The 72089-nt window shown below is 45.0% G+C and overlaps 2 protein-coding genes across 2 annotated transcripts in view; both read left to right on the forward strand.

Moving 5' to 3' along the window:
- The first annotated feature begins 7276 nt into the window (after positions 1 to 7276).
- On the forward strand, positions 7277 to 33346 carry LOC133375420 (zinc finger protein 91-like). Its single transcript, XM_061606995.1, has 2 exons — positions 7277 to 7376; positions 27377 to 33346. Exons 1-2 carry the CDS (start codon positions 7334 to 7336, stop codon positions 29695 to 29697), a joined length of 2364 nt encoding a protein of 787 aa, XP_061462979.1. The 5' UTR covers positions 7277 to 7333; the 3' UTR covers positions 29698 to 33346.
- Positions 33347 to 69180: 35834 nt separating this feature from the next.
- LOC133375418 (zinc finger protein 79-like) overlaps positions 69181 to 72089 on the forward strand; it is a 16093-nt gene continuing 13184 nt past the window's right edge. Inside the window, exon 1 of the mRNA XM_061606994.1 lies at positions 69181 to 69293. The gene's annotated coding sequence lies outside the window, so the exon portion shown is untranslated. The remainder of the gene's footprint in view (positions 69294 to 72089) is intronic.

The following is a 72089-nucleotide window of genomic DNA, read 5'->3' on the forward strand; positions in this document are numbered from 1 at the left end:
AAGACAGGTTTACAGCCATGTTGCCCACTCTTACTTGCCTTTTTCGTGCACTTTGTTTCTCTCTGCAACAACGCCACGTCAACAGCTCTCGAACCCGCTACCATGTATGATAAGCTGGGCCCATAACCCCTGTTGCGTGTATGCGTGTGTAGATCATACAAGGATGGAATCCAAGAGCTGCATAGAACAGGAATAAGCTAGGCCAGGCAAGTTTCTTGTAAGAGTCTTTACTAGGCAAAGACATTAGACACAGTTCTCTCCACAGACAGTTTCCCCCACACTGAGATTTTGCAAGTCTCCCACCTTATCACGCTTCCCAGCCAGCTGCTGACCTTGACAGTCTGGCACTCTGTTCTTCCAGTTTAACCCTTCTGCTTCAGGTTTTTACTCTCTCTGCTAAAAACCCTTGTCTGTGAGTCTCACAGCATGCTTCACTGACCAACAGTTACAGGGTCTGAGTCCCCCCCCCTTCTTTTTCACAAACAATAGTGGCGCTCCAGCAGGGGATTGTGAGGGGCGTATGAATCCTCGCCTCAGGTTTTTATCCAGGAATTCCTTCAGGGCCTCCCTCTCATTCTCTGTGAGAGAGTAGATTCTCCCTGATGGGATGCTGGCTCCTGGCACTAGGTCAATCGCACAGTCGTAAGGGTGGTGGTGGGGTAAAGTCTCTGGCTCTTTTTCATCAAACACATCTTTGAATTCTTCATATTTTGGTGGCAGGGTCACTTGCTCGATCCTTTGCACTGCCCCCGCTAGGGTGTTCTTGATTCCTTCAGGTTGACAGTTCTCCTGGCAATACTGTGAGGTGAACCACACCACCGCCTCCTTCCAACTTATTTTGGGTTCATGCTTTGCTAGCCAGGGCATTCCCAGAATCACCTCAAAGTTCGAGAGATCTGACACGTATAGCGAAATGAACTCTTCGTGCCCAGGGATTTGAAGTTTCACTTCCTCCGTGGCTTGTGTCACCCCTCCTGACTTCAGGGGTCTCCCATCGATAGTCTCCACAGCTAGGGGAGCGTCCAGTTTCCACCGGGAAATTCCATGACGCTTGACTAACTTTGCATCAATAAAATTTGTGGAGGCTCCACTGTCAATTAAGGCAGTGGAATTAAACACCACTCCTCTGGAAGTTGTAATCCGAATAGGCAAGACCAACACCCCCTTTGAGGGAGGTTGGATCGTTGGGGGGCCTTTATACAACGCTGCCCCCAGTCCACCGGCCTGCACGTGGACTGGGTGTTCTAGTTTCCCGATGGCTCGGCTTTCCCCCCTTTCAGTCCACAGTCTCTGGCCACATGGCCCGGCTTTGAACAATAAAAGCATAAACGTTCCCGGCGTCGTCTTTCCTTTTCTTCTTCCGACAGTCTTGGCCTAGCCCCTCCCTGTCCCTCAGTTGCATTACCTGCCATCCCTGCAGTGGAAAGGGTCTTGTTGCGGGATGCCGAGGCTGAGTATCTCGGGACCTCCTGCTTCCTTTCCAGGCGCCTTCCTTCCATCCGGTGATCTATCTGTAGGCATAGCCGGATGAGCCCTGGTAGATCAGCGGGGGGGGGGAGGTCCTGGCCAACTCATCCAGGATTTCAGCATTTAATCCACTCCGGTACATAAACATCAGGGCGGCGTCATTGTAACCAGTTTCCTGGGACAGAATTTTAAAAGCGTTAGTGTACTCGGAAACAGTCCCTTTAGCTTGCTTCAGAGCGCCTAGTTGCCGCGCTACTGTTTCAGCCCTTTGCGGGTCTTGAAACATCTCGGTCATCTCCTGTATAAATCCTCTGTACCTTCCTAAGACAGTATCCTTTCTCACGAGATATGGAGTCACCCATTTTGCAGCTACTTTAGCCCCATCGTCTGGAAATTCCATGTGCCTGACATCCAGATATAACTCACATTGAGCCATGAAGGTTGCCAACTGATCACTTTGTCCCGCGTATTTTGGGGGCAATCCAATGGGAACCTTTACTACGGCAGCTGGAGGGGCTGTTCGCATCTGGTCTATCGTGGCCTTCAAGGTTTGATTATCCGTCTTCAGCACCTTGACTGCTGCTAGCAGGGCTTGAACATCCGTCTGCAAATCAGCTACTTTAGTCCTCAAGAGTTCCACTTCTTCCGTCTCAGAAGTGGGGTCCGTCCCCCCCGCTGCTCCCTTTGACATCTTGTCCCAGTCAAGTGAAGAGAGCGTTGAGGGTGATTTAGGTGGCTCTGTCAAGCTGTCAGGCCCAGGATGTGACTCAGGAACCAGACCAGCGGCTGTAGTTAATTCATGTTTTATTAGGGTAATGTCCAAACAAAGACTGCGTTTTCTCATGAAGCAATACAGGGATACAGGTCCTGCGGCATTGGGAGAAAGTTGACAGAGCAAGGGACTTCTTCCCGCCTGTTCTTTAAGAAGGGGCCAAACGGGCGCGCAATCTTTCGCTCCTCCTTAACTGCCCCTCAGGTGCTGCCCGCCTTCCCCCCTCCTCTCCTGTCTTTTCAGCTGTCTGCGTGTGCGCGGTGAGGGGGGAAGCATCACCCCCTCCTCTCCTGAAGTTTCCGATTCCAGGATGGGGGATAGGGGAGGGGCTGATGGTAAACTGCCTCCCCGCTTTTCAGCTGTGAGCAGCCCTCCCTCTTCCCCCTCTTGCTCTGAGCCTGAAAGAGGGGGAGGCGTGAGAATGTCCAGGGAGGGCTCAGGCTCCCCGTTGCTAAGCAACCTTATCACTGGCAGTTCCTCTGTTTCGTCTTCGCTCCAAAGGGGGGAAGTTCCTCCCCCTTCCCTCTGCCATCCATCCGAATACTCTTCTCCCAACTCTCCGGGATCCAGCTCCCCGGGATTGGGACCCCAGCTCTGCCTTCCGACAGCTTCTGAGTAAACACTATTTATTTTATTTAATTAATTCATTTATTTAAAATATTTATACCCCGCCCTTTTTCCGAGGAACTCAGGGCGGCTTACATTAAAACATTAAAACAGCAATAATTAATAAACATGATATTCAGTTTAAGCAATTTAAAATGGAATTAAATAAACATAAGTTAAAACTAACTACATTGGTTAAAAGCCCATCTAAATAGAACAGTCTTCACCTGTGCACGAAAATTCGATAATGAGGAAGCCAACCAGACCTCAATAGGGAGAGAGTTCCACAGTCTAGGGGCGGCCACCGAAAAAGCCCTGTTCTGTGTCTCTGCAAGATGAACTTGCAGGAAGGAAGGGGTAATCAGTAGAGTCTCGCTGGAGGATCTTAAAGTCCGAGCAGGTTCATAGAGGGAGAGGCGCTCTGACAGATAGCCTGGACCTAAGCCGTATAAGGCTTTATAGGTCAAAACCAGCACCTTGAATTGTGCCCAGAAACAAATGGGCAACCAGTGGAGCTGATACAACAGCGGAGTTGTATGTTCTGTATATCCCGCCCCAGTTAACATCCTGGCTGCAGCTCTTTGTACCAATTTCAGTTTCCGAGCAGGGTCCCTATGTCTCCAAGCATCCTACAGTCAGCATGAAAAGGGAGTGTGTTAGTCACTGAGAAGAGACTTCTAATATGCTTCCTTGCCTTTTCTGCAGATTGGAGCCAATCAGAGCCAATCTCAGTAGCTAACGCTCTCCACTTACATGCTGATTGGCTCCTAGAGATGTTTGTTGTTGTGAGAGAATGCATTAACAAAGATCTCATTCTTAATCCAGGAGCAAAAAAGGGTGTACGTGGCTGTAACTATCATGAAGGGACCCTGCAGCTCTGAATTTTCTACTAAACAACTGATAAATACCTATGTAACTTTGTGTCTGGAGACTTATGATTAAGAATCACTTTCCATAATTGTAAGGAGGTGTGTCCACACGCATGCATCCCAGGCACCTAAATGAGGGGTGGGAGCAGCATAGGGACATAAGCAGGTGTCTTATTCCAGGAGTTCCCAAACTTTTCTTCTACATAGACCCCTTGAACATTGCCGAGGGTCTGAAAGTATCTGAAAATTTACTATGGGCATATGCAAGATAATTAACTCCCATTAGTAACAAGAGCAAGAATTTTAGCTGTGCGTATAATATTGTAATTTAAAGGTGTAATTTTAATTTTGCTAGTTCATGTCACTACTATTGCCATTACATTCAGTGATATACGGGAATTACGATTTGCGAGTAACATTGGTACAAAAAACACTACTAAGGATTCTGTATGGTCTGGTCCGGGAGGAGGTCCATGGGGGTGACACCATGAGTTACCGCACCGGGTGACACCAACCCTAGTGACGCCACTGCCGCCCTCTGTTGTCTTGAAACAGCTTTCTTCCCTAAAAATTAATTTAACTATATGCTGTGTGAAGAATTTTCTTTTCTCTCTCTTGAATCTGCCAACATCCAGCATCTTTCCATGTCCATGAGTTCTAGTGCCATGAGAGGTACCGAAAACTCAGCCCCTGCCTTATTTCTGTATGTGTATTGTCATGGTAGACACCACCACAGAAAAGGCCCTGCCCTGTTTGTCACCGGATGAGGGGGCCTCATCCTGAAATCTCCATTTTCTGGGGTTTGGTTATTATTAGGACCCTGCAAGCAGCCATTGATATAGATATGTCACTTTTCTCATTTTATTCCACCCAAAAATTTTAAAAGACCTAATGCTGGTGTAACATGCATAGTTTGATCTGCCAAAAATAAAAGAAATGAGGTAAAGGCAGAACTAAAACATTGGATTTTCATTGGTGCAATTTTATCTCCTCTACAAACTGGGGACATCTTCAGTAACATTTATCAAAGCCTTTCCTCAGCAGTAATATTAGGATGGAATACACAGAAAATCACCTCATTTCCAGTGGATCTTGCATATATGCTGACCTGCACATAAGCAGAAAACATCTCTTAAATGCTCTACCTTCTATTATTAATTAGCAAGATGTAATTCTGATTATTTTGGGTTTCCTTCTTTGTATTCTGGAAAGAATCTATTGTATTTTGGAAAGAATGACCTAGAATTAGGAGTGAGCAGTGAAGTGGCCAAGTTTGCTGACGACACTAAATTGTTCAGGGTTTTTAAAACAAAAAGGGATTGCGAAGAGCTCCAAAAAGACCTCTCCAAACTGAGTGAATGGGCGGAAAAATGGCAAATGCAATTCAATATAAACAAGTGTAAAATTATGCATATTGGAGCAAAAAATCTTAATTTCACATATACGCTCATGGGGTCTGAACTGGCGGTGACCGACCAGGAGAGAGACCTCGGGGTTGTAGTGGACCGCATGATGAAAATGTCGACCCAGTGTGCGGCAGCTGTGAAAAAGGCAAATTCCATGCTAGCGATAATTAGGAAAGTTATTGAAAATAAAACAGCCGATATCATAATGCCATTGTATAAATCTATGGTGCGGCCGCATTTGGAATACTGTGTACAGTTCTGGTCGCCTCATCTCAAAAAGGATATTATAGGGTTGGAAATGGTTCAGAAGAGGGCAACCAGAATGATCAAGGGGATGGAGCGACTCCCTTACGAGGAAAGGTTGCAGCATTTGGGGCTTTTTAGTTTAGAGAAAAGGCGGGTCAGAGGAGACATGATAGAAGTGTATAAAATTATGCATGGCATTGAGAAAGTGGATAGAGAAAAGTTCTTCTCCCTCTCTCATAATACTAGAACTCGTGGACATTCAAAGAAGCTGAATGTTGGAAGATTCAGGACAGACAAAAGGAAGTACTTCTTTACTCAGCGCATAGTTAAACTATGGAATTTGCTCCCACAAGATGCTGTAATGGCCACCAGCTTGGATGGCTTTAAAAGAAGATTAGATCAATTCATGGAGGACAGGGCTATCAATGGCTACTAGCCATGATGGCTGTGCTCTGCCACCCTAGTCAGAGGCAGCATGCTTCTGAAAACCAGTTGCCGGAAGCCTCAGGAGGGGAGAGTGTTCTTGCACTCGGGTCCTGCTTGCGGGCTTCCCCCAGGCACCTGGTTGGCCACTGTGAGAACAGGATGCTGGACTAGATGGGCCACTGGCCTGATCCAGCAGGCTCTTCTTATGTTCTTATGTTAATCTTAAAAACAATGGTCACAACTGGAGAGGACTGGTTATATGTGTTAGCCGAGCAGCAGAAACAGCAGATGCGTTGAGCTCTGTGTGTGAATATTGATGTGAAGTAGCTGACCTTTTCCTGGATAAAGTCACACTGAGACTTAAGACAAGAAGAAAGGTTCTTTATTGTTGGATGTGCATGCTTGATGGGAACATGGTCTATCTCTACCATTGAGGCGTAAGACTTCATGCTGAGGGAGAGGGAGACTAGATGAATATGTCTTCTGGTGGCATTCAGGAGGCAGCTGGACAGTCACCGTTCAGGAATGCTTTAATTTGGATACTTGCCTTGAGCAGGGGGCTGGACTGGATGGCCTTTCAGGCCCCTTCCAACTCTATGGTTCTAAGGATACTTGGTGGGAAAGGGGGCAGAATAACAAGCTTTGCAACAGGACAAAAGTGGGTCTCTCTCCAGAAGAGTGGTGAGGCACGGTCCCCCCCAGGATGGGCAAACAAAACCTCCCAGTTAGTGGGGCAGTGAAATCCACTCCGGGTTTTCCCAGAAGGTGTCCAGGGAGCTGAAACCTCCGCTGCTCCCAGCTTTCTAAGTGGCATCCCAGTGGATGCCTGCTGCGATCCCTGCAGCTGGCCTCAGACCTCTGCTCTGGCAGACACGTGCTGGAAAGGCTGATCCCTCTGGGGAGGGAGTTGGAAAGGACTGGGTGGCAGGGGGCGGAGAGGAGATCCCGGTCTTGGAGGCTGCAGGCAGGAAGGGGGAACGGCATAGCTGGGATTGGAGGGAGGCACTTATGGCAGCCCAAGTTTCCCGCTCCGAATAGCTCCACTCATCCCTGCGCCTGTTTCTTGGCGCGCTCCCTCTCCTGTGGGACCCAGAGCGACCTCCCGGAGAAAACCTTGACAACCCGGCGCAGGCAGGCAGCTCACTGGTGGGATAAGAGCAGGAGCATGGCCACTGGATTGGGCTGATGGGAGTTGTAGTTCCCAAAAGTAACTTTTCCAAGCTCTGAGCAGGAGTGGCCTCCACTGCTGGGCAAGGATGATCCGTTCAGCCCGCTGGAAGAGCAGCCTCAAGAGAAGGTTCAGCTGTCCAGAGCCAGCGGCTGGCCGACCGCAAAGGGCTCCAGGCTCCGGAGTGGAGCCTGATCACTTCCCCAGGCCCACCCGTTCAGAAGCCTCTCTCTGCCGGGAGCTCTTGAAGGGTTAACAAGCGACGACAGAGCCGGAGGAAGGAGCGCAAACGAGGGACTTCCCTTTCCTGCCTCGCCTCTCTGCGAGAAAGGGAGGCTGGAAGCGCCGGAGGAGCCCCTCTTCGTGCGCAGCGATGTTGGCCAGCGGGGTTGCGCAGGGGGAGCCTGGAGACAAAGGTAGGCAAGGAAGGGAGGGTGGAAGAGGGCGAGGACCCCCTTAAGCGCCCCTCCCCACAGACCCTCCCGATCGGAGGCTGCAGCTCTGCCCGGGGAACATCTGTGGGTCTGGAGATGAATTTCAGGGCCTTAAGCTTTGCAGATGTGGAAGCTTGATCGTTGGAACAGAGCTAAGGAGACACCAGTGCGCTGAATGGGCCGCTTCTTCATCTGTCCTCCTTTCTCCTTTGGGTCAGCGGTGAGAGTCGAATAGTGAGGTTATTCTGTCGTTAATTCCATTCTGCCAGCCCTCCCCAGTTTCCTGTTCTGTTAGAATTAAGGTCGCCGTTTAATTCAGGAAAGCAGAAAGGTGGCCCTGCCCTCCTTGTTCTGGGGTAGCCTGGCAGACAAACTACTTAGCGAGTGACGTTTCTCCTGAAATGGGTGCAAAGTCGTGGAAGCTACTTCCTGCTTTCTTCCTACACTCCAGGTGTAAGTTCCCTACTAAATCAGAGGATGTTATCCAGTTTCTCCACACCACGCTTCTTTATGGCACATCCACACTGTACATTGAAAGCATGTGGCTTCCTCCAAAGAGTCCTGGGAGTTGTAGTTTATGAAGGGTGCTGGGAATGTAGCGCAGTGAGGAAAAACTATTATCCAGGATTCGTTGGGGGAAGCCATGTGCTTTACATTTGTGTAGAATGTGCTTTAAAGGTCTGATGTGATCATACACTTCTATTGTGTCTCCTCTAAGCTATTTTTCTATGGCAAAAATCCCCAAATGTTGCAACCCTTGATCATTTTGTTTGCCCATTTCTCTACCTCTTCCACCTCTGGAATGCTATTTTTGCGATCAGGCAACCAGAACTGAAGACAACATTCCAAGTAGGATCACATCTTCGATGTGTATAATGGCGTTAAGATATTGACAGTTTTATTTTCAATCTGTGTCTTAATAATCTTTCACATGGAATTCATCGATTTCATAGATATAACATATCTTAACTGAGGCATCCGCTATGACCTCAAGGTCTCTGTCCTGTCAGTCACCACCGGTTCAGTTTGGATTTTTTTACTTCTGTGCATCACTTTACACTTGCTTTCATTTAATTGCATTTGCTCTTTGGAAAGTTCCTTTTGGAGTTCCTATAATAATAATAATAATAATAATATTTTATTTTTATGCCGCCTATCTGGCCGAGTGAACGGCCACTCTAGGCGGCGCACATAATTTAAAATAAGATACAGCAAATAAATACAATATAAATATGACATATAAATACAGTCTTCAACTAATCAACCCACTCACATCTGTACGTTATATACTAAAATTTGCTAGGGATCCTGTATGCCCGCTGAAATAGCCATGTTTTTAATCCTTGGCGAAAGCTTACCAAGGAGGGGGCATTGCGAAGATCGTATGGGAGAGAGTTCCAGAGGGTGGGGGCCACAATCGAGAATGCCCTCTCTCTAGTCTGCACCAGCCTGATTGTTTTCACTGGCGGGACCGAGAGAAGGTCTTGTGAGGCTCATCTTGTAAGGCGGCACATCTGGTGATGCTGGAGGCGCTCCTTTAGATAAACTGGACCGAAACCATCCCTCTTTATTTAATCACCCTGAACTTGATATCAACAGTAAATCCATGTCATTTAGCAACAAGTTTAAAAGCACAGGTCCTAATCCTGATGATAGGCGGGGGGACACTTCTTACATCCCTCCATTGGGAGAACTGTTCATTTATTCCGACTTTCTCCTTCCTGATCTTTAAACAATTCCTGATGCATGAGAGCATATTTCCCGATCTCCCATGATTGCTGAGTTCCACTCCATGTTTGGTAATTTTGTCTTTAATAATATTTTCCACTATTTTTCCCGGAACAGCTGATAGGCCTCTGATTTCCCTGATACCAGTCCATATGGTAGCAAGTCTTCGAGAGAACGTACATATTTTTCTTAGAAGATCAGATGCCATCTGGACCTGGGGTGATTTGTGAACTCTAAAGGAAAAGTTCCTGCTTGCCCCATCTCTCTTCAGAGCGTGAGTGGAGGGCAGATAGTGTCTATGCCTTGCCTCGGAGTATCAATGAAGAAGGCAATGGTTTTCTTCTTCCGGGGATTGGTGACCTTTGAGGAAGGGTCCTTGCACTTCACCCAGGAGGAACGGGCTCAGCTGGATCCAGACTAGAGAGCTCTGTACAAGGAGATCAAGCAGGAGATTCATGAGATGGCGATTTATGCTGTTAGAATTAGGAGAGGTTAAGGATAGCCTTCCTACTCCCTTCCTGGCACCCCTGCTTCGCAAATCTGACCCACAATGCATTTCAGTTTATCCGTTGCAGCTGCCATCATTTCCTACACCCCCTTTTCCCAGACAGGAAGGTTCTGGGATGCCAATTTAGTGCTGATAATTCTGGGATCCTAGGACAGCACCCCCTGCGCTTCCCAGCCAGAGCCCTCTTTAACTTACTGCAAGGCCTACAACCAACACTCTCCCTCTGTTGCTGCCACCAGTCTGAAGAGTCAGCTTTTCTTTAGCACCTCAAAATCCTTTTACTCGGAAGTGGGGAACCCACGTTTTAGCTCAAGTATCTACCTGATCCTAAGTCACTCCTTACCTCCAGGATATTGGTCCTGTCAGGGGTAAAGCTGTTTGGCTGGTCCACTGCAGGCTTTTTCCTGATGGTGGATGAGGGACAAAGGCTGCATATCTCAGCCCATCTTTTAAAGATATTTCCTCCTAGATAAGTTTATGGCATACTGGGCTCTCTTGGATCAATTAAAGCTGAACTCACATAGTGTGTGTGTGTGTGTGTGTGTTATGTGCCTTTAAGTCAGTTACAACTTATGGCGACCTTATGAATCAGTGGCCTCCAATAGAATCTGTCATGAACCACCCTGTTCAGATCTTATAAGTTCAGGTCTGTGGGTACCTTTATGGAATCAATCCATCTCTTGTTTGGCCTTCCTCTTTTTCTACTCCCTTCTGTTTTTCCCAACTTTCTCATCTTTTCTAGTGAGCATGTCTTCTGATTATGTGTCCAAAGTGTCATGGAAACTTGAATTCAAGATGGTTGTGTAGCAAAGAATTGTGGGGTTTCATTTGTTAATGTGGGATCTTAACAGGTTAACATTTGGCTTCTGTATTAGAGCTATGAGTTGGCAGTTTTCTTTCCCAGCTGCGGGTAATCAGAGGCCCACCCTTGTTGTTGTTGTTTTGTGCCTTCACGTCGAGTACAACTTATGGCAACCCGATGAACCCATGATCTCCAACAGGATCTGTCGTGAACCACCCTGTTCAGATCTTATAAGTTCAGGTCTGTGGCTTCCTTGATGGAATCAATCCATCTCTTGTTTGCCCTTCCTCTTTTTCTACTTCCTTCTGTTTTCCCCAGCATTATTATCTTTTCTAGTGAATCAGCTGTTCTCATGATGTGTATACACAAAGCTCTCCTCCAATACCACATTTCAAATGAGTTGATTTTTCTTTTCACTGTCCAACTTTCAAATCCATACATAGAGAACAGGAATACCATGGTCTGAAAGATCTTGACTTTGGTGATCGGTGATGCTGTGATGTTCCCTCCTTTCTCTGTGACCACTAGTGATGTCTCACCGCTGTCAGGCCCACCTTATGAGGTGTAGCCTACCTCTGGCCACCCTGATCAGGATCATCGTGTTTATTTTACCTCCCTCCGCTCTAGCACAGATCTCAAAAGATCCCCCTGCTAGCCACACTACCCAACATTCTGTGTACCCAATATAGCCTCTAGACTAGTGTTTCTCAACCTTTTTATTTTTTTGTTGCTGGACTACAGTTCCCATAATTCCTGACCATTGGCCATGCTGACTGGGGCTGATGGGAGTTGTAGTCCAGCAACAACAACAACAAAATGGTTGAGAAACACTGCTCTAGACTGTGCCTTAGTCTCTTCCTGGCTATTTTGATACCCTTTGTCTGTGTGTATCGGTAATTCCCAACCCCCCTGAAGCCTCTTGCCTATGAAGTTCACAGCTCTGGGTTGCTCTGTGGTACTGGATGTTAATACAATATCTCTTCCTTTGCTGCTGCCACCATTCGATACCATTTCTTCTTCAGCCTTGGTTACTCTGCCTCCGCCCCTGGTCTGTACACCCCTGCTAAGGAATCAGGCTTTAAGTAAACCAAGAAAAAGTATATTGATAACACTAGGAATAACAAGATTACTTATAGATTTCGTTGACAAGCATATGGTTTCATATATGTTTCTCTTATGTTCCTAATTCCTAATATTCGCTTCAGAACTCCTAATCCAATCTCTCAACAGCCATCTCTTACTCTCCACATCAACCTCCCTGTCTACAACCACCCTGTCCAACCCCCACCACCATGACTCAACTGTCATCCTCTCATTTATACCTTCAGCCATTCAAACACACAGCCAATCATCCTCCAGCATTCTACAGCCCATGTACTCACCCTTCTCACTCACTCTACTTACCATATTTCCTATAATAAACCTGCACTTACCATATTTACATTACATTCACATACAGGAACATCACAAATGCATCTTTGCATTTGAGGATCTTTTCTTGTAGCTACCCTTGCCAGTCCAAGATTTCTTGACTATTGTCTCCAGTTTGGTTAATGACTGTGCCAAGGTATTGATAATCCTTGACAAGTTCAATGTCCTCGTTGCCAACTTTGTTTTTCTTATGTGCCTTCAAGTCAATTATGACATGGTGACCCTATGAATCAGTGACCTCCAAGAGCATCTGTCATGAAGCACCCTGTTCAGATCTTGTAAGTTCAGGTCTGTGGCTTCCTTGATGGAATCAATCCATCTCTTGTTTGCCCTTCCTCTTTTTCTACTCCCTTCTGTTTTCCCAGCATTATTGTCTTTTCTAGTGAATCATGTCTTCTCATGGTGTGTCCAAAGTATGAGAACCTCAATTTCATCATTTTAGCTTCTAGTGACAGTTCTGATTTAAATTGTTCTAACTCCCAATTATTTGTCTTTTTCGCAGTGCATTGTATCTGCAAAGCTCGGCTCCAACACCACATTTCAGACGAGTTGATTTTTGTCTTACCCACCTTTTTCAATGTCCAACTTTCACATCCATATTTAGAAATCGGGAATACCATGGACTGAATGATCCTGACTTTGGTGTTCAGTGATGCATCTTTCGATTTGAGGACCTTTTCTAGTTCTCTCATAGCTGCCCTCCCCAGTCCTAGCCTTTAGCTTTACTCTGATTTTTGATACGACCAGTTCATGATCTGTACAGCAGTCTGCTCCTGGTCTTGTTTTCACAGAAAGTGTGGAACTTCTCCATCTTGTGCTACCAATTATATAATCCATTTGATTCCTATATTGACCAGCTGGTGATGTCCATGTGTACAGTTGTCTTTTCGGTTGCTCAAAAACTGTGTTTGCAAGGAACAAATCGTTGGCTTCACAGAATTCAGTCAGTCTTTCTCCTGCTTCATTTCTGTCTCCTAAGCCCCATTTCCCCACAATTCCTGGTTCTTCTCTGTTCCCTACTTTTGCATCCCATTCCCCCTTGATTATCAACATATCTTGTTTTGGTGAGTGATCAATTTCCTCCTGTACTTCTGCGTAAAATCTCTCCAATTCCTCTTCTTCTGCATTTGACGATGGAGCGTAGATTTGGATGATGGTTATGTTAATAGGTTTCCCATTGGGTTAAGGTGGGGAGCGGGAGAGTGGGTGGCGGGCGTCGTCTTTCCTGGTCAGCTCAAATCATCGCTTGTGGTCAGGTTTGTCCACCGCACCTATTCCCCAGAGGAATAATGTCAGTCACTGGGCAGCCCCAGTCCAGCCCTCTTCTTCACTGCCTCGGCATTTTCCCCACTCAAAGTCACCATCATCCCTGTGGCTTCCCTAATGTAAACCGCTCAGGGAGCTTCGGCTATGGGGCGGCATACAACTGAAAGAAAGAAAGAAAGAAAGAAAGAAAGAAAGAAAGAAAGAAAGAAAGAAAGGCTGCCTGGGCTTAACCACGAAGTGGCAAGTCCTTCACGTTTATTGCATGAATTCTTGGGGACTCCTGCACTTTCAAAACCTGAATTTCAGATGGTTGTGTAGCAAAGAATTGTGTTTTGTTAGTGTGGGATTTTAACAGGTTAACATTTGGCTTCTGTATTAGAGCTATGAGTTGGCAGCTTTATTTCCCAGCTGGGGGTAATCAGAGGCCCACCCTAACACCCCCTTGTCAGAAGAAGCCGGGCTCCTTCAAGGTCGTAAAGCCCTTGAAGTTTTAGGAAGGATGTTCCATTTGGCCAGTGATTGCTGGGCCTTTATGCCATGAAGAAATTTCCTGATTGGTTAATTGGTGCTGGCCTGTTGCAGGGGAGTTTGCCATAAGTAAAAGGTTAGAATTGCTTTTAATACGTCTTTTAATAATATGCCGGTCTTCCACTTTGGACTGGAGGCTCCAGGGCCTGCATTGGGGAAGGGGAACTGTGTCTGAGGGAAAGGCAGAGCTTGCAAGATTACTTTTAAAAAGTAATCAATTACAGGTACAGTTACATGGCCCCCCAAAAGTAGTAATGACCATTACAATTACAGTTGCTCTGAAAGTAACTGATTACTTAACTTTTACTCAGAAGTAATTGCTACAATTACATTTTAGTTACTTTTTAAAAAAAAACAAATTGCCTACAAGGTGCTGGCCTTGGCTGCTGCACATCTAAGTAGCCTAAAACAACATTAAAAATCAGCACACACAGAGAGAGGGTAGTAGAATATATTTTTTATCCATAAGATTAACAGAATGGCATAACAGACTCACATCCCCTCACCCCACCCCCCACAATGATGATACCCCAACACACATATTTTTTTGTGTAGATATATTGCCTCCAGCACTTTTCTCCTTCCACTCCTGTCAATTTTAAAACAATTGTTTTCTCCACCCCATCTCGCTCTCCACCTCCTCCCTTGTTGCCTCCTAAGCACCAAAAGAGCATGAAGGAAGAGCGACGCTGCACAGAAGCCCAATTTGAAGCACATGATTTTTATTCACAAATCAGAGAAGCAGAAGAATCCCAAGTAATGCACAAAAGTAATGCTGGAAACATTACCGTTACGCCTCAAAAGTCTAGGATGACTTTAGAAAGAAGAGATAGAACTGGGAACGCAGAAAGGAAATTAACCAGGAAACCTGATGTCTTGCAAATATTATGTGTTTTCTTAAATAGACTGAAATAAGTATTTATGCCAGTTACTAAACTGGACACAACATGTCAGTAAAATAAATAGGAAATCAAACTGTCCATTTGTAAAATCTAAATGGACGTTACGTTATTAAACCAGAAATATGCATTTCAATAAAAACAGAAACTGTTCCAAACACCTAAATGGAATATGTGTTACTGATAAAAAAAGTATGCAAGGCCAGCCCTAGAAAAAATGCACAGTCAGGTTTGCAGAGCCAGCCAGAGGGTTCATGGGGCCCAGAGCATGCATGATGTTAGGACTCTACTGCTGCCCCTCCAAGGGCCCCATGTAAGAATTGCTGCATGCACGGGCTACACTTGACAATTCTCACCCGCAGCTCCTCCTGGCCCTTGGATCAGGCAGGATGAGCGGTGTGCTTCCTTTCCCCCCCTTACATTAGACATGAGGGAGCCAGGATCAGGGTCTGCTTCTCCTCACAACCTCCTCCAAACTCTAAGCCCCTTCTGGCAGAGCTTCGTCCTGCTTCCTGGAATTCAGCCTCACAGGTCGTCTGCTGCTGGTCTCCTCCTCTACCCACTCGCTCGGGATTCCTCCCTCAAGCCTGGCCTCCCACCACTCCTATGCCTTTCCCTGGGGTAACCGGGGTGCCCAACTGCCAAGAGGATGTTCCGGGCCCGGTCCACTGGATGTGGCTCACACCCTCTGCTGCACTCACAGATGATGGCACAAATGTACTTGCCCTTCACGTCATGAGCAAATGTGCACCCTCTTTTGCAGATGGAGTGGGGATGAGAGCCCAAAGATCAATCTGAGGTCACACACAAGTAACAAGATGCCTGACAAATACAGTATCAAACAGGTGAAGCTTTCCCCATAATTTTAGTTGCAGACTAGAAAAGGCCTCTTGGCAAGGCTGCTACTCAGCTGTTAAAGCCATGAGAGCCCTGCTTCCCTGCAGCGCCAACCGGAACCCATGCAAAGAGCTCCAATTTCGTGAGCTATACATGAGTTATGTTTTGCTTTGTATCTTAGCTGGGGGATTGTTTTATCCTCTTGAAATGATAACCCCGGGACCTCCTGGTGAAGTGTGGATAAGAAACACTCGTGAGAATTCTGCTTTCAGGCTACCATCTTCAAGCACACTTAGGAAGCAGCAGGATTCAACCCTCTCATATCTTTATTGAGCGTTTGTTCTGATGTCTTCATGGGCGGGTAATGCGACCACAAGGGAGCATTCCTCCTGATTTGCTTGCAGGATGTTCGCAGGTCTTAGGAGTGCACTGTCGGTGCTCACCACAGTAACACGAGAGTCCCAGAAGGAAGGCATTAGGCAGGAGATCTGTCTCTGGCTGGAGTCTGTCACTTCAGATTGCAGGAGGGAAGTAGCAGAGGGGGATGTTCCTCCGTACAAGTCAGCACAAAATGTCCCTGCACAGAGAAATCTAATAGGTAAAGGAAACAGGGTTCCTTCGAAGCCTTTTTTTAAAAATGCGTGGCATTTTTATTTGGAATATGGAGAAGGGTCACTGGCCAGAAAGGGGCTTCCCACCTCCGAATTTTCACTTTAACCACATGAGACTATGTATAAATGTAAATACATTTAGGCTGTACGTATAATATTGTAATATAAAGGTGTAATTTTAATTTTGCTAGTTGTTTATGTCACTACTATTGCCATTACATTCAGTGATATACGGGAATTACAATTTACGAGTAACATTAGTGCAAAAAACATTACTAAGGATTCTGTATGGTCTGGTCCGGGAGGAGGTCCATGGGGGTGACACCATGAGTTACCGCACCGGGTGACACCAACCCTAGTGACGCCACTGCGTTTTTCCTCAAACGGGTGCAAATTGGTGGGAGCTTTTTCTTGATGGTGGATGAGGCACAAAGGCTGCATATCACAGCCCACCTTTTAAGGATATTTCCTCCCACCTAAGTTTGTGGGGCACTGGGCTCTCTTGGATCACTTCAGGCTGAACTTACGTAGTGTAGGTGTGTGGGTGTTATGTGCCTTCAAGTCAATTACAATTTATGCCGACCCTTCAAAAACCAAAATTGCTGGTTATTCTTGCATCTCTCTCACAGGAACATCTTCTTATCACCCAAACCTTTCTGCTCTTATCCCTGTCAGATCATAGCCAAACTGTTGTTGTTGTTATGTGCCTTCAAGTTGATTATGACTTATGGCGACCCTATGAATCAGTGACCTGCAAGAGCATCTGTCGTGAACCACCCTGTTCAGATCTTGTAAGATCAGGTCTGTGGCTTCCTTTAAGGAATCAGTCCATCTCTTGTTTGGCCTTCCTCCTTTTCTACTCCCTTCTGTTTTTCCCAGCATTATTGTCTTCTCATGAGGTGTCCAAAGTGTCATGAAAACCTGAATTCAAGATGGTTGTATAGCAAAAAAATGTGGGGTTTCATTTGTTAATGTGGGATCTTAACATTTGGCTTCTGTATTAGAGCTCTGAGTTGGCAGTTTAATTTCCCAGCTGTGGATACTCAGAGGCCCACCCTAAGACCACCTTGTCAGTAGAAGCTGGGCTCCATCAAGGTTGTAATGTCTGGGAAGTTTTAGGGAAGATGTTTCATTTGGCCGGTGATTGATGGGCCCTTTTTTCATGCAGAAATTTCCAGATTGCTTAATTGGATCCGGCCTGTTGCTGGGCAGTTTGCCATAAGTATGGGGCTCCAACCTTAGCTTTCGTTCCTCTCCTGGGTCCCATCCTGCCTACCTGATGTTTCCTGCTGAGGTCCCATTTTGCATCACCTCTCCTGACTGTTCCTCTCTCTGAGGAAAGGGGGGCTGTGCAACTGTCTACCTGTATTAGACTAGGTTAGATAGTTTTCTTGTTTTCGTCTTGTGGCTGAACTCCCTAGGTTTTACTTTGCCCTTTTTGGATGTTGATATGAAGGACCTATTTTGCTGCTGTAACTGTGCGCCTCTTTTATTCTTTCATAAAGTTATTTCTACTGACCAGTGTGTGTTCATACAGCAGAGGTTTGGCTCTGAACCGGTACCTTGCCAATGACCACGACTACAATTTTAGCTTCTAGTGATAGTTCTGGTTTAATTTGTTCTAACACCCAATTATTTGTCTTTTTCACGGTACATGGTACCCACAAACCTCTACTCCAACAAAACATTTCAAATGAGTTGATTTTCTTTTCACTGTCCAACTTTCACATCCATACATAGAGATGGGGAATACCATGGTCTGAAAGATCTGGACTTTGGTGTTCGGTGATCCATCTTTGCATTTGAGGATCTTTTCTCAGAGCTACCCTCCCCAGTCCAAGACTTATTCTGATTTCTTGACTATTGTCTCTGTGACTATCCCAACTTTTGGCTCCACCTGTCAGGTTCCCACCTGCTTGTGGCTACCGCCTTTCACTAGGCACCACCTCAGGACACCACCAGTCAGGATTGTCCTTTTTATTTTTTCTCACTCCGCTCTAGCACAGATCTCACAGGATCCCACTGCTAGGCAGCACCACCAGCCACTCCCTGTAAACAATACTGCTAGAGACCTTGCTTCAGTCTCTCTATAGCTTCTTACTTTGTGTCTGGGTGCCCTTGCTGTCCACAACCCCCCTGTATCTTTGTCTAGAAAGCATACAATCCTGGGTTGCTCTGGATACTTGATGATGTTACAATATCTCCACTGCTGCCACCATTAGATACAGTTTCCCTTCAGCCTTGGTAATTACCCTGCCCTCCCTTCTGGTCTGTATATTTCCCCAGCCAAGGATCAGGCATTTGGTAAACCAATAAAAGTATTTCTTTGCTAACACCAGGAAATAACAAGATTACTTTAGGAATGTTTAACAAGCATATGGTTTCACATAGTGTCACTCTTTATGTTTATGGTCATATATATACTGTCTAAATATCAGCCAAATATAATCCAACCCTCCGTCAGAACTCTGCCAACCAACCCATCCAAATAACTCATCATCCAACATTCTCCAGCCTTCCATCCCATGCTCTCCCCCCTCTCATTCAATTCACTTTCCATATATGCCTTCATAAACCCGCACTTAACTATATTTACAGGTTTTAACATAAGGAAAACACGGTCTCCACTTTGGTTAATGACTGTGCCAAGTTCAGTGTCCTTGTTGACAACTTTAAAGTTACATAAATCTTCTGTTGTCATTACTTCAGTCTCTTGACGTTCAGCTGTAGTCCTGCTTTTGTGCTTTCCTCTTTCACTTTCATCAGCATTCTTTTCAAATCATTACTGGTTTCTGCTAGTAGTATGGTATCGTCTCCATATCTTAAGTTGCTGATATTTCTCCCTCCAATTTTCACACCTCCTTCTTCTTGGTCCAATCCGCTTTCTGTATGATATGTTCTGCATATAGATTTAAACAAATGGGGAACCAATCCATTTCTCCATATTCTGTCCTTACAGTAGCCTCTTGTCCAGAGTATAGGTTGCGCATCAGGACAATCAGATGCTGTGGCACCCCCATTTCTTTTAAAGCATTCCATAGTTTTTCATGATCTACACAGTCAAAGGCTTTATTATTGTTATTGTTACTGTCTTTATTTATACCCCGTTGTTTTCCAAAACTGGAACTCACGGCGGCTTCCAGATAAAAATACATATAATTAAAAACATACAAAGTCTACATTAAAATAAAATTAAACTATTTCCAGTATTAAAACCATACACACATATAATGTTTGCTATAATCTATAAAGCACAGTGTGATTTCCTTCTGATATTTCTTGGTCCGTTCCATTATTCAGCTTATGTTTGCAATGCAATCTGTGGTACCTCTTCCCTTTCTAAAACCAGCTTCAACATCTGGCCCTTCTCCCTCCATATATGGTAAGAGCCTTTACTTTCCTTGCATGGTATATTAAGGCAATAGTTCAAAAACTACTACAGTCCCTGGGATCCCCTTTCTTTGGAGTTGGGATGTCTACTGAACGCTTCCAGTCTGTGGGCCATTGTTTTCTTTTCCATATTTGTTGACAAAGTTTTCTCAAAATGTGGACAGATTCAGTCTCAGTAGCTTGTAGCAACTCTACTGGTATGCCATCTGTTCCTGGTGATTTGTTTCTTCCAAGTATTTTAAGAACACCTTTCACCTCACATCCTAAAATTTCTGGTTATTCATGATACGGTTCCTCCATGAATGAATCTGTCATCCTTGCATCTCTTGTATAGAGTTCTTCAGTGTACTGCTTCCATCTTCCTTTTATTTCGTCTCAGTCAGTCAGTGTGTTCCCATGTTGATTATTCAACATCCCTACTCTTGGCCTAAATTTCCCTTTAATTTCTTCCTGTACTTCTGCATAAAATCTCTCACTTTCCTCCTCTTCTCTGTTTGCTGTTGGAGCATAGACTTAGATGGTGGTTACATTGATAGGTTTCCCATGAAATCTCATTGATATTACTCACTCAGCCTTTGCATTATAGCTCCTAATTGCTTTTTCTACGTCACTTCTCACTATTAAAGCAACCCTGTTTTTTCTTAATTTATCATTTCCTACATAAAATACTGTATAGTTGCCTGAAAATGTCCCTTTCCCATCCATTTCAATTCAGTCACACCAACTATTGTAATGTTGATGTGTTCCATGTCTTGCTTGACAATTTCTAACTTTCCCTGGTTCATGCTTCTCACATTCCGTGTTCCTATTGTGTATGTTGCACAACTCTGGACTCTCTTTTCACATTGTGTGCATCAGCCTCTGGGCTTCCTTTCGGCCATGACCCAGCTGCATCCTTTCAGCCATGACCCAGCTGCATCCTTAGTCATAGCACTATGCGTACTTGTCCGTTGTTCTTCCCCAGTAGCTCACAGAGTGCCATCTGTCCTGGGGGTCTCATCTTCCAGTCTCATCTTATATTGTAGGTATCAGGGGGGTAACATTTTGGGAGGGAGGGAGAGAGGGGATGTGAGCTGCAGGTCGGCCTTTATTCGATGACAAGCCTATTGGGTGGAGGACTGCAACTTGGCACCGTTGGCCTGGGTTTTTTATACATTTCAGGACAAAGACTTTAGCATCTACCAATCAGGATTTAACACATCAGTATGACACAGGATGACATAGGCATTATAGTATTGCACAGTTATTTGCATAGGCAATGCGTAGGTACTTGCCTAGGTACTGTGCTTTCTGCATCATGTTCTCGTGCATTTGGGAACGTACAGTGCTTCACATGAAAGTCCCCTTTCAGCATGAGCTGAGCGCTCCAGTAAATGAGTAAAGAAATTTAGCTAAGCATTTTACTGCAATTCTTTTTTTACATCTTATCCATTTTTACAGTGTTATCACTTGTTTTGAATTCAAGTAGTTCCAAACATAAGAAGAGCCTGCTGGATCAGGCCAGTGGCCCATCCAGTCCAGCATCCTGTTCTCACAGTGGCCAACCAGGTGCCTGGGGGAAGCCCGCAAGCAGGACCCGAGTGCAAGAACACTCTCCCCTCCTGAGGCTTCTGGCAACTGGTTTTCAGAAGCATGCTGCCTCTGACTAGGGTGGCAGAGCACAGCCATCACGGCTAGTAGCCATTGATAGCCCTGTCCTCCATGAATTGGTCTAATCTTCTTTTAAAGCCATCCAAGCTGGTGGCCATTACTGCATCTTGTGGGAGCAAATTCCATAGTTTAACTATGCGCTGAGTAAAGAAGTACTTCCTTTTGTCTGTCCTGAATCTTCCAACATTCAGCTTCTTTGAATGTCCACGAGTTCTAGTATTATGAGAGAGGGAGAAGAACTTTTCTCTATCCACTTTCTCAATGCCATGCATAATTTTATACACTTCTATCATGTCTCCTCTGACCCGCCTTTTCTCTAAACTAAAAAGCCCCAAATGCTGCAACCTTTCCTCGTAAGGGAGTCGCTCCATCCCCTTGATCATTCTGGTTGCCCTCTTCTGAACCTTTTCCAACTCTAGAATATCCTTTTTGAGATGAGGCGACCAGAACTGTACACAGTATTCCAAATGCGGCCGCACCATAGATTTATACAACGGCATTATGATATTGGCTGTTTTATTTTCAATACCTTTCCTAATTATCGCTAGCATGGAATTTGCCTTTTTCACAGCTGCCGCACACTGGGTCGACATTTTCATCGTGCTGTCCACTACAACCCCGAGGTCTCTCTCCTGGTCGGTCACTGCCAGTTCAGACCCCATGAGCGTATATGTGAAATTAAGGTTTTTTGCTCCGATATGCATAATTTTACACTTGTTTATATTGAATTGCATTTGCCATTTTTCCACCCATTCACTCAGTTTGGAGAGGTCTTTTTGGAGCTCTTCGCAATTCCTTTTTGTTTTAACAACCCTGAACAATTTAGTGTCGTCAGCAAACTTGGCCACTTCACTGCTCACTCCTAATTCTAGGTCATTAATGAACAAGTTGAAAAGTACACATCCCAATACTGATCCTTGAGGGACTCCACTTTCTACAGCCCTCCATTGGGAGAACTGTCCATTTACTACTAGATAACGCAATTAAAAAATATGAAAGTATATCTACTAAAACAATTTTCTACAACATTTTCAATCAGACGTTAAAAGCTTGGTAAAATAAAAATGTTTTTATCTGGCGCCGGAAATCGATGATAGAAGTGGAAAGTCGTATCTCAGGCGGAAGCTGGTTCTATAAGGAGGGAGCGGCAACCGAGAAAGTCTTATTTCTGATAGCCGTGTGTCGGATGGTAAATGTTGATGGAACAATCAGAGTAGATTCGGTGGTCGATCTGATAGGATGGGAAGACTGGAATTCAGAGAGACGATTAGTCAGATATATCGGTGCTAATCCGTGTCGGGCTTTAAATGTTAGAACCAGAATCTTGAACTGGTGCCGGAATTCGATGGGGAGCCAATGTAGATGATAAAGAAGGGGCGTGGCGTGGACCCACGGACTGGTTCTAGTGATCATTCTTGCTGCTGCACTTTGAACTAATTTAAGTGGTTGGAGCGATTTTGCAGGTAGTCCGATGTATAGGGAATTACAATAGTCTAATCGCGAGGTCACTAGTGCTTGAGTAACTTTTCTTAAATCAGACATTCCCAGAAATGGTCAAAGTTGACGAACGAGTTTTAATTTAGCAAAAGCCGTTCTAGAAACAGCCGTAATCTGGGGTTCTACGGTCAGAGCTGAATCCAAAATTATGCCCAAGCTACGGACTTGAGACTTTAGGGGAAGGAGAACTCCATCTAGTGAAGGTAAATTGCCTAATTCTTGTGGAGGACTTTTTCAGATGAGAATGACCTCTGTTTTTTCTGGATTGAACTTTAGTTTGTTCCTGTTCATCCAGTTTTGTACTGCCACAAGACATTGATTAAGGGGATAGACAGCATCTTTTGCATTCGGTGGAAAAGAGCAATACAGCTGAGTATCGTCCGCATATTGGTGATAATGAATTCCAAATTCCTGAATAATCTTACCTAAAGGTCTCAGATAAATGTTAAACAACATTGGGGACAGGACAGAGCCTTGTGGGACGCCAAACCGTAGAGGCCAGGGTGTAGAATGATAATCCCCGAGGGCAACTCTCTGAGTCCTTCCCTCTAAGAAGGAGCGGAGCCACTGTAAGACTATACTTCTAAATCCTATTTGATATAGGCGATCTAAAAGGATGTCATGATCGATAGTATCAAAAGCGGCAGATAGATCTAATAGAACTAGCAGGGATAAATTACCCTTATCTAGTTCTAGCCGAAGATCGTCCATTAGAGCAACTAAAGCTGTCTCAGTTCCGTGATTCGGCCTAAAGCCAGATTGAAAGGGATCGAAGCCGCAGGTGGAGTCTAGAAATGTTTGTAATTGAGTGGCTACAGCTCTGTTGATGACTTTGCTCAAAAAAGGCAGATTGGATACTGGACGGAAATTATTTAACAGTGCGGAATCAAGAGAAGGTTTTTTTAATAATGGGGTAATTATAGCTACCTTCAGACATTCAGGTAAACTGCCTTGTTGGAGGGAGGAGTTGACAATTACACTGAGCCAGTTAGCTAATTCAGCTCTAGATATTTTTATGAGCCAGGAAGGGCATGGATCGAGTGGGCAAGTAGTGGGATTCATTCCCTTCAGAGATTGGGAGATGTCTTCAGGGAAAACAAATTGAAAGGTAGAAAAAAGAGAGGAGTCATGAGTTTCAGATGTAGTATTATTTTCGTCTGTTGTGGTGGTATGATCTAAGATAGAACGAATCTGATCAATTTTAGCCTCAAAGAATGTTGCAAATTCTTGGCAGCGAGCCTGAGAATGAGTTGTATGCGAAGCGGATTGTGGCAGATGCAGGAGATTATTCACTATGCGATAAAGTTCTTTTGGTTGATTATTCGCTAAAGCAATTTCCGTTGAGTAAAAGGATCTTTGGATTGCATGTCTAGCTGAGGTATAAGTTTTAACGAATTTTTTGACAGCAACCCGATCAAGTGGATCCTTTGTCTCTTGCCAACGACGGTCTAATTGCAGATAAACACGCTTCATTTTTAACAGTTCTATTGAGAACCAGGGAGCAGGTTTAGGTCTGGCCATTTTCAATGGACGGAGAGGGGCAATTGTATCTATTGTTTCAGACAACCTATTATTCCAGGGGTTGGTAAGAATGTCAATTGGTTCTCCCAAATGGACATCGGGGTAGTCTTTGAGTCTGGATAAGAATACATCTTGGTCTAATAAACTTCTTGGGCGATATAATTTGATAGGAGGCGGCGTCTTAGCTGGAGAAGGCATAAATGATAACTTAAATTGGATCAGGTAGTGGTCAGACCAAAACAATGAGGAAGTGACAATATCATCAACTTGAAAGTCGTTCGTATCCGAAGCTGGCTGAAAAATAAGGTCAAGGGTGTGGCCAGCAGTGTGAGTTGGGGTCCGTACTAATTGTTGGAACCCCATAGTTGACATCGAAGTCATGAAGTCCTTTGTTGATCTTAGGGAGAAAGATTCTGCATGGATGTTGAAATCTCCTAACACTAGAAGATTTGGGGATTCCAGCATCAATCCTGAAATTAGGTCAAGTAGTTCAGATAGGGAGGTAGTTGAGTTGAGTTTTTTGTCTTGTAGCTATTAATTTAATAGCACTATGGTCACTGCTCCCAATTGGTTCAACAACACTTACATCTCACACCAGGTCCCGGTCCCCACTGAGGATTAAGTCCAGGGTTGCCGTCCCTCTGGTCGGTTCCATGACCAACTGGTCTAGGGCATAGTCATTTAGAATATCTAGAAACTTTGCTTCTTTGTCATGACTGGAACACATATGTGGCCAGTCTATGTCAGGGTAGTTGAAGTCACCCATTACTACCACATTTCCTAGTTTGGATGCTTCCTCAATTTCATATCTCATCTCAAGGTCTCCCTGAGCATTTTGATCAGGGGGATGATAGATCGTTCCCAGTATTAAGTCCCTCCTGGGGCATGGTATCACCACCCACAACGATTCTGTGGAGGAGTCCACCTCTTTTGGGGTTTCGAGCTTGCTGTATTCAATCCCTACTTTCATGTATAGAGCGACTCTGCCACCAATACGTCCTTCCCTGTCCTTCCGATATAGTTTATATCCAGGGATAACCGTATCCCACTGGCTTTCTCCATTCCACCAGGTCTCCGTTATGCTCACTATATCAATGCTCTTCTCTAAGACCAAGCACTCCAGTTCTCCCATCTTGGTTCGGAGGCTCCTAGCATTAGCGTACAGGCACTTGTAAGCAGTGTCTCTCTTTAAGTGTCTTTGGCACTTGTGGTTTGGGCTGTGGTAATTTTGCTCTTCTGAATTTATATCCTGTGCCCCTGCTCTCACAATGCCTACTTCTAGGCCTACTCCTTTTAAAATGTCATCATTTCTTTGGTCTTTATCCCAGGGGGGAGGTTTATTCCGAACCGGACCTTCCTCAGCTCCTGTCGGGTTTCCCCCCTCAGTCAGTTTAAAAGCTGCTCTGCCACCTTTTTAATTTTAAGTGCCAGCAGTCTGGTTCCATTCTGGTTCAAGTGGAGCCTGTCCCTTTTGTACAGGCCTGGCTTGTCCCAAAATGTTCCCCAGTGCCTAACAAATCCAAACCCTTCCACCCGACACCATCGTCTCATCCACGCATTGAGACTGCAAAGCTGTGCCTGTCTGGCTGGTCCTGTGCGTGGAACCGGTAGCATTTCAGAGAAAGCCACCTTGGAGGTCCTGGCTTTCAGCATCCTACCTAGCAACCTAAATTTTGCTTCCAGGACCTCACGGCTGCATTTCCCCATGTCGTTGGTGCCAACGTGCACCAGGACCACTGACTCCTCCCCAGCACTGTCTACCAAACTATCTAAAGGACAATCCAGCACAGTTAGGGAAGACTGCGCTAAAAGAAAAAAAGAGTCTTGCTTTCACAAAACTATTAATATGTTATGAACCTTTTTGAATACAAGTGGTTTTATAGAAGAATATAACTTGCTTATGTATGTTTCATTCCCCATCATATGGCTATATAATATTTCCCCATTATAAGTACTGGGCTGTCCACCTTAAATGGAGGAACAAGAGAGCAGATTTTTATGACAGTCGTCTCTCTCTGCATCTCTTTTCACAACCTGTGTTCTGTCATGCCAGCTTGCCAGCTTTACCCTGGCCTGCATTTAAAATGGCTGAACACCAAAGCCTTGTGGGGATTTTCCCCCTTGACATCTGTTTTGTTAACCTGCTGGCAAGCAGTTAAACGTTTGGTTCCCCCCATCACTGTGACTTGGTGATTTTACAACACAGCGCTATCGGCTGACAGTTAGCTTAGCACCTCCGTATCAGCAGAAGGGGCCTGGTTCCGTTAAGGCTGTCAAACTCCTTGAGTTTGTAATGGGAAACCAAGAGGAGGCGCCAGGTGCCGTGGGAACATAGTTTTTTCATCCTTTTGATGAAAATGTCAATTGGTTAATTGTCTCCGGCTGAGCCAAGATCTCTTCCATAACAAGGGGCTCAGAACTTTGGGTTTTTGTCCCACTTTGGAGGATCAGCCTATTGCATAGATGACATTCTGGTGTGGCTCCATTTTCATCCCGACACGCAAGTTCCCTGAGGGGAGGAAGGCTATTCATCTGCAGATCTTATGGTCTGTAAGTATAGCTTAGGCTAGGAAGCTTTTGTGATTTTAATTTGTGCCAAAAGTCTCTTGCTGTCTTCCTTTTTAAACCTGAACTTTTTGGGAGTCTGGTAACAGGATCTAAATTGCTACTAAAATTTATTGTGTGTACCTCTTTGTTATTTGTAAAACTTTTATGCTTTTCTTATTTTCTTTTTAATAAATTTTAATTATCTTAACCGTGTGTTCACTCCAGAGAGGGGGTTTAGTTTCTAACTTCAGTCCTTGCCATTCGACTACAACTACCGTGTAACAGAGGAATGTTTTACCTGAGACTTTAGAAGGGACAAGGAGTGCATCCATACTCTTCTCCTGAGAAGCTCTGGTGTTTTAACTGGGCTCTGCAGTTCCCTTCACCCCAGAGTACTAACCAGCTAGAAGGGTGGTGGCAGTTACTACCTTGCAGGGTTGGTGTGAGCATGCACAACCTTGTCAAAGCAGGACTTGCTGGGATCAATTGCCCAAAGCTGGGGATTGACTCCTGGGATGGTGAAGGCAGACAGCTGGTGGGCTCAAGCCTTTCACTACATAGTGACAGTGGGTGGGAGTTGCCCTCCCCGCTTTCATTACATGTCCAAGCACCTACTGCTAAAATAACTCCGTACAAGGCGTCGAGCTTCGACAGTTAAACTCTGATGTCAACAGAACTCCCAGAAATATGTTTTCAAAGAACAAATCATAATGCATTCACAAGATTTATCCACATCATTTTATCTCCTTTCCTTTTCATTCCATCAGGCTACATCTGGGGAGTCAAGGCTGAGGGGGAACCATCAGAAGTATCACTGGAAAAAGCTGAGGAGCAGATGCAGGAGCAGAAACTGAAGAGTCAAGATGGAGCAAAGAGACAAGAGGAGCGACAGATGCACACAGGGTACAAACCTCATAAATGCTTGGAGTGTGGAAAAAGCTTCAGTCGGAGTGACAGCCTTACTTCACATCAAAGAACTCACACAGGAGAGAAACCTTATAAATGCTTTGAGTGTGGAAAGAGCTTCAGTGACAGTAGTGCCTTTAGTAAACATAGAAGAACTCACACAGGGGACAAACCTTATAAATGCTTGGAGTGTGGAAAGAGCTTCATTCAGAGTGGCAGCCTCACTTCACACCACAGAACACACACGGGAGAAAAACCTCATAAATGCTTGGAGTGTGGAAAAAGCTTCAGTCGGAGTACCACCCTTACTTCGCATCAAAGAACTCACACATGGGACAAACCTTATGAATGCTTGGAATGTGGAAAGAGCTTCAGTCAGAGTAGCAGCCTTACTTCGCATCAAAGAACTCACACAGGGGACAAACCTTATGAATGCTTGGAGTGTGGAAAGTGCTTCAGTGACAGTAGTGCCTTTAGTAAACATAGAAAAACTCACACAGGGGACAAACCTTATGAATGCTTGGAGTGTGGAAAGAGTTTCATTCAGAGTGGCAGCCTTACTTCACATCACAGAACTCACACAGGGGACAAACCTTATGAATGCTTGGAGTGTGGAAAGAGCTTCAGTCAGAGTAGCCACCTTATTTTGCATCAAAGAACTCACACAGGGGACAAACCTTATGAATGCTTGGAGTGTGGAAAGAGCTTCAGTGACAGTAGTGCCTTTAGTAAACATAGAAGAACTCACACAGGGGACAAACCTTATAACTGCTTGGAGTGTGGAAAGAGCTTCAGTCAGAGTACCCACCTTATTTTGCATCAAAGAACTCACACAGGGAACAAACCTTATGAATGCTTGGAGTGTGGAAAGAGCTTCAGTGACAGTAGTGCCTTTAGTAAACATAGAACAACTCACACAGGGGACAAACCTTATAAATGCTTGGAGTGTGGAAAGAGCTTCAGTCAGAGTAGCACCCTTACTTCGCATCAAAGAACTCACACGGGAGACAAACCTTATAAATGCTTGGAGTGTGGAAAGAGCTTCAGTCGGAGTACCACCCTTACTTCGCATCAAAGAACTCACACGGGAGACAAACCTTATAAATGCTTGGAATGTGGAAAGAGCTTCAGTCACAGTAGCACCCTTACTTCACATCAAAGGTCTCACACAGGGGAAAAACCTCATAAATGCTTCGAATGTGGAAAGAGCTTCAGTCGGAGTGACAGCCTTACTTCGCATCAAAGAACTCACACGGGAGACAAACCTTATAAATGCTTTGAGTGTGGAAAGGGCTTCAGTCAGGGTGGAAACCTTACTTTGCATCAAAGAAGTCACACAGGGGACAAACCTTATAAATGTCTGGAGTGTGGAAAGACCTTCAGGTGGAGTAGTAACCTTACTGCGCATCAAAGAACTCACACAGGGGACAAACTTTATGAATGCTTGGATTGTGGAAAGAGCTTCAGTGACAGTAGTGCCTTTAGTAAACATAGAAGAACTCACACAGGGGACAAACCTTATGAATGCTTGGAATGTGGAAACAGCTTCAGTCAGGGTGGAAACCTTACTTTGCATCAAAGAAGTCACACAGGGGACAAACCTTATAAATGCCTGGAGTGTGGAAAGACCTTCAATCGGGGTGACCAACTTACTTCGCATCACAGATCTCACACAGAGGACAAACCTTATAAATGCTTGGAGTGTGGAAAGAGCTTCAGTCAGAGTAGCCACCTTATTTTGCATCAAAGAACTCACACAGGGGACAAACCTTATGAATGCTTGGAGTGTGGAAAGAGCTTCAGTGACAGTAGTGCCTTTAGTAAACATAGAAGAACTCACACAGGGGACAAACCTTATGAATGCTTGGCGTGTGGAAAGAGCTTCAGTCAGAGTACCACCCTTACTGTGCATCAAAGAACTCACACGGGAGACAAACCTTATAAATACTTGGAGTGTGGAAAGAGCTTCACTCAGAGTACCACCCTTACTTCGCATCAAAGAACTCACACAGGGGACAAACCTTATAAATGTTTGGAGTGTGGAAAGACCTTCAGTCAGAGTGACAGCCTTACTTCGCATCAAAGAACTCACATGGAAGACAAACCTTATAAATGCCTGGAGTGTGGAAAGACCTTCAGTCGGGGTGATCAACTTACTTCTCATCACAGATCTCACACATAGGACAAACCTAATAAATGTCTGGAGTGTGGAAAGACCTTCAGGTGGAGTAGCTCTTTTACACAACATCAAAGAACTCAGAAGGGACCAATGTTATCGATGCTTGGAGTGTGGAAAGAGATTCAGTCAGAGTAGGTACCTTACTTCTCATCAAAGAAGTGTTACGATTGCTTGGCTAACCCCATTTTGGTTCAAGTGGAACCCAGGAGGTGCAAGGCCAGGAACTATAACTCCCACCCCCACCTCTCACACCCCTGCCCCGCTGGTATGGCTGGTTATGAGTTCCACAGGTGTTGTGCGAAGAACAACAAGGGCAGCATTAAGAAACAGAATTAACCAAAAGCTACGGCATAAATGTTTTCTTCTTTGGCAGACTTCCCTCACTCACCGTACAATCCTCCATTGTTCATTGTAAGGAGCCTTAGTTTTTCAGGGTCAGTAAGAAACTCTCATGCAGGCACACACACACGCAAAAAATCAGCAGATTCCCAGTCCCCTCCTTTGCAGGAGGGGGAGAGTGGAAAAAGTTTTTTAAAAATGAGGCTTGAATCTAGAGAGATAAGGAGAAGGGGGGCCAGAGAGATCAGAGCTCCAACCTGTGTGCTACGCTCTCAAGGAATGCATGGAGGGACTGCAGGGACAGAACCGGGGAGACTCTGGGTCTTGGTGCAAACCCTGGAGACCAAGAGATTCCTTCCTGGTTTTGGATCAGAGCTCTTCCACATAGCTTCAGCTGTATTCAGCCGCCCATTCAGGGCCTAGGAGAGGTAATCATTCCTACTTTTAATAGGAATAGGGTCCTTTAATCTCTTTAGTTTAAAGTTATGAATGGGTTAGGATATCAATGATTAATGCTGCCACGCACCCAAGTAATTCTGTAACGCTGTTCTACTCTTTTTCTCAATAAAATCAAGCTTTGCTTTAGTCTGGTTTGGACCTGCATTTCTTGGGTTAAATATATATATACGCACCATTTAGGCACACTTCAGGGCAAAGCGCTTGTTCTTACCCCTAGCAAGAGATCCCCCTCCTCTCAAGGAGGTGTGTTTCATGGGACAGGTAGGTGGCAAGTTCACACACTCTGGTTCCCAAGAGCAAATGTAAGAGCAAATATAAGAGCAAAGGGTTGCAGGAAATAAAGTAACGTCTGAACAGTCTTGCAATCCAGGGAAACAGGTAGCCAAGTTCTGAATGTGTCTGGAATGGGTGTGATTTCCTTTTCCTTGATTATTATCCTTTGCTGTCTCTTGGTTTAAAATAAGTGGGGAAATGTCCTTTAAATGCTGTGGTAATTTAGAGGTTAAGGTATAGGAATTCCCTGGCACATTGTTATCTCTCTCCTCTTCTGTCCCTGGCAACAAAGCTTTGGCAAACAGTGGCAGCAATTGTGGCACTGTGTTTGGCCAAAGTTGATACTGGATAGAGAAGGTTAACCCAGGAGTGGCCAGAAGCCAGCACCTTTTAAACTGACTGAGGGGGGAAACCCGACAGGAGCTGAGAAAGGTCCGGTTCGGAATAAACCTCCCGCCTGGGATAAAAACCAAAGAAATGATGAAATTTTAAAAGAGGTAGCCCTAGAAGTAGGCATTGTGAGAGCAGGGGCACAGGATATAAATTCAGAAGAGCAAAATTACCACAGGCCAAACCACAAGTGCCAAAGACACTTGAAGAGAGACACTGCTTACAAGTGCCTGTACGCTAATGCTAGGAGCCTCCGAACCAAGATGGGAGAAATGGAGTGTTTGGTCTTAGAGAAGAGCATTGATATAGTGAGCATAACGGAGACCTGGTGGAATGGAGAAAACCAGTGGGATACGGTTATCCCTGGATATAAACTATATCGGAAGGACAGGGAAGGACGTATTGGTGGCGGAGTCGCTCTATACATGAAAGAAGGCATTGAATCCAGCAAGCTCAAAACCCAAAAAAAGGCGGACTCCTCCACAGAATCGTTGTGGGTGGTGATACCATGCCCCTGGAGGGACTTAATACTGGGAACGATCTATCGTCCCCCTGATCAAAATGCTCAGGGAGACCTTGAGATGAGATATGAAATTGAGGAAGCATCCAAACTAGGAAATGTGGTAGTAATGGGTGACTTCAACTACCCGGACATAGACTGGCCGCATATGTGTTCCAGTCATGACAAAGAAGCAAAGTGTCTAGGTATTCTAAATGACTATTCCCTAGACCAGTTGGTCATGGAACCGACCAGAGGGATGGCAACCCTGGACTTAATCCTCAGTGGGGACCGGTGCGAGATGTAAGTGTTGTTGAACCGATTGGGAGCAGTGACCACAGTGCTATTAAATTAAACATACATGTAACTGGCCAATTGCCAAGAAAATCCAACACGGTCACATTTGACTTCAAAAGAGGAAACTTCACAAAAATGAGGGGATTGGTAAAAACAAAGCTGAAAAACAAAGTCCAGAGGGCCACATCCCTTGAAAATGCTTGGAAGTTGTTTAAAAACACTATATTAGAAACTCAACTGGAGTGCATACCGCAGATCAGAAAAGGTACCGCCAGGGCCAAGAAGATGCCAGCATGGTTGAGCAAAGTCATGGAAGCTCTTAGAGGCAAAAAGTCTTCCTTCAGAAAATGGAAGTCTTGTCCGAATGAAGAAAATAAAAAAGAACACAAACTCTGGCAAAAAAAATGCAAGAAGACAATAAGGGATGCTAAAAAATAATTTGAGGAGCACATTGCTAAGAACATAAAAACCAACAACAAAAAATTCTATCAATACATTCAAAGCAGGAGACCATCTAGGGAGACGATTGGACCCTTGGATGATAAGGGAGTCAAAGGTGTACTAAAGAACGATAAGGAGATTGCAGAGAAGCTAAGTGAATTCTTTGCATCTGTCTTCACAGTGGAAGATATGGGGCAGATCCCTGAACCTGAACTAACATTTGCAGGAAGGGATTCTGAGGAACTGAGACAAATAGTGGTAACGAGAGAGGAAGTTCTAAGCTTAATGGACAATATAAAAACTGACAAATCACCGGGCCCGGATGGCATCCACCCGAGAGTTCTCAAAGAACTCAAATGTGAAATTGCTGATCTACTAACTAAAATATGTAACTTGTCCCTTGGTTCCTCCTCCGTGCCTGAGGACTGGAAAGTGGCAAATGTAACGCCAATCTTCAAAAAGGGATCTAGAGGGGATCCCGGAAATTACAGGCCAGTTAGCTTAACTTCTGTCCCTGGAAAACTGGTAGAAAGTATTATTAAAGCTAGATTAACTAAGCACATAGAAGAACAAGCCTTGCTGAAGCAGAGCCAGCTTCTGAGGAAGGTTAGCAGTCATGGAATAAGAGAGGTCCTCTTGTGGATAAGGAATTGGTTAAGAAGCAGAAAGCAGAGAGTAGGAATAAACTGACAGTTCTCCCAATGGAGGGCTGTAGAAAGTGGAGTCCCTCAAGGATCGGTATTGGGACCTGTACTTTTCAACTTGTTCATTTATGACCTATAATTAGGAGTGAGCAGTGAAGTGGCCAAGTTTGCTGACGACACTAAATTGTTCAGGGTTGTTAAAACAAAAAGGGATTGGGAAGAGCTCCAAAAAGACCTCTCCAAACTGAGTGAATGGGCGGAAAAATGGCAAATGCAATTCAATATAAACAAGTGTAAAATTATGCATATTGGAGCAAAAAATCTGAATTTCACATATACGCTCATGGGGTCTGAACTGGCGGTGACCGACCAGGAGAGAGACCTCGGGGTTGTAGTGGACAGCACGATGAAAATGTCGACCCGGTGTGCGGCAGCTGTGAAAAAGGCAAATTCCATGCTAGCGATAATTAGGAAAGGTATTGAAAATAAAACAGCCGATATCATAATGCCGTTGTAGAAATCTATGGTGCGGCCGCATTTGGAATACTGTGTACAGTTCTGGTCGCCTCCTCTCAAAAAGGATATTATAGAGTTGGAAAAGGTTCAGAAGAGGGCAACCAGAATGATCAAGGGGATGGAGCGACTCCCTTATGAGGAAAGGTTGCAGCATTTGGGGCTTTTTAGTTTAGAGAAAAGGCAGGTCAGAGGAGACATGATAGAAGTGTATAAAATTATGCATGGCATTGAGAAAGTGGATAGAGAAAAGTTCTTCTCTCTCATAATACTAGAACTCGTGGACATTCACAGAAGCTGAATGTTGGAAGATTCAGGACAGACAAAAGGAAGTACTTCTTTACTCAGCGCATAGTTAAACTATGGAATTTGCTCCCACAAGATGCAGTAATGGCCACCAGCTTGGATGGCTTTAAAAGAAGATTAGACCAATTCATGGAGGACAGGGCTATCAATGGCTACTAGCCATGATGGCTGTGCTCTGCCACCCTAGTCAGAGGCAGCATGCTTCTGAAAACCAGTTGCCGGAAGCCTCAGGAGGGGAGAGTGTTCTTGCACTCGGGTCCTGCTTGCGGGCTTCCCCCAGGCACCTGGTTGGCCACTGTGAGAACGGGATGCTGGACTAGATGGGCCACTGGCCTGATCCAGCAGGCTCTTCTAATGTTCTCATGTTTAACAACCCCAGCAGCTCCAGACATAACAGGAAATCATGTAGACTGGCTTGAGGTAGTCACGCTTTAGAAAGGCAGGAAACAGCTGTTGCTCAGTACGAGGCTAGCTTTGCGCAAAAAAACTGCAAGTTGAAGTTTCTATTGCAGCAACTGCTAAGAAGTAAAACTTTTTATTTTAGTGGTTTGATGGCTACTAGGTGGAAAACCAATGTCTTATTGGTTATTTTTTATATATAGGAAAGCTGGTAGCCCTATGTAGCAAGAAGTTGTTACGTTCAGGTGATTTTTAGATAGGAGAGAAAGAGTATATAAGGAGCTTTTTAGATTGTAAGGGGGCTTGCTCTCTAACTTGGCTGCGAGTTCGAGACCCAGGCTTGGTAAAGTATACTTTTATATTGTAAGACCTGATCAGTGCTCTTTTAATCATCCTTAGGGAAAGTATTTTCTGTATTAGGGATAGATAAATAAAATAGAGTTGTATCATTCATGGTTGTTCTTGCTGGCTCTTCTTCAAAATAACTTGTCTCTCCTATAATACTGTTACGCCAAAAGGCCCTTTGCATCTGGAGGAAGCTCCAATAATCACCAGATGAGAAACCAGATATAAAACAACACCTTTATTAACTTCTTTTGCAAAAGAGAGATCAGGTATCCGACTCGTGTCTGGAAACCCGTCTGAGGCATAGCTACACAGATACATTGATATATTGGCTCCCAAGTTCTCCTTACACACAGCCCCTCCCATCACTCAAAGGGCACTCAAAACAAAAAGGTAATTACAGTGGCTGAGTAGATCTTGTACAGTGGTTATACTGACTGGGCAGCCACTGTCCTTCATATTTTACAAAATACTTTTTCCTATACAAAGATTACATTTCTGTCTATGAAAAAGTAATATATGAAGTGGTCTCAATAGTGAGAAAAGTAAAAAACTGAATGGTGATCCAAATGTTTTTCATTCTCACGTTATGAAGCTAGCTGCCAGATGACGTATCACCTTCCCTACGCATGCAGCGTAGACTGAAAAAACAGCACCCAAGCCACCATTCAATACGTGCACCTCTTCTTTCCAACATGAATCTACAGGTCTCAAAAAGTAATGTGTGACAAAGTCCTCAAACACCTTATCACATGCCTCAAACATGGTCTCTTGTTCTACCAGCAGGCCTTCACACCAGGCTCTTCTTATGTTCTTATGTTCTTACTATATTTCTCCAACAGGTAACAACCAAGTATACAAATGAACATATAAACAAGTGCAGACTTAATTTTTTAAAATAAAGAAATAAGGAAGTCATATTGATCAGAACTGGTAAAAAAGTAAAAATCATTTTTCTTAGAAATATATTAGAACATTTTTGCAGTTTACAAAATCAACACCATTTGACATGGGCTGGAATTAAACAATTTCACCCATTCGAAATAATCTCCTGGTTTTCAATCATCTCTGAAATAGTAGGAGATTTAGAAGAGTACCTTCTAAATTGCACATTGCACATCATCATTATTATTTGGTCTTTTATAGCCTCATTGCTACAATATGACTTGGAGTATTATTTTTCTTTGTGAATTCTTGGAATCACTCATCTGTTGCACAAACATCACCACATCCTGTGTTTTGAAGCTCCCTAATTCCATCGTAGAAGTTCCAATCACTTGCATTTTCCAGATTGTTGAAAGAAACAAAGTGATTTCCAGTGTTGAAAGTGATCCCTACCACTTTGTACCTGGAAAAAATACTAAACATTTTTAAAATTAAGTACATTTTTGCAGTTCTCAAAGTCGCATATAGCCCAGCTTCCTGTTCTCCCAGTGACCAACTAGATGCCTATTGGAATCCCGAAGAAGGTTATGATTGCAACAGCACACTCCCCACATGTGTTTTCCATCAGCTGTTTGTAAAAAAATACTCATAAATATGTTCAATAGCAACCTATACAGAGACAGTTGAGATGCATTCCATCAGGATACATCTGGGGAGTCAAGGCTGAGGGAGAACCATCTGAAGTATCACTGGAAAAAGCTGAGGAGCAGATGCAGGAGCAGAAACTGAGGAGTCAAGATGGAGCAAAGAGACAAGAGGAGCGACAGACGCACACAGGAGACAAACCTTATCAATGCTTGGAATGTGGAAAGAGCTTCAGTCGGAGTGACAGCCTTACTTCGCATCAAAGAACTCACACGGGAGACAAACCTTATGAATGCTTGGAATGTGGAAAGAGCTTCAGTCAGAGTAGCATGCTTACTTCGCATCACAAAACTCACATGGGAGACAAACCTTATAAATGCTTGGAATGTGGAAAGAGCTTCAGTCGGAATGACAGCCTTACTTTGCATCAAAGAACTCACACGGGAGACAAACCTTATGAATGCTTGGAATGTGGAAAGAGCTTCAGTCGGAATGACAGCCTTACTTCGCATCAAAGAACTCACTCAGGGGACAAACCTTGTAAATGCTTGGAGTGTGGAGTGTGCCTGTTGGACAGAAGTCGTGGGTGTGCTCTCGGTGCAATGAGCTCCTGGCTCTCCGGGAACGACTTCATTTCCTTGAGGCCAAGGTGGCGGACCTGGAAAAGCTGAGAGAGGCAGAGAGGTGTGTGGAGGAGGCCTTCAGGGACGTTATAGCTGTGTCCCACTCCAACGATGATAGCTCTCCTGCTATCATGGAGAACGATGGTCTCGGGGAAGGAGAGCATCCAGCTGAGGAAGAGGGAAACGATCCCTTAGAGGGGACCCATTCCTTGGGGGATGAGCAGCTATCCTCTCGTGCCGAGGACCTTCAGTCGTGGTGACCAACTTACTTCGCATCACAGATCTCACACAGGGGACAAACCTTATAAATGCTTGGAGTGTGGAAAGTTGTTGTACACCGCCCTGAGAGCTTTCTGCTATAGGGCGGTCTAGAAATGTAATTAAATAAATAAATAAATAAATAAAAGTCCTTCAGGTGGAGTAGCTCTTTTACACAACATCAAAGAACTCACAAGGGACAAATGTTATCGATGCTTGGAATGTGGAAAGAGCTTCAGTCGCAGTAGCCACCTTATTTTGCATCACAAGACTCACACAAGAGACATACCTTATAAATGCTTCGAGTGTGGAAAGAGCTTCAGTCGGATTGACCACCTTACTTCGCATCACAAAACTCACATGGGAGACAAACCTTATAAATGCTTGCAGTGTGGAAAGACATTCAGTCGGGGTGACTAACTTACTTCACATCACAGATCTCACACAGAGGACAAACCTTATAAATGCTTGGAGTGTGGAAAGACCTTCAGGTGCAGTAGCTCTTTTACACAACATCAAAGAACTCACAAGGGACAAATGTTATCGATGCTTGGAATGTGGAAAGAGCTTCAGTCGCAGTAGCCACCTTATTTTGCATCACAAAACTCACACAAGAGACAAACCTTATAAATGCTTCGAGTGTGGATAGAGCTTCAGTCGGAGTGACCACCTTACTTTGCGTCAAAGAAGTCACACAGGGGACACACCTTATAAATGCTTGGAGTGTGGAAAGACCTTCAGTCGCAGTAGCCACCTTATTTTGCATCACAGAACTCACACAAGAGACAAGCCTTATAAAAGCTTCGAGTGTGGATAGAGCTTCAGTCGGAGTGACCACCTTACTTCGCATCACAAAACTCACATGGGAGACAAACCTTATAAATGCTTCGAGTGTGGAAAGAGCTTTAGTCAGGGTGGAAACCTTACTTTGCATCAAAGAAGTCACACAGGGGACACACCTTATAAATGCTTGGAGTGTGGAAAGACATTCAGTCGGGGTGACTAACTTACTTCACATCACAGATCTCACACAGAGGACAAACCTTATAAATGTTTGGAGTGTGGAAAGACCTTCAGGTGGAGTAGCTCTTTTACACAACATCAAAGAACTCACAAGGGACAAATGTTATCAATGCTTGGAATGTGGAAAGAGCTTCAGTCGCAGTAGCCACCTTATTTTGCATCACAAAACTCACACAAGAGACAAACCTTATAAATGCTTCGAGTGTGGAAAGAGCTTCAGTCGGATTGACCACCTTACTTCGCATCACAAAACTCACATGGGAGACAAACCTTATAAATGCTTGCAGTGTGGAAAGACATTCAGTCGGGGTGACCAACTTACTTCGCATCACAGATCTCACACAGGGGACAAACCTTATAAATGTTTGGAGTGTGGAAAGACCTTCAGGTGGAGTAGCTCTTTTACACAACATCAAAGAACTCAGAAGGGACCAATGTTATCGATGCTTGGAGTGTGGAAAGAGATTCAGTCAGAGTAGCTACCTTACTTCTCATCAAAGAAGTGTTACGATTGCTTGGCTAACCCCATTTTGGTTCAAGTGGAACCCAGGAGGTGCAAGGCCAGGAACTATAACTCCCACCCCACCTCTCACACCCCTGCCCCGCTGGTATGGCTGGTTATGAGTTCCTTTTTTTTTCAATTAATTTTTATTCAAATTTTCAAAACCAAAACAATACAAAAAGAAAAAACACAAATCAATAACGAATACAATAAAAAAAGAAAAAAATATAAAAATATTGACTTCCGATTTGTCATAGTTCAGCTATAAATCTATAATATATAACAAGCCTGTCTCTTATTAGATTATAAAATCACCTTCCTCCAGCGGTTATCTTAATTGGTTTCAAATCTCATTAACGTCATATTTTATTATTCCACAAAAAGTCAAAGAGAAGTTTCCAATCCTTGAGATATATGTCCATCAATTTTTTTTCTAGATAAACATGTCAATTAATCCAACTCATCAAGTCTAAGTCCAGTAATTTCAAATCGCTCTTCTTCCATTATCCGTATTGGTTCCATCTTCCATCTTCCATCTTTACGCACCCAATAATCTTGCTGTCATAGTCATATAATAAGAGTCTGATAGGAATTTCCTTTATCACAGATATTTTCTTGCCATCAATTCCAAACGTATCACTGAAGTATTGTTGCAAAGTCGCATCTCTGTTCCTCTTTTTTACATGATACACTAGCACATCTCTTGAAGATTTTTCCATTGACACAAAACAGGGATTAATTCTGTTAACTTTCTCCATTTCAAGTTCCATCAAATCCTTCCAGTCCAGGAATTTTTTTGAATCGATAATATCTTTATCTCCAATCTCTTCAATTCCTTCAGGGACAGCGCTGATTTCCAAACCGTAATATTTGTCTCCAGGATCCATCACAGCCAGGAAATCCAAATCTTTTTCCATGTCCATATTTAATCCAATCTCCATAGTTTGAACCTTGCCTTTAATTTCTCTTTCATCCTTTTTTGGTTTTCCAGATCTATCTTTATTCTCCTTTCTCATAGAATCCTGAATTTCTTTCAGCTCCTGTCTCATTTCGTCAAATTCAATTCTCAACGCTTGACTATTATTTCTCAGTTCTTGTTTTATTGACTTAATCCCATTCATTATTTTCTGAAACATGTCTAAAGATAAAGTCCCTTCTTGTACATCCATGATCTTCTTAATTGTCATTCTTAAAGCCAAAGGAACAAAACTCCTTCAATTTTCAATGTCCCAAGCAAAGAGCAGTTTATTTCTTTATCTAGTTACAAAGGAGTTAATCTTTCAAACCAACTGGCGTCACACTCTAGACAGCCCTTATCTCTTATATGCCCAGAAGTGCAAAAACAGCTTTAGTTCACAGCGTCCAAATAACTAGTAGCAGAAAGAATGAGCAGATTCGTCAAAAAAAAAGTAGATCAGAAAAAATAGTCCCAGACATATATTACTCAAAAGTCTTATAAATCAAAAAGAATTTTCTTTTCTCTTCCAATCAGAAACCCCTCATCCGTTGTAATCTTTATAATGCTATTTTCCATGTCAGCTTTTTGCAATAAAAAAAAGATAGGCTATTTTTATTTTCTTCCCCCTTAGTTCCGTGAGTAAAAGAGAAGGAAAGTTTTGACTCACCCAGGTTTTCTTAATTGCTGGTTCTTTGACAAATCTCTTTAGCTGTATAGATAAGAAAGTAATAAGCGTAGACAGGAGAATGCTTGCCTGTTAGTCTGTTTTTCTTTAAAGAAAAAAAATGGGTCACTTATTCAGCTGAGCTAGCTAGAAATCCTCGCTCCGTCCGAGCTGCTGGAAGACCTTCTTTCACAGACAATTCTGACGAATTCCAGTCTCCAACAATCACAACAAAGCTGTGTGGGAAATCTCACGTTTCTTCCTTATCCGGAAGAAATTATCCCCAGTCAAAAAAGACCCTTCTGACTGGATTTAAAACTGAAAAAGTTTCATCCAAGACGGGAGCCCGTCTCAGAGGCTGCACAGGCGGAGGGATCCTCCTGGGAAGTCTCCGGCTGGTTATGAGTTCCATAGGTGTTGTGCGAAGAACAACAAGGGCAGCGTTAAGAAACAAAATTAACCAAAAGCTACTGCATAAATGTTATCTTCTTCTTTGGCAGACTGCTGGAAACCAAACTGATGAGGATAGAATGAGTCTGGTTTCCAGAAAGACTAACAAGAGGTTAAAACTGCTGAGCATACCAAGGTCACAGTGGCTGGCACAGAAGCCATAAAAACCTTGAAGCTGAAGCAGCAGTGTGGGGGGTTGTATATATTAGTGAAAGAAGGTGGTAGAAACTGTTCTGTTCAACTTATTGAGCTTTGCCAGTAAAAGTCTCATCTTCAACAAAAGGACTGGACTTTCTTCTTTATTTCTCTTTGGCACTAAACACACGCTGTGCGCCACACACACACACACACACACACACACAACAACTGGGTTATGGGCCCAGGAAGAGTGGCAAAGAGCGCATGCAAAGTGCAAAAATAAATGCAAGTGAAGAAAGCATTGGATATTGTCGGGAACGGGAAGCTGTGGAAAGCCGACGAACAGAGAACTGATGGGAAGCTGACAGGACTGACTGGCAAAACAAGAGCGATGGCTGTAACCTTATCTGCTGGAATGCCTTTGGAACGCCTCAATGAGCAGAATTATTCCTGCTGAAGAATGCGAATGGAAGCATTCCTGACAAAGGAAGACATATGGCGAGGGATAGAGAATGCTCCACTGGCTGCCCCACCGCCGGCTCCTTGGATACGTATGGAAGAAAAGGCCAGATCGTTTTTGATTCTGGCCGTGGATGACTCACAGCTACTGCACATTCAATATAAACAAAGAGCGAAAGAAATGTGGGACACTTTGAGAGACGTGCATATCAGAAAAATGGCAAGTAGCAAGATTTATTTGGCTCGCAAACTGCACCAAATGAGACTGACAGAGGGTGTATCAATGTCTACTCATTTGCTTGAAATGAAAAGGTTGTTTGCTGAGTTACAAGAGAGAGCAGTCGTACATTCTCCGTTACAGCAAGTTTATATAATGCTGTCGTCACTGGACTCCACCTGGGATCCTCTAATTAGCTCTCTTGAAGCGATGCCTGACGATGGATTGACAGTACAATACGTTGCAGGGAAACTGATCCAAGAATGGGAAAGACATGCAGAGACAAACGAAAGACATGACAGAAGAACTGACAGAAGTGACAAAGAAACAAAGACTTTTGGACTTAAAGCGTGCTATAAATGCGGATCAAGACAACATTTGCAAAGAGACTGCAAGAACAAAAGGTATGGACATAGACAGTCATATGTATAAGTGATAAAAATGGCAAGTGACAAGAAGGATGATGAAAGCGTTGATTGGGTTGTTGATTCGGGAGCCACCCATAGCATGATAAAGAACACAAACTTATTCAAAACTATGCATCCCACAAAGGAATCTGTTTTGCTGGCTGATGGCACATTAAGGCAAGTTGTGGGAAGGGGTACTGTGTATTTAAATGTACTGAATACAATCATGACAGATGTGTTATGTGTTCCTGATCTAGATAGTAACATCCTTTCTGTAGCAAAATTAAACAATATGGGCTATGTGGTTAAATTCGAAAAAGGAAAATGTGAGATACAGCAAGGAGATAATATATGTGTAACTGGGAGTCTTAAGAATTCATTGTTTTATGTAAAGCTTGGTCCCATGGGAAGGGCATCAAAAATAACAAATGAAAAACCACACAAGGATTGTGTGCACATATGGCATAGAAAGTTGGGGCATGCCAATTTTGCTACAATTGAAAAAACACCCAAACATAGTGAAGATGTGACATACAAAGACTGCCATGTGGAATGCGAGGTTTGTAAACAAACCAAAGCAACAGTAGCTCCAATAAACAAAGAAGCCACAAGCAACACTAGCCGACCATATCAAACTATACACATAGATCTAGCAGGGCTGTTCCAGAGGTCACATGGAGGTGCTAGATATGTTTTCGTAATTATTGATGACTATACCAGATATTGCACTGTGTACCTATTGAAAACTAAAAATGAAGCAGAAGGAAAACTTAAGCAATTCTTGAAAAAGTTTGAGGTGCAACATGACACTCAGGTGAAGCAAATACGCTCAGACCAGGGTGGGGAGTTCACAAGTCACACTTTGGAGCAACATTTATTAGAAAAGGGAATAGAACACGCGAAAACAGCACCATTCTCACCGTTTCAGAATGGTTTGGCGGAAAGAAAAAATAGGATACTTCAAGATACGACCAGGGCAATGATGCACGACTCGAACTTATCACACATGTTTTGGGGAGAGTGCATACTTTATGCCACGTATATACAAAACAGGCTCCTACACAGAGCATTGAACATGTCTCCATACGAGAAGCTGCACAGACAGAAGCTTAGGCTGCAGCATATAATACAATTTGGCGCTAAATGCTGGGTACACATACCAAAGGGGAGAAGGCATGGCAAACTAGCACCCAGGGCACAAATGGGGTACATGCTGGGTTTTCAGAATGCCTACTATTGAGTATGGTTGCCACACCAGAAGCAGGTTGTTTTTAGCAGGAGTGTACAAGCTCAGGAACCAGAATGGGGAACAACAGTTCTGGTGGATTTAGAAAACACAAATAAAGCAGACCAAGAAATAAAACAGGAGGAAAGAGAACCAGTACTTGTGAAACAGGAAGAAAGTGATTCGCAGGTGATACCCAGAAGGTCAGAGAGAACAAACATAGGGAAACCTCCTGAGCGTTTTCAGATTAGTCACATAAAAGCACAAGAGGCAAAAGAACTTACACTGCGTGCAGGAAAAATGATTGATGGTGAAATGGTATACCTGGAATGTATCAAACCGTAATGTGAAAACTGTGTAAAATAAACAAGTAACTGTCTGTAAAAATATAGTTGAAAAATGTCTGTAAAAATGTATGTAAAGGAAATAAAACGTCTTTGCTGGAAAGGTGGGGGCTGATGAGGATAGAATGAGTCTGGTTTCCAGAAAGACTAACAAGAGGGTAAAACTGCTGAGGTCACAGTGGCTGGCACAGAAGCCATAAAAACCTTGAAGCTGAAGCAGCAGTGTGGGGGGTTATATATGTTAGTGAAGGCAGGCGTTAGAAACTGTTCTGTTCAACTTATTGAGCTTTGCCAGTAAAAGTCTCATCTTCAACAAAAGGACTGGACTTTCTTCTTTATTTCTCTTTGGCACTAAACACACGCTGTGCGCCACTCACACACAAATGCACACACAACACCTCACTCACAGTAGAATCCTCCATTGTTCATTATAAGGAGCCTTAGTTTTTCAGGGTAAGTAAGAAATTCTCATGCAGGCACACACACATACACAAAATCAGCAGATTCCCAGTCCCCTCCTTTGCAGGAGGGGGAGAGTGGAAAAAGTCTTTTAAAAATGAGGCTTGAATCTAGAGAGAGAAGGAGAAGGGGGGCCAGAGAGATCCGAACTCCAACCTGTGTACTACGCTCTCAAGGAATGCATGGAGGGACTGCAGGGACAGAACCGGGGAGACTCTGGGTCTTGGTGCAAACCCTTGAGACCAAGTGATTCCTTCCTGGTTTTGGACCAGATCTCTTTGTGATGTTCCTGTATTAATGTATATATGGTAAGTGCTGTTTGTATAGAAGATTCATGGTAAGTGGAATGAAAGAGGAGGGGGGAGTAAATGAGCAGTAGAATGCTGGATGATTGGCTGAGTGTTTGGATGGCTGAGAGTATAAATGGAAGGAGGACAGTTGAATCTGGGTGGACGTGAGTGAGTTGTTTTGGTGGAGTTTGGAGGTGGGTGTGAGTTGGTGTATGTCAGGAGAGTGTGGAGAAGGAGGGAGGTGGAGTTCGGATTAGTAATAAGTCAAATATCACAGTAATAGATGAAACCATAAACTTGTAGATCATTATCAAAGTTATCTTGTTATTAATGTTATTTAATAAATACTACTTTGGTTTACCAAAGGCCTGATCCTTGGCTGGGGTTTCACAGACCAGAAGGGAGGGTAAGGTAATAACCAAGGCTGAAGGGAAACAGTAACAAATGGTGGCAGCGGTGAAGAGGAGAAGATAACATTATAAGTATCCAGAGCAACCCCGAGTTATGAGTTATCTGCATTGATACAAGGGGGTTGGGAACAGCATAGGCACGCAGTCACGAATGTAACCGAATAGAGAGAGACTCAGGCAAGGTCTCTGGGAACATTGGTTGTAGAACGTGACTGGTGGTGCTGCCTAGCAGGGGGATCTATTGAGATCTGTGCTAGAGCGGAGAGAGAAACCATAAAAAAGGACAGTCCGGACTGGTGGAGTCCCTGGTGGTGCCTAGTGAAAGGCAGTAGCCACGCACAGGTAGGAACCTGACAGGGAGAGCCAGGGAAGGGCGTCACACTCTTCCACATAGCTTCAGCTGTATTCAGCCGCCCACTCAGGGCCTAGGAGAGGTAATCATTCCTACTTTTAATAGGAATAGGGTCCTTTAATCTCTTTAGTTTAAAGTTATGAATGGGTTAGGATATCAATGATTAATGCTGCCACGCACCCAAGTAATTCTGTAATGGCTACTAGCCAAGATGGCTGTGCTCTGCCACCCTAGTCAGAGGCAGTATGCTTCTGAAAACCAGTTGCTGGAAGCCTCAGGAGGGGAGAGTGTTCTTGCACTCGGGTCCTGCTTGCGGGCTTCCCCCAGGCACCTGGTTGGCCACTGTGAGAACAGGATGCTGGACTAGATGGGCCACTGGCCTGATCCAGCAGGCTCTTATGTTCTTATGTAACACTGTTCTACTCTTTTTCTCAATAAAATCAAACTTTGCTTTAGTCTGGTTTGGACCTGCATTTCTTGGGTTAAATATATATATACGCACCATTTAGGCACACTTCAGGGCAAAGCGCTTGTTCTTACCCCTAGCAAGAGATCCCCCTCCTCTCAAGGAGGTGTGTTTCATGGGACAGGGAGGTGGCAAGTTCACACACTCAGGTTCCCAAGAGCAAATGTAACAGACTGGCGGAGACTGGTGGGCAGCCAGGGTTGCAGGAAATAAAGTAACGTCTGAACAGTCCTGCAATCCAGGGAAACAGGTAGCCAAGTTCTGCATGTGTCTGCAATGGGTGTGATTTCCTTTTCCTTTCTTATTATGGTTTGCTGTCTCTTGGTTTAAAATAAGTGGGGAAATGTCCTTTAAATGCTGTGGTAATTTAGAGGTTAAGGTATAGAAATTCCCTGGCACATGGTTATCTCTCTCCTCTTCTGTCCCTGGCAACAAAGCTTTGGCAAACAGTGGCAGCAATTGTGGCACTGTGTTTGGCCAAAGTTGATACTGGATAGAGAAGGTTAACCCACAAGTGGCCAGAAACTACTAAGGGGGTTCCCTAAACTGGGTCCCATCCATTCTGAAAGCCCTTGATAACACTTGTGTCTCCATCCGCTTCCGCAAAATCCTGGGGAACGAAGCCTTGCAAGTGGCTTGAGCCGGTGGTGCTAGGCACTTGGGAAAAGTGGAAATGAGATTTGCACTGAGAAGGTTCAGGGCTCGGGCTGGCAGAGACTCCCAACTGGTTCCTGTCCCTTTAGAAACCCCCCTCTTGTTTTTCCTTTTGAGAGTCAATCTGGGAGAAAAAGCTGGTGGGCAACAGCTTTCCTCATGATGACTTGATCTGGGAATCTGGCATTTGAAGTTGGCTCATCCCTGAACTTATTTGGAAACTAGGTTTGGATGTTTTGTGTGTGTACTGTTGAACTCTTTGCATTCGGCTTTTGGTGTTGGAGATTTCTAAGCTATGGCAAAAGTGGCAGCCATGGAGGGAACAAAATGCTTTATGAATCTAGTAGAGCGCCTAACGAAAATAGAGAAATCATTGATTAATAAGGGAAGGTGCGTGTGGGGTAATAGTTGTTTTAAAAGAGAGAACCCCATGCAAATCATGAATGGGGCCTATGAGGAATATTGCCAAGAATACAAGCCTTCCAAATGAAAGGAAAATGCTACAGCAGCTTGGGGATTTTATAATGCATGTCAGGATTTGTCAGATCTTTGAAAGGAGTCAAGGAGTAAGTTGGCGCAGGCAGAGGAGGCCTTTGATAAGGAAAGAGGTTTATGCCAAAGAGTGAAGGAGTTTGAAACTTTGATAAGGAACGGGTAGTTTTGAATGAAGGATGGAGAAACGACTGATAATTTTGGCCTTGAACAAATGAATATGGTAGCAGAAAAATCAGGTGGGCTTTTTCGTTAAGACAAATGGAGAGGGAGAGAGATGAGGCATTAGCTCAGGCTGAGATGGCTTGTAAGGAGTTGAAAAAGAAAGAGGATGAATGAACCAGGGCAAAATTAATTGCTGAACACCTATTGGTTAGAGCACGAGAGCAACGGTTGAATGTTAGCCATGGTAAGTGTAAAGCTCAAATTCAAGAACTGGAAAAACAGTTGCAGGTCCAACGGGGGCTGGTGGCCACAGCCATGCATGTTTCAGGTGATGGGGAGGAGGAATGGGGCCTTCCCCCTCTCTTCCCCCCTCCCAGAAGAGGCTGTATCATCTGCTCCTTTAAATCCTGAATGGAAGGAGTCACAGCTACTTGCACCCATTATAATGAAAAATGTGGTGGAAACCACTGGGATGGGGCCAGCTCGTAATAAAATTGTCCAAGAGATTGTATGTTGGTCCCCTCCCAAGGCAAAGGCAGTGGCTGATATTTTGGGTTCTTTGAATAAGGACACAGTTTGGACTTGGTTAACTGGGCAGATGAAATGTATTCTATTACTGATGCTCAAGATCTAATGCAGGTGGCAAGATATTGTGCAAAGTGGAAGAAATTCCTTGCATGTTTATCAGGCCATGTGAGATGTCAGGAAGATGGCCAGTGTGAGTATAACAGACTTTCTGGAAGCCGTGCACATGGGGTTAAATGCTCAAACGAAGTTAGCAATAGGGAGGATGGATCTTGAATGTGTGATCTGGTGGGAATTGAGTGTGGCTATTTCGCAAGTCTCTGAGCTCCTTCGACGGGTTGGAGGGGGGAAAGCCGCCACTGCACAGAAGAAGGTTCAGCTCGAGCCAATTCAAACTGTCACATAGACCAATCAAAGGCCTCATTCATCTGTTGTACCCAATGCAAATTGGGGACCCCAGGGGAGAGGAACTTGCCACCCTCTCTTGTCCCCTGGTTCCAATCGGGGTAATTTCACATCAGCGGGGGGGGAGACAGGAGACCTGGGTTCAATAACTCCAGCAGCAATCACGGCAACTTTTCTCCCTCCCACCAAAGTAATGACCCTACTCAGACCCGACAGGGGAATGAACTGGTGGGTTTTGGGGATCCCCTCCGTAATCAGCTTTGGTCCACGCTTAGAAATCTGGGAGAAAATATGGGTCAGTTCCATAAGCAGCCCACTGAAGTTTTGGCAGAGGCCTTACTCAGGAGATTGAAGGCACAGGCTCCTGATATGGCCCCCTCCACCTCTGCTTCTGTTCCCCCACACACACTGCCCCACTGCTCCTATCCAGCTTCACTCGGAAGAACAGAGGCAGGCCATACAAGATGTGCACAATCGAACCCAGGGCTGCCCAGTTCCTGCTGCTCCAGTCACAACTGTGTCAATGTTAGAGCCAGCTTTGTGGGGCAGAATGAATGTGGAGGCCACAGCCTGGGAACAGAAGAGTGGCCAGAGAACCAGGCTTGGTTTTTTCCAATGAATCCAGTGTGGTGGGATTTTTCCCCAAGCAGCTGAATGCTCCATTGCTCCCATCTTTCTAAGCAGCGTCTCAGTTGATGCCTCCTGCGATCCCTGCAGCTGCCATCAGACCTCTGCAAAGGCAGACAAGTGCTGGAAAGGCTGATCCCTCTGGGAAGGGAGGGAGGAAATGACTGGGTGGTGGGTGGAGTGGAAAGGAGATGCTGGTCTTGGAGGCTACTGGGGGGAAGGGGGAGCAACGTAGCTGGGATCGGAGGGAGGAACAGACAGCAGCAAAAGTTCCCCTGCTCTGAAGAGCTCCACTCATCTCTGCCCCCGTTTCTTGGCACCTCCTTCTGCTGCGGGACCCAGAGCGACCTCCCGAGAAAAGGAGGGCAAAAGCAGGGGTGGCCGCCACTGCCGGGCAAAGGACGATTCGTTCAGCCCACCTTAAGAGCGCCTCAAGGGAAGGGTCCCCTGCCCAGAGCCAGGCACTGACAGACCGCACAGGGCTCGGGGCTCCAGAGCAAACCTGATAACTCCCCAGCCCCACCCATGAAGAAGCCTCTCTCTGCTGGGGGCTCCGGAATGCATATCATAAATGCATGATGATGTCATAAAATCATAAAGAATTAGTAATTGGGATGCCCACCCCAAACTGCTCTGGGCTAGGACAAATCATACACCCCAGGAAAGGGGAGGGTGCCCTCTATGAGATACCAGTGCATGCTGCCCGGCCCAAAGTGTCTGCTAGGCACAGAGTACGGATGAGGGCATCCATGCAAAAAAACAAAATCAAGAAAAAGAGGCAGAAAAGAAATAAGTAACTGGCGGTACCCACCCCACAGTCTGCTCTGGGCCAGGACAAATCATATGCCCCAGGAAAGGGGAGGGTGTATTCTATGAGATGCCAGTCTTTCCCAGCTAAAATAATGAAAATAGGGGAAAATACGTAATTTGCGGTGACCTTCTTTTTTTATACTCACTGCTATGTTAGAGAGGACACCCTCCCCTTTCCTGGGGTGTATGATTTGTCCTGGCCCAGGGGAGATTTTGGGTGGGCACTCCCAGTTACTTATTTTTTCCTTTGTGTTTTTGTCTCTTTTGGTTTTGCGAAGATGCCCTCATCTGTGCCCTGTGGCTGGCAGAACCTCTGGGGTGGATGGGATTTACTGGCATCTCCTAGAGGACGCCCTCCCCTTTCCTGGGGTGCATGATTTGTCCTGGCCCAGGGGAGATTTTGGGTGGGCACTCCCAGTTACTTATGTTTTCTTTGTGTTTTTGTCTATTTTGGTTTTGCAGAGATGCCCTCATCCATGCCCTGTGGCCGGCAGAACCTCTGGGGTGGATGGGATTTACTGGCATCTCCTAGAGGACGCCCTCCCCTTTCCTGGGGTGCATGATTTGTCCTGGCCCAGGGGAGATTTTGGGTGGGCACTCCCAGTTACTTATGTTTTCTTTGTGTTTTTGTCTATTTTGGTTTTGCAAAGATCCCCTCATCTGTGCCCTGTGGCCGGCAGAACCTCTGGGGTGGATGGGATTTACTGGCATCTCCTAGAGGATGCCCTCCCCTTTCCTGGGGTGCATGATTTGTCCTGGCCCAGGGGAGATTTTGGGTGGGCACTCCCAGTTACTTATGTTTTCTTTGTGTTTTTGTCTATTTTGGTTTTGCAAAGATGCCCTCATCCATGCCCTGTGGCCGGCAGAACCTCTGGGGTGGATGGGATGCACTGGCATCTCCTAGAGGACACCCTCCCCTTTCCTGGGGTGCATGACTTGTCCTGGCCCAGAGCAGATTTTCAAGTGGGCACCATCAGTTACTTATTTTTTTTGGTTTTATGATATCATGATGAATTTATAATAATATCAGAAGCCTGATGATTTTGATCGCATACATGTATTGTTATTCTTGATGGGGGAGTCCCCCGATCGCAGTGATACATCACACAGGGTACCCCAACATACATTTTGGGGTTCAGAGACATGTTAACTTTGGCTTCAAGTTGCTGCAGCTGTCAACTTTTCTTCTTTTTAGTGTTTTGAACTTTCAAGCAAAACTGGAACTGGCAATTAGGAACAAAATCCAGTGTCATGATGTTCCCGGGGGATGCTTCGATCCAGCTCCAACACAGCCAGCCCAGCTGAGGGGAGAGGCAGACGGGACGGGGCAGAGCTGCAGCCTCCGATCTGGAGGGTCTGCGGGGAGGGGGGCTTAAGGGGGTCCTCGCCCTCTCCCACCCTCCCCTCTGCACCCCATTGCATACCTTTGTTTTGAGGGGCCCCCAGTGCAACTCCGCTCTCCAACATCGCTGCGCACTAAGAGGTGCTCCACGCTTCCACCTGCATTTCTTGAAGAGAGGCAGGCCAGGAAAGGGAAGTCCCTCGTTTGGGCTCTTTCCTTTGGGTCTGTCCTCACTGGTTAACCCTTAAAGAGCAGAGTGGCTGAAGCTCCTCCGCTGCTTTGCAGGGAGAGCGAGGGGAGAGGGAAGCCCCTTTCTGGCCGGTGACCCTTTTCCACATTAAAAATAAAAATGCCATGCACATTTTTAAGAAAGGTTTTGAGGGAACAGCTTAGGTTAGCTTAAACCCTGTTTCCTTTACCTGTTAGATTTCTCTTTTAATTTCTCTTTTTTTTAATGCATATTTTAAATTGTTCTTTGTGAAACACTTAGAGGCTTTCTGTCAAGTAAGCACTATATAGATTTTGTTAAATAGATAAATACAGGTTGCATACAGAAGGGCAGGGTACATTAATGATAGTGACAACCACCCTCCTGCCTGTTTTTGCTGCTGGGTTGAGAATGAGATGCTTTTTAACACCTTCTCCGACAACAGACATTCCTAGGAGTCAGTAAGCATGAAAGAGGACAATGTTAGCTGCTTAGAAGAGTCTTCTCATTGGCAGAATTAACTCCTTTCACCTTGGCTCCAATCACAGGAAAGTACAGGGGGCATCAAGACTGCTACGGAGGTGAGCAACTTTACCCTCAAAGTGCCTTGCAAACAATTTACAGCGGGCCTCCAAAGGGTCTAAGACTCGATTTCCTGGGGTTGATGTTGGACGGCGGCCCCTTCTGGCTCTGATGCCTGTTCTGGCTGTGTTGCCTCTTGTGCCTCAGACTCCTCACCTCCCTCTGCAGGTGTATCATTGTTATACCTTCTGTGGGGGAATAATAACTCTGCTGCTTCTTTCACTTTTCTGTCATCTGGTTGGTGTGGCACCCCTTCTGGTCGGTGTGGGCACTTTCCTTCCTCAGAGTGGAGAGCTCTGTATACTCCAACTTCGCCAGTTTTGGGATCTATTGCTCTGTATCCCTTTTGTGTTGAAGAATATCCAATGAATATTACTTCCCTGGCAGTGTTGTCAAGTTTTGACCTCTTTTGTTTCGAGATGTGCACAAAGACCTTACACCTAAATACACAAAGGTGAGACACGCTTGGTGTCCTATCACGCCATAGTTCAAATGGTGTTTTGTTGGTTGCAGATATAGGAAGTCGGTTCTGCAGGTAGGTGGCAGTAACCGCAGCTTCTCCCCAGTACATCTTTGGTAACTGTGCATCTTCCAACAAGGAATGAATCATTTGTCCAAGGGTCCTGTTCATTCTCTCCACAACCCCATTCTGCTCTGGGTTGAAGACAACTGTAGTCTGGTGCTCTATGCCTTCCTCCTGGAGAAAGTCTTGCATAGCCCAAGACACGTATTCCTTTGCATTGTCAGATCTTATGATCTGTGGCTTTCTGCCAAATTTGTTGGACACAATCCTGACATAGTCCTTCAATTTTTGAAGTGCTCGAGTTTTGTCCTTTATCAGGTACGTTGTAGTATACCTGGAGTAGTCATCTATAAAAGTTTGCATGTATAAATTTCCACCCTGGGATGACACTTTCATTGGCCCACAAAGATCAGTGTGAATTAATTCTAGAGACTTTTTGGTTTTCCTCTCACTTTCCGTAGGAAATTTTGGTTTCGCACTCTTTGTCTTAATACAGCATTCACATGTCTGTGTCAATTTGCACTGTCCAATTTGAATGCGTCTTGCCAAATTCTCCTTTTCTAGAGCTGTGACTCTAGCTAAACTGGCATGTCCCATTCTTCTATGCCAGATATGCAAACATTCAGAATTACAGGTTTCCTTGACCACATTTGCATGCATAGTTTCAAGATATTCTAAATGTAAAACTCCATCTTTCAATTTTGCAGTGCAAGAATTTGAGGAGCACATTGCTAAGAACATAAAAACCAACAACAAAAAGTTCTATAAATACATTCAAAGCAGGAGACCATCTAGGGAGACAATTGGACCCTTGGATGATAAGGGAGTCAAAGGTGTACTAAAGAACGATAAGGAGATTGCAGAGAAGCTAAATGAATTCTTTGCATCTGTCTTCACAGTGGAAGATATAGGGCAGATCCCTGAACCTGAACTAACATTTGCAGGAAGGGATTCTGAGGAACTGAGACAAATAGTGGTAACGACAGAGGAAGTTCTAAGCTTAATGGACAATATAAAAACTGACAAATCACCGGGCCCGGATGGCATCCACCCGAGAGTTCTCAAAGAACTCAAAGGTGAAATTGCTCATCTGCTAACTAAAATATGTAACTTGTCCCTCGGGTCCTGCTCCGTGCCTGAGGACTGGAAAGTGGCCAATGTAACGCCAATCTTCAAAAAGGGATCCAGAGGGTATCCCGGAAATTACAGGCCAGTTAGCTTAACTTCTGTCCCTGGAAAACTGGTAGAAAGTATTATTAAAGCTAGATTAACTAAGCACATAGAAGAACAAGCCTTGCTGAAGCAGAGCCAGCATGGCTTCTGCAAGGGAAAGTCCTGTCTCAGTAACCTATTAGAATTCTTTGAGAGTGTCAACAAGCATATAGATAGAGGTGATCCAGTGGACATAGTGTACTTAGACTTTCAAAAAGCGTTTGACAAGGTACCTCACCAAAGACTTCTGAGGAAGCTTAGCAGTCATGGAATAAGAGGAGAGGTCCTCTTGTGGATCAGGAATTGGTTAAGAAGCAGAAAGCAGAGAGTAGGAATCAACGGACAGTTCTCCCAATGGAGGGCTGTAGAAAGTGGAGTCCCTCAAGGATCGGTATTGGGACCTGTACTTTTCAACTTGTTCATTAATGACCTAGAATTAGGAGTGAGCAGTGAAGTGGCCAAGTTTGCTGATGACACTAAATTGTTCAGGATTGTTAAAACAAAAAGGGATTGTGAAGAACTCGAAAAAGATCTCTCCAAACTGAGTGAATGGGCGGAAAAATGGCAAATGCAATTCAATATAAACAAGTGTAAAATTATGCATATTGGAGCAAAAAATCTGAATTTCACATATACGCTCATGGGGTCTGAACTGGCGGTGACCGACCAGGAGAGAGACCTCGGGGTTGTAGTGGACAGCACGATGAAAATGTCGACCCAGTGTGCGGCAGCTGTGAAAAAGGCAAATTCCATGCTTGCGATAATTAGGAAAGGTATTGAAAATAAAACAGCTGATATCATAATGCCGTTGTAGAAATCTATGGTGCCGCCGCATTTGAAATACTGTGTACAGTTCTGGTCGCCTCATCTCAAAAAGGATATTGGAAAAGGTTCAGAAGAGGGCAACCAGAATGATCAAGGGGATGGAGCGACTCCCTTACGAGGAAAGGTTGCAGCATTTGGGGCTTTTTAGTTTAGAGAAAAGGCGGGTCAGAGGAGACATGATAGAAGTGTATAAAATTATGCATGGCATTGAGAAAGTGGATAGAGAAAAGTTCTTCTCCCTCTCTCATAATACTAGAACTCGTGGACATTCAAAGAAGCTGAATGTTGGAAGATTCAGGACAGACAAAAGGAAGTACTTCTTTACTCAGTGCATAGTTAAACTATGGAATTTGCTCCCACAAGATGCAGTAATGGCCACCAGCTTGGATGGCTTTAAAAGAAGATTAGACAAATTCATGGAGGACAGGACTATCAATGGCTACTAGCTGTGATGGCTGTGCTCTGCCACCCTAGTCAGAGGCAGCATGCTTCTGAAAACCAGTTGCCGAAAGCCTCAGGAGGGGAGAGTGTTCTTGCACTCGGGTCCTGCTTGCGGGCTTCCCCCAGGCACCTGGTTGGCCACTGTGAGAACAGGATGCTGGACTAGATGGGCCACTGGCCTGATCCAGCAGGCTCTTCTTATGTTCTTATGTTCTTAACATATTTCTCCATCTAGAACATAGCAAAATTCTCCACTCATATAAAGTTCACCTCCTAATTTCATTATCTTAGTAGCACTTATTAAGTTGTCTTTAAAATCTGGAACATAGAGGCAGTTTTTAAGTTCAAGTTGTCTTTGGCCATCTGGCGTTTTGCAAAGCAATTCTACTGCACCTATTCCTTCACAAAAGAATATTTGTCCAGATGCTGTCAATATTTTTTGCTTGTGACTTTTAAAACTTTTAAACAGGTTTTTATAATAATAATAATAATATATTTAATTTGTTTGTCGCCTATCTGGCAAATAGCCACTCTAGGTGACGTAGATTAAAATGAGATAAAATACAACAATAACAATGCAGTCATATTAATAACAGTAAATAAAAATGCTGGACAGTCATCAATACATATAAAAACAATCATATTAACAGCATACGTTAGATGACCAGATCAAGGAGATTTACCCTTCCCAAGGACCTCAAAGGCCTGTTGGAATAGCCACGTCTTCAGGGCCTTGCGGAATACCTCTAGGGAAGGGGCATGTCGAAGGTCACATGGGAGAGAGTTCCAAAGAGTGGGGGCCACCACAGAAAAGGCTCTCTCCCTAGTACCCACCAACCTAACTATTTTGGTTGGCGGGATTGAGAGAAGGCCTTGTGTGGCTGATCTAGTTGGGCGGCATAGTTGGTGGCGGTGGAGGCGCTCTTTCAGGTAAGCTGGACTGAAACCGTACAGGGTATTAAAGGTTAAAACCAACACCTTGAATTGGGCCCGGAAAACAACCGGTAGCCAGTGTAGATCAAATAATACTGGCGTAATATGGTCCCGGCGGCAGCTGTTGGTAAGTAAGCGCGCCGCTGCATTCTGTACAAGTTGTAATTTCCGGGTCGTTTTCAAGGGTAACCCCACGTAGAGCGCATTACAGTAGTCCAGATGAGAGGTGACCAGGGCATGCACCACGAGTGGAAGTTGTTGAACAGGGAGGTAGGGTTGCAGCCTACGTATAATGTGTAATTGATACAAGCTGCCCGGCTCACAGCCGAAATTTGAGCCTCCATGGACAGCTTGGAATCAAGAACAACCCTGAGGCTGCGGACCTGGTCCTATAGGGGCAACCTCACCCCATCAAACACCAGGTCAACATCTCCTAACCCTCCCTTGTCTCCCAGAAGTAGTACCTCGGTCTTATCAGGGTTCAACTTCAACCTGTTCCTGCCCATCCATCCACTCACGGATTCCAGGCACTTGGACATGGTCTCCACAGCCCTCTCCGGTGAAGATTTGAATGAGAGATAGAGCTGAGTGTCATCCGCATATTGGTGACACTGCAGCCCAAATCTCCTGATGATCTCTCCCAGCGGCTTTACATAGATGTTAAATAGCATGGGAGAGAGGATAGAACCCTGTGGCACACCACAATTGAGAGGCCAAGGGTCTGAAACCTCGTCCCCCAATGCTACCTGTTGGCGCCTATCAGAGAGAAAGGACTGGAACCACCGTAAACCCGTGCCTCCCAATCCCAAACTCTCCAGGTGATCTAGAAGGATACCATGGTCTACTGTATCAAAAGCCGCTGAGAGATCCAGGAGGACAAGGAAGGTGAGTTCTCCCCTATCCATTGCCCTCCTCATATCATCGACCAGAGCGACCAAGGCTGTTTCAGTTCCGTGTCCAGTCCTGAAACCCGATTGGTATGGATCTAAATAATCGGTTTCATCCAAGTGTGTCTGCAACTGATTTGCCACCACTCTCTCAATGACCTTGCCCAAGAATGGTAAGTTCGAAATTGGGCGGAAGTTGTTTAAGATCTGGGGATCCAAGGAGGACTTCTTTAAGATGGGTTTAATAATAGCCTCCTTGAGGGCTAGTGGCATAACACCCTCTTGCAAGGATGCATTAACCATTGCCTTGATCCCCTCACCCAATCTCTCTTTGCAGCTCATAAGGAGCCACGATGGGCAAGGGTCATTTAGACAAGTGGTAGGCCTTACAGATGAGAGCACCTTGTCCACACCCTCAGAAGGAAGAGGCCGAAATCGATCCCATTTGACCGGTTTGCAACTGGTCACCTCTAGCTCACTCACTGCATCCACGGCGCACGGAATCGAGCTCCTCAGGTGCTTGATTTTATCAGCAAAGTGCTTTGCCAATTTGTCACAGGAGGCCTTAGACTGTTCCAAGGGTTCCTGAGCAGCTGGACCGACCAGGCTTCGGACCACTTGGAACAACCTCCTGGGACAGCACTCTGCTGACGCAATAGAGGCAGCAAAGAATTCCCTCTTTGCTGCCCTCACCGCCACTTGGTAGGCAGCTATTGCTGCTCTAACCTGTGTCCGAGCATCTTCGGAGTGAGACTTCCGCCGCTGACGCTCAAGTCGTCTCACCTCCTGTCTCAAAGTACGCAACCGTGGTGTGTACCATGGTGCTACTTGAGTTCTGTTCAGGGGGAGAGGACGTTTCGGAGCCACTTGGTCTAACGCAAAAGTATCACAGGAGATTTTAGAATGCTCCATGGGTTCCTGAGCAGCTGGACCGACCAGGCTTTGGACCACTTGGAATAACCTCCTGGGACAGCACTCTGCTGATGCAATAGAGGCAGCAAAGAATTCCCTCTTTATCAATTACAAGATGTGAGGTGGATCCTGAATCAATTAAAAATCTGCTTTTTCAACCATTTCTCCTCTCATCAGACACATGGTAACCTGAAGCCTCTGTTTTCGGCTTTTCAGTCTGCCTAGGGCAGCCTTTCCCAACCAGTGGGCCACCAGATGTTGGCAATGCTGGCTGAGGTTGATGGGAGTTGTGGTCCAACAACACCTGGTGGCCCACTGGCTGGGGAAGGCTGGCCTAGGGGCTTCTCTCACTTCAGCTTGCCTTTGTTTAAAGTCAGGCCTCGCTGTTGTCTGCCACCTATTGCATTTTCATTGAAGATGATTTGGAGAGATGCATTTAAAACAGAACTTCCGTCTGTGTTGGTCTGTGCCCTTTTGTGGATTCGGGCGATGACTCATGTCACTACCCTTTGTTTGTTTGTTTCTCCCCATAGTAAAGTTTGCTTGCTCCGACACAGTCCCCAGTTCCTGTCTTTCTTTAAGATCTTGGTCTTTTAAATTTGATATAATCTGACTCAGGTTTTGGTCAGAATTTTCTAGCACACAGGAAATTAATGTATGATGCTGATGAAGAGAGCTCAAAACCAGTGCCTTTTTCATATCATCATCTAGATCTTTCCCACATCTCTCAAGTTTAGCCAGGAGTTCTGTAAAACTTTCTGTGTGTTTATTCAGGCTGCCTCTCTCAGCAGTGTCCTTCAGAGAAAATAACTCCTTGTAAAGGTACTTTACATGGTTCTTTGTTTTCCTATTATATATTCCTTCTAGCTTCTCCCACATTTGTTTTACATTGTTAAATCCTACGCAAACATTTAGTACCTCATCTTTTGCATGCTTTTGCATGCTTATGTCTCCAGGAAGCTGTAGCAGTCTCATCCTCTGCCGAGGGTTCAGGACCAGTCATAAGTCAGTTGAGTGACACTAACTATTTGCTTGCCTACCCTGATTTTAATAGGAAACCTAAAGTTTTCCATGTCAACATGATGAAGCAATATTTTTCTAGGAAACACGCACCTGTTCCAGATGATTGATTATTCAGCTCTGATGACCTATGGCTTGTTTTGGACGCTGCTTTTACCGTTTTATGATTTTAACATGATTTTTGGATTTTGATAAGATTTTTATGGCTTATGACCTTTTTTGGAATTTTGGACCGGCTTTGGAACTGCCTGTTTTTTATCTTATCTCTTTATTCTTCTAATGAAGTCTTTTTATTATCTTAAATTTTGGGGGGTATTTTAAGGGTCCTTTTTTCTTTTTAAGTGTTGTTATTTTGTAAACTTTCTTTTGTATCTATTGAAACCTATTTAGAAGGCATAAGTCTGGAAGTAGCACACTGCTTGATCTAATAATGAAATATTTTCCTTTTTATGCAATGTGTTTGATTTTGATGTATTCATATGTTTAGTTTGGTGATTTTTTCTTATCCCTGCTTGCTGTTGGCGATGAAGCAGAACTGTTTGAGTTCTGACATCATCTTCCCGAAAAGGGGCGTGTCATGAACCTGGATATTTTTCTGAAATGTTAATATTACATGTAACATCATGGCTCAGTGCAAAGAGCTCTGGGAGTGTCATCTTGTTAGGGAAACAGGCCTCTGAAAGGGGAAAATGTTAAGTTTCGATTCCCAGCTGAAGACAGTTAAGGGAGGCCTAAACAGAGGCACCTGGTTATCTGTGCTCATCAGTCAGAGCCTCGCACTCGAGGCCACCCGTGTCTGAGAAGTTTGAAACCCTGTTGGGAGGGGGCCTGGAAGGCGCGAAAAAGTGGAGAAACATCTAGAAAGGGGTGACATCAGAAGACTCCTGATTGGTTAATTAATCTTGGACCGTTGGGATTCTTTTCCTTAAGCATAGGGCTAGAGACCCACAGCCTTTGTTCCCTCTGGAAGGTTCTTCTGACTGGTGCCTATGGGAGGCTACCTAGGCTGGGTTCCATTGCTTTGTGACTGATGCCTATCTCTCTTAGGAGAGACGCCACTGCAACCAACTACCTCCTACGTAAGTAGAAAAGTTAGCTAGGTTGTTATTTTCTTGTTGTGTGAATGAATTCTCTTACGTGTACCTAGACCCTTGTTTGGGTGGATGGTTTTGAGGAACTCTTTGCTGCTATATTTTAATGTGTACTTATATTTTTTGAATAAAGCTACTTCTATTTAACCTGGCGTGTTCATTGAGGGGAAGGGAGGTTCTGAATCCAGCACCTTGACCATTCAGCTACACAACTACCAAGAGAGAAAAGGAGTTAAGCCACCCTAATTCTGTTTTGTGGGGTTTTACCAGAGGTTTCTTGACAAGGAGTGTAGATTTGGCTCTTGTCTTATAGGACCTTGGTTTACCTATTTTCTGGGCTCAGAGTTCCCCTAGCTCTGAGTGGAACCAGTGACAGGGGTGGTGGCAGCCTACTTTCTACCTTACAAGGTTGTTGTTAGTTTACATAGCCTTGGTAAGAGAGAATTTGGTATTTGGGATTCCAGTACAATTACCCTAAGGGTGGGAATTGGGTCTGAAGCATGATCCTCGTGCCTTGAGGGGCGCAGGGCATGACAGTAGGGTTGGAAACCAAGGCAGCTCACAACAAGAAGTAAAGCCATTTAAAATCCAATAACCATAAAGCAAGAATAAACAGTTGGAAAACAGCCTAAAGAGGCATGATTCTGAATTTTGGCTTGGGTGAATGAAGTTTATTTATTATTTGATTTATATCCCGCCCTTCCTCCCAGTAGGAGCCCAGGGTGGCAAGCAAAAGCACTAAAAGCACTTTAAAACATCATAAAAACAGACTTTAAAATATATTAAAACATCTTTGAAAATATTTTTAAAAGCTTTAAAAAAACATATTTTTTTTAAAAAAAGAAAAGGCTTAAAAACATATTAAAAAGCAATTCCAACACAGACTCAGTCTTGGATAAGGTCTCAACTTAAAAGAACAAGTTGAAAGAACAAGTTCCTTATCACTTGAGGCTGTAGTTCTCTGCACACTTCCCAGTTTGAGTAAGCCCCATTGAATACATTGGGATTTGCTTCCGAGTAAACAAACATCGGATTGCACTATAAATATATTTACAGATTGTGTAATTCATAGACATATTTGAGAGTCATGTTGATATAAATATCTCTTCATCCTGTGTCCCAATAAGTATTTGATTTCACACTATGGTTGTAGATGATTTTTTCCTCTACATTTTAAGTGTGCCCTTCTTCCTGGGGGTGGTCCATTGTTTTCATCCTGAGGGGAGGATAGGCTGAGAGGTGGTGAGTAGCACATTTCAGGTCTCTTCACCTCCCCCCCCCTTTTTAATTTGTATTTATTTTATATTTCTCCAATATCTTCCCCTGGCTGTTTTTATGTATTTAAAATATTTTTAGATTAAATCAGTAGGAAATCATAATTGTGAACCTCCCTAAAAGCAATTTACCTATCCTTATATTTTGGCAAAGTGATGGTGTGAAGGCCTGCTGGTAGAACAAGAGACCATGTTTGAGGCATGTTATAAGGTGTTTGAGGACTTTGTCACACATTACTTTTTGAGACCTGTAGATTCATGTTGGAAAGAAGAGGTGCACGTATTGAATGGTGGCTTGGGTGCTGTTTTTTCAGTCTACGCTGCATGCGTAGCGAAGGTGATTCATCATCTGGCAGCTAGCTTCATAACGTGAGAATGAAAAACATTTGGATCACCATTCACTTGTTTACTTTTCTCACTATTGAGACCACTTCATATATTACTTTTTCATAGACAGAAATGTAATCTTTGTATAGGAAAAAGTATTTTGTAAAATGTGAAGGACGGTGGCTGCCCAGTCAGTATAACCACTGTACAAGATCTACTCAGCCACTGTAATTACCTTTTTGTTTTGAGTGCCCTTTGAGTGATGGGAGGGGCTGTGTGTAAGGAGAACTTGGGAGCCAATATATCAATGTATCTGTGTAGCTATGCCTCAGACGGGTTTCCAGACACGAGTCGGATACCTGATCTCTCTTTTGCAAAAGAAGTTAATAAAGGTGTTGTTTTATATCTGGTTTCTCATCTGGTGATTATTGGAGCTTCCTCCAGATGCAAAGGGCCTTTTGGCGTAACAGTATTATAGGAGAGACAAGTTATTTTGAAGAAGAGCCAGCAAGAACAACCATGAATGATACAACTCTATTTTATTTATCTATCCCTAATACAGAAAATACTTTCCCTAAGGATGATTAAAAGAGCACTGATCAGGTCTTACAATATAAAAGTATACTTTACCAAGCCTGGGTCTCGAACTCGCAGCCAAGTTAGAGAGCAAGCCCCCTTACAATCTAAAAAGCTCCTTATATACTCTTTCTCTCCTATCTAAAAATCACCTGAACGTAACAACTGCTTACAACATAGGGCTACCAGCTTTCCTATATATAAAAAATAACCAATAAGACATTGGTTTTCCACCTAGTAGCCATCAAACCACTAAAATAAAAAGTTTTTCTTCTTAGCAGTTGCTGCAATAGAAACTTCATCTTGCAGTTGTTTTGCGCAAAGCTAGCCTCGTACTGAGCAACAGCTGTTTCCTGCCTTTCTAAAGCGTGACTACCTCAAGCCAGTCTACATGATTTCCTGTTATGTCTGGAGTTGCTGGGGTTGTTCTTTTTATTTCTTAACACGTTAACTCTTCGGGTGGGGAAGGAGAAAACAGCTTGCCTCGACTAAAGATCATGCTCCAGGTCATACATGCTCCTGCCACATATCTTCCAGACATGCCATATCTGGGATTTGTATTGGGGAGAATCACAATCTTTCCTGGGTTTGTGTCTGATTGACCCATGCCTGCATCTCTGATCTTTTTACTGGCTTATTTATTAAAGCAGGACAAGTTTCAGGCATATTTTTACCACTCTCCTGTGACAAATTTATACCAGAGCGGGATGCAACATAAACATATAAAATAAATAAAGCAATCTGAAATATAATACCATGGAGCAGAGCAGTTGCAAGTCTGCTACTTTTGGAGACCTGCCCTTTTCTATTGCCTTATATGGAGCTTGTTTTCTTACAGAAAATAATGGCCATGTGCACTACTAATCAGTTCATATGTGGGGCTGAATTGCAGTGAAATACTTATTGTGTTTCAGGAAGTGTGAAAGTTGAACTCACCTGCCCACGGGAGCTGGTATATTCCCTAGAGTGTGTGAAAGGTTTTGTGCTTCACAATCATAACGAGATAAATATGATGCAGGTGGGGGGGAGAGAGTGGGGTAGGGGCAGGGCGATTGAGTAAGTAAGCGAGCAGAGACACAGGTAGAGGGAGAGAGTGGGGTAGGGGGCAGGGTGATTGAGTGAATGAGTGGAGAGGGCAGGCAGGGGAAGACAGTGGGGTTGGGGACAGGGCGAGTGAATGAGTGAGTGGAGAGTGCAGGGGGAGAGAGCAGGGATGGGGGGCAGGGTGATTGAGTGAGTAAGCGAGCGGAGACACAGGTAGAGGGAGAGAGTGGGGATTGGGAGCAGGGCGATTGAGAGAGCCTAGAGGGCAGGTGGGGAAGAGAGAGTGGGGGCGGGGGCAGGGCGATTGAGCGGCCACAGTTTTATACCCATTCTCTCTCACCCCTACACTGACAGATTCAAAATGAACCAAATGTTATTGCTTTGTCATGTGTGATATGAGTTCAGCCTGGAAACCTTCACTTGCTTGAGGAACTTGCATGGTTTGCAAAGCCGGCTTCCTTCCTGAACGGTTTGCCTTTATAATATGCAATATGTATTCAGAGCTTAACAGAAGATTAAAACCACTGAAAACACATCCCCAAAATCTGAATTTTTTCATTGTTTTTGGAAACATGGCGCATATGTATGAAAAACAGAGTTTGGATTGTACAGATGCCATCTGGAATATTTTGCAGAAGGAAAGAGAGCCTTCACTTCAGACAGATTATCTGGAGTTTGCTGTACTGGACAAATGTAATGTTGGGGCATGTAGACAGTGATGGATCAAGCACCTGAGGTCACTGCAGTGCAACACATAGAACTGAGGAAGCCTCTCTCCAAAAACAGGAGATGGGGGTGATTGTGGTGGGGATGAATTGCCACGCTTTGTTGCAGATGTGGCTGTTGGCACAGGGTCTCCTTGTGCCCTGCAGATGCCCTCAATGCAAGGCAGGAACCCCCCTCACTTCCAAGTCTCCAGAATCAAACATCCCTCCCTCTGACAGGGCCAGGAGGAAGACTTGCACCCCTGGGCATCAGATGGGGAGAGCCCGTGACTGGGGAGTGTTGGCACCCCAAGTCCAAGCCAAGGAATCTGCCCTGGACACTGTGCAGCCTCATCACCTCTGAGCAGAGGGTCTCCCTTGCTTCATCCTGCAGCTGGAAAGAGAGGGAATTAACCCTTCCTAGGTCAGGGTCCTCTCACAGGGTTGTGCATTCTTTACCTGATATTGCACAGACAATATAACATCCTCTTCCGATATGAACCGGCCCGTGCACTACGTTCTGCTACGAAGGCCCTCCTCCGGGTTCCAACTCACAGGGAGGCCCGGAGGGTGATGACAAGATCTAGGGCCTTCTCAGTGGTGGCCCCCGAACTATGGAACAGTCTCCCTGAGGAAGTACGCCTGGCGCCGACTCTGCTCTCCTTCCGGCGCCAGGTCAAAACCTTCCTATTCTCTGAAGCATTTTAAGTTACACTGATTTAATTTTAAAAATGTTTACTGTGTTGGATTGTTGCTTGTATTTTAGTATTGTTTTGTTATTTATTGTATTTTTATGCTGTTTTATGTTCACCGCCCAGAGAGCTATTCCTAGTCGGGCGGTATATAAATTTAATAAATAATAATAATAAAACATTTAATCTTCTGTTGTAGTAACAAATACATTTCTAGCACTTATAAATGTGAGCTTCAAAATCTGCCCACTAAAATCTGAGAAGTTTTGGGGGGGAGACTCTTTGTGGATGGGAACAGGACTCCAACGCCCCTCAGAGGTCCCCATCCTGCCCTATGGCAAGCAGAAACAATCTTTTCAAAAAGTATGGCATATCTGAGCCCTTTGGCGGATGCTGGGATACACCAGCATGGAGTTCCCCAGATCCACTGATGCCACATCAGCCTCCGACTCTCTGTTGCTCATTCAATGCCAGTGGGGTGCTTTGGGGAGGGCAGAGCAGGCCAGGTGAGCAGGTGGGCAAGCAGGTAGCAGGTACTTCCAGCTGACTGAAGAAACAAAGTCTTGGGAGATGCATTTCAGGGCTCTGCAGAGAAACCGTCAGGAAAGGCTCACCTGTCTGCTCCATGGTTATCTGAAAAGGAAGGAGAGGCTGGTTAGCTGGGAGCCATCTCCTCCTCTGAGTGCCCCTCTGCAGTCTTGCTCTAGTGGAATCAGGTCTCTGGTGCAGCGTGTGGCACCCAGAGAATAGAATATGTCTCTTTATTAAAAAAAACAATGTTTAAGATAAGTTTCTAGACCTTATGGCTACAGAGAAAGATCCCTTTTCTCATCCTCTTTTTATGGCTAACATTCCCCACCTTCTGTTTCTAGTGCATAGGCTCCCCTCCACCACTGTCTATAAAATCTCCGTTTTCAGTCACATGGCAGGTCTCAAAAAGCTAAATCCTCTGAAGCAGAAAACGTCATGCAAAAAGAGGAGAAATTATGTTTACATAATTTTTCTTTGAAGCAAAATGTGGGTTTCCTTGGCACATTACTGCTGTGGGATTTGGGAGTGAAGGTTAGGGGCACAGGGCCCATACATGCACCACTCCCACATGATTTGGTCTCACGTGGGCATCTTCAGTGCAACCTGGTATTTCATCCAACCCTGACCAGCTTCAACAGGAGAGGAGTCCTTGAGACTCAGCGCTGAATAAGGAAAAGGGGAAGCTGGCAAGAGGATGATTCAAGAGGACAAACTCTGTACGTCTAAGAGTGTAACATAGTGAAGTCTGGCCGTGCCAGGTGTGGTCCCTGCTGTGACACACAGCTGGCATCGGGCACAGAGCTCTGTTGGCTGTTTCCCTTTGGAAACAAGAAAAGTGCCCCCTCAGTGACCTTCAACATGTGACCCAGGAGACTGAAAGGCCAGTGCTGAGATCTGAGCACCCTCTGGGCAGGATGACACCCATCCCCATCCCCTCACACGGTAGCAAAGCCCTTTGGAGGGTGACCCACCCTCCCCATTCACTGGGAAGGAAGCATTCTACATGAAAACTAAGTGTGGCTCCTTGGAGATCTGGGTCCCCAAATGCTGAAGGTTGCAGGCCTGGAGGAGGGTCTTCTCTGGGATGAGGGAGCCCCTGTGGCTGCAGAGAGTCATTCTCTGCTCATCTTCTACTGGCTGCTTCCACTGACACAGAGCCTGGTGGCCCCCTTTGGCAACTCCCCGGATGCCCAGCTGCTCCCTCTCTTCTGCCGGCTGCCATCTCCATGCTGTGGCAACGTCCACTGGGTGGGATGGTCTCTCTTTCTGACTCACATGGGCCCCTGCGATGGTTGCTGCCATTCATCCTCATGGCCTTGATGAAGATGATGGGGCCAGCAACAATGCCCAGAATGCCAATGGACAAGCCCAGGCCAAAGAGCACGTTCTCAGCTGTTTCAGGAATGAGAGCCAGCTCCTTGGAATTTGCGGAGAGGAGGAATAGACCGTGCATGAGAGCCTGTCTGTGTGACCTCCATCCCTGTTCTTCTTCAGCGGAGGAGAGAATCCAGGTGTCCTGCCAGCCTCCCTCCACCTGCCCCCTGAATCCCAAGCTGAGCTGCATCCACGTCGCCACCTTCCTGCCCAAGAAAGGCCCACTTGGCATGTTCTCTCAGTTGCCCCACAAGGTACCCACAGCCTACATGTTGCTTATCTTATCCAGGACAGGATTGTGTGATCAAAAACACACGAGGGGATTTGGGGGCACAGAATTCATCACCCTTCTGAGACTACCATCTTTGCTGTATAAAAAAATACAATTCAAGTTACTAGACCCTATGCCTGAAAATTGAAATAAGTAGCAATATCTCACAAAAGCCCAGAAGACAGCTGAGCTCCTTCCACCCCCTACAGCCAGCAAAACCAGAGTAAATTGTGCAGAAGACTTTATAATAATTATAATAATAATTATAATTACTACTACCACTACTACCACTGCTACACTGGGTGCACATTTTGAGCCTGGGAATTTGCTTTCAGGACCAGAACTGAACTGGCCTCGCAGTCCTTCCACTCAAAAGTCATCTGCTAGTTGAATCCCCCCCCAAGAAGGAGCCCCCACCCGCCTTGGCCTCCAGCATCAGCACCAAGCAGAGCGTGTGGAGGCTGGGAAGGGACAAGGGTGAGCCTTCTTTGCAAGAGAGCTGAGACCAGGAATTTCCTGCGGCTCCCGCTTTTAGCTCGGCCACTAATAATGAATGCTAACTGAATGGGCTAAATGGGGCATCTTCTGCAATGGGAAGCTCTCCTGGAAGAAGTCCTCCTCCACATCCATGTCTTCCACTGGAGAAAAAGAGATGGGATGGGGGGGAGAGAAAGAGGGAGGATTGGCTTGGAAGGAGGGCAGCTGGGAGCCCCCCAGTCAGTGGGGTTCTCCTAAGGAAGAAGGAGGCTGCCCCAAGGACAAGGTCCCCAGGAGACGGACGGGGACCTTCTGAGCCCCCTAAACCATCTCCTCATTTACACTCTGCCTTAACAGGGACATGCTGGGCCAAAAGCCATGAATCCCTGGAAGGCAGGAAGGCAGGAAGGCAGGCAGAAGGCATTTGACCTGACTGGTGGATTGTCTGAACCTTCCCCTGTTGAGTAACATAACAAATTAAACCAGAACTTGCAGACACAGAGCAGTTTTAAAAATGAGAGTGAATTTGTCACCTGGAGCCCCAGTCTAATCACAGGCATCCCTATGACAGCATGTATGACAACGGTGTGCTCTGATTTTACATGTGCACATTTAGAAAAACAGTGCAAGTATTGCCAGGAGAGTCTCCCCTCTGCTGGTCCCAGGAGATAAGAGGAAGGCTCCCAGCTCACCAGCCCCTCTCGCCTTCCCTTGCAGATGATCCAGGAGCAGACGGCCAGTTCTTTCCCTTCCAAAAGGCCAGCTGGGCTCCTGGCCCTTCCCAAGACTGTCTGTTCTGGTTTACCTGTCCTGCTCTGCCCCCCAATCCCCAATCCCTCACTTGGCACCTGGATGAAGAATGAGTCTGAGACTGATGGGGGATGCGGTCATCTGGGCAACTCCACGCTGGTGTAGTCCAGCATCACCCAAAGGGCTCATAGATGCCATATACTTCCAAGAAAGATATTTTTTTCTGGTGGGGTGTGTAAGAAACGTGGTTTTCCTTAAGGGAAAAAAACCCCTATGACACCCCCAAAAAGGTCTTTCAGGGAAAACTCACAACCGAGACAATTGTGAAGCAGTTTTCAAAGCTTTATTTCGTTCTTGCAAGAGCGGGCGCCTACCAGAAGGCAGGCGCGCCCAACATGACATTGGTACAGACTTTTATCCCCTAGCCCCACACTATGATTCCCTCCCCTGCCTCCTCATTGGCCAGAGGCAGGGTTTACAATCTTATCCGAAAACGCCTTAATGAAGTCCCACCCCTATTTATTTTTCTTATTACTTAGATCTAAGATGCTCTACACCAATATTTGTTATGTACATATTAATTAAGCAGAATATTCTCAGAACACTCCTCTTATGTCAAGCAAAGTAAAATTCCCCTATGATTCTTCCAAGCAAAAATCCCCTTTCTATATTAAAACAGACTTTGACCACAAACAGGCCTAGACTATCTGAGTTCCAGATGGTCATGTTCTATCTTTACAGGAGAAAAACCCCTTTTTGCCTAGCAACGTTAACCCCAGTCTGCCTAAAGTCAATCTATAAAACAGTCATTTAAAACCATCTATTTACTCAACTAATTTCCCTTACATCAAGCAAAGCAATTACAGAATAAAAACCTCATCTAAATCAGCCAAGCGTGAATCCTTTATCTATTTTAAAATTAACTTTGTCTAAAAGGCAAACAAAGCAGCTATAGCATGATACTTTGTGGTCGGTCATGTCCTGTTTAAAGAAAACGCCCCTTTTCTCTATCTACGTTAACTTCAGCCTCTATAGAATATCTATTACAAACAGTCTATCAACTTATGAACCATTTATTCTTAACAATAAAAATCACATATTTTATTTATCCTTAGAATATTCTGAAAAAGCAACATATTATATGCATTTCTCACAGGTGGGAAGAGGACCTCCCAAGTCCTACCCCGTTTTCTAATCCAAGCTCTCCTTTCAGTACATGCTCCCCTCTTTCCAAAAACAATAAATAAATTTCACATATTGATTTCTTTCCACCGGTTTTTATCTTCCTTTAAGCGCTGGGTATTTTCATCTCATTGCACAACGTAAAGGCAAAGAGATCAGGAAACATGTTGCTCTGCAGACAAAGTCCCTGCCTGGTGCCACCTTGTTCATGGGGCCTAATTCGGGGTGGGATGAAAAGGGGTGGTGGTGGAGGGCTGGTGCCTTCATGCCCTGCTCTGGGCTTCTCTGTCTTCCCACTGCAGTGAAAGAGATTTCAGAGCACAGGAACCCTCTTCTGTCTGATCAGGGAGGGGGCTCTTCTTATTTTCAACACCTATGGTGGGTTGTGTAGAGCACCAAACACCAGTCCCAGAGCAGCTGTCAGTTGGGGCACAAATCATCCATCACTGGCCACAGAGGAGAGAAATAGAAACTCCCTTTCCCAAAATGCAGCGGATTCCAGGTTGTCAGAATGTTTTGACTAGCAGTGATGTTGGATGTAGTTGGATTTGTAACTATACTGTTTATTTGTGTTGTTTTGTATTTTATTGTGGTATGTCCCATGCACACACAGCCAGTGTGGTGTAGTGGTTAAGGTGCTGGACTATGACCTGGGAGACCAGGGTTCGAATCCCCACACAGCCACGAAGCCACTGCCTCAAGGGACGGTTCACCTGCCCAGAGCCAGGCGCTGGCCGACTGCCCAGGGTCGGCGCTCCAGAGCAAAGCCTGAGAACTCCCCAGCCCCCCCCCCATTAAGAAGCCTCTCTCTGCTGGGAGCTCGGCAGAGCGCAGCGCAAGCGAGGACTGGCCATCCTCCCCTTGCCGTCCTGTGAAGCAGCCGAGGAGCTCCAGCCACTTTAAGGGTTAACAAAGGACGACAGAGCCGAAGGGCAAAGGAGGGACTTCCCTTTCCTGCCTCGCCTCTCTGCGAGAAATGTAGGCTGGAAGCGCCGGAGGAGCCCCTCGTCGTGCGCAGCGATGTTGGCCAGCGGAGTTGCAGCGGGGGAGCCTCGAGCCAAAGGTAGGCAATGGGGCGGAGGGCAGGTGGGAGAGGGGAGGAGCCCCCTGAAGCGCCCCGCCCCGCAGACCCTCCGGATCGGAGGCTGCAGCTCCGCCCCGTCCCGTCCGCCTCTCCCCTGGGCTGCGCTGGCTGTGGTGGGCCGGATCGAAGCATCCCTCGGAACATCTGCGGTTCCGCTGATGAATTTCGGGGCCTTCAGCTTGCAGATGGAGGCGCCTCGTAGTCGGGGCAGAGCTAAGGAGACGACAGTGCGCTAAATGGGCCGCTTCTTCCTATGTCCTCCTTTCTCCTTTGGTTCAGCTGTGATAGTTGAATAGTCAGGCTCTTCTTTCAATGCCTTAATTCTGCCAGCCCTCCCCAGTTTCTATTCTGTTAGAGTTAAGGTCGCCATTTAATTAATTCAGGAAAGGAGAAACGTGGCCCTGCCTTCCTTGTTTTAGAGTAGTCCGGCAGACAAACTGTTTAGCGAGTGACGTTTTTCCTGAAATGGATGCAAATTGGTGGGATCTACTTCCCGCTCGCTCTTCCTACACCAGGTGTAAGTTCCCTACTAAATCAGAGGGTGTTATCCAGTTCCTCCACACCAGGCTTCTTTATGGCACATCCACACTGTACATGGAAAGCATGTGGCTTCCTCCCAAGAGTCCTGGGAGTTGTAGTTTATGAAGGGTGCTGGGAATGTAGCACAGTGAGGAAAAACTATTCTCCAGGATTCGTTGGGGGAAGCCATGTGCTTTACATTTGTGTTGAATGTGCTTTAAAGGTCTGGTGTGATCATACACTTCTATCATGTCTCCTATAAGCTTTTTCTCTGCAGCAAAAATCCCCAAATGTTGCAACCCTTGATCATTTTGTTTGCCCATTTCTCTACCGCTTCCACCCCTAGAGTGCTATTTTTGCAGTCAGGCAACCAGAAAATGAAGACAGCATCCAAGTAGGATCACATCTTAGATGTGTATAATGGCGTTAAGATATTGGCAGTTTTATTTCCAATCTGTGTCTTAATGATCCCTCACATGGAATTCACAAATTTCATACCTATAACATCAGTATCTTAATTGAGACATCAACTATGACCTCAAGGTCTCTCTCCTGTCAGTCACCAGCAGTTCACTTAGGATTTTTCACTTCTGTGCATCCCTGTACGCTTGCTTACATTTAATTGCATTTGCTCTTTAATAGCCAAGCCTGCTTGGAGAGTTCCTTTTGGAGTTCCTCACAATCCCTCTTTATTTTAATCACCCCGAACTTGATATCAACAGTAACAGGGGCGTCACTAGGGCGGTGCAGGAGGTGCGTGCCGCACCGGGTGACACCCCGAGACAGGGGTGACACCCCGAGCCGCCCCCCCAGCCGGCCGCACTTTAAGCAAGAGCTCCCCTCTGCCTCCATCCCGGTAAGCTGAGTAAGCGAGCGGGCGGGCGGCGGAAGATGCCTCACCCCCCTAAAGGCAACCGAAGAAAGCGACTTGCCGCCGGACGAGTAGCAGCCACCGGCGACAGATGGCAGAAGCCCCCCCCGCCCCAAGCGAGGGGATGGCCGGAGGGGAGGAGCCGGGCAGGCTCAGCAGAGCCGAGAGCACCCGTGGCAAGCCTGTGCTGTCACTCAATCCCCTTCCGCCAGGGGGGTGTGAGAGGAGGCGGGAGGAAGGAGGAGAAAGGAAGAAGTGGGATAACGACGAGTCCCTTTTCCCTGCGATGCTTGAGGACGCAGGAGAGAGAGGGGGGACGGGGGAGTGCCACTTTCACAACAGCGCTGTTCTCCAGCATAATAGGAAACATTTCTTTGTAGTGTCAAGTGCGGTACCTTCAGTAGCAGGCAAAAAAGGCGCATTTTAATAGATAGCATCCCTCCGTTTGAGAGCAACAGACCCGCACACTAATCAGTCCTTTCTTTAGATTTATAGTCACCGTTGTGAAGATTATTTTTATTATACGCTGCCTGGGTGCACAGATTTTACAGACAAAAGTCTGATTCAGGCGAAACAGTCCTGGCTCAACGAACCATGGGCTGTTATGTCAGGAACAGCAAACAGCCCTGCTCTTCCATAGGGTAGGTACTTTGATTGTCCTTTTATATTTATTTATTTAATCTAGTTCTTTATTTGTTATACTCCCAGGAAGGCTTACAATAAAAAATCAAACTTACATCTGAAATGGGAACTCTGGTTTAATGTCTGTTTACAAACAAGGACCTGAAAGCTCACAATGAAACATAAGGAAGCTGGTGAATACTTGAGTGCTGTTTTAATGTCATAATTAAAGGAGTTTGTCAACTTTCTCTGAAGAGCTAATTGACGCCTAATGACAACCCCACTGCAACCATCACAGGGCGATGTGAGGCTACATGGGCTGATGGCTGGGCATTGCATATTAACCTGATGCCTTCACATGGATGCTGTGCTCACTGGCGACTGCTACACTTTCCAATATAGCCGGAGTTACTTTTGCAGGCACTGTCATGTAATTGCTATGATTTTCAGGTTCAATGTCTCTGTGGAAGTGCCTTTCCACTGAAGTGGTGTGTCCATCAGAACATAGTGTTATAGGATTGTGGGGTTGAGATGGATGATTTCTGTGAATCTCTATCCACAGGCCCACACATTTCAGAATCAGGCATGAGGCGGCACATTCATCCATTGGCGATCACTCATGGCCGAGTAAGATTGTCTTCCAATCTTCCATCCTGTGAGAACAGGATGCTGGACTAGATGGGCCACTGGCCTGATCCAGCAGGCTTGTCATATGTTCTTATGTTCTTATTTGCAGAAGAAAGTGGTGGAGAAGCACTAGAACC

This window comes from Rhineura floridana, unplaced genomic scaffold (genome assembly GCF_030035675.1).
Source record: "Rhineura floridana isolate rRhiFlo1 unplaced genomic scaffold, rRhiFlo1.hap2 scaffold_24, whole genome shotgun sequence".
Lineage (NCBI taxonomy): Eukaryota > Metazoa > Chordata > Lepidosauria > Squamata > Rhineuridae > Rhineura > Rhineura floridana.

Excerpts from the sequence above, each read along its gene's own strand:
- LOC133375420 (XM_061606995.1), top strand. The coding sequence starts at position 7,334 with ATGTTGGCCAGCGGGGTTGCGCAGGGGGAGCCTGGAGACAAAG. Across the intron at positions 7,377-27,376 it reads GGGGGAGCCTGGAGACAAAG|GCTACATCTGGGGAGTCAAG; the intron begins GTAGGCAAGGAA and ends TCATTCCATCAG.